At 42.8% G+C, this 72,089-nt stretch overlaps 2 protein-coding genes across 3 annotated transcripts; both read left to right on the forward strand.

The window, feature by feature from the left end:
• The first annotated feature begins 14,883 nt into the window (after positions 1–14,883).
• Positions 14,884–15,896, forward strand: LOC147442425 (uncharacterized). The gene is made up of 2 exons (XM_086529371.1): positions 14,884–15,461; positions 15,557–15,896. Exons 1-2 carry the CDS (start codon positions 14,884–14,886, stop codon positions 15,894–15,896), a joined length of 918 nt encoding a protein of 305 aa, XP_086385497.1.
• A 3,224-nt stretch (positions 15,897–19,120) lies between these two features.
• On the forward strand, positions 19,121–59,305 carry PTP1 (protein tyrosine phosphatase 1). 2 transcript variants are annotated; one of them, XM_086528595.1, is made up of 10 exons: positions 19,121–19,289; positions 19,361–19,421; positions 19,498–19,870; positions 42,924–43,020; positions 43,109–43,185; positions 43,260–43,403; positions 43,519–43,656; positions 44,436–44,584; positions 58,525–58,666; positions 58,746–59,305. In XM_086528595.1, the coding sequence occupies exons 1-10, from the start codon at positions 19,172–19,174 to the stop codon at positions 58,818–58,820; spliced, it is 1,374 nt and encodes a 457-aa protein (XP_086384721.1). In that variant the 5' UTR covers positions 19,121–19,171; the 3' UTR covers positions 58,821–59,305. The 2 variants fall into 2 exon arrangements, with proteins under 2 accessions (XP_086384721.1, XP_086384720.1); XM_086528594.1 differs by having other exon boundaries at positions 19,123–19,289; positions 19,361–19,427.
• The last annotated feature ends 12,784 nt before the right edge of the window (positions 59,306–72,089 follow it).

Raw genomic sequence — 72,089 nt, forward strand, 5'->3', positions numbered from 1 at the left:
CATCTAGGTGATTATAAGAGGTTGAGTAGACCACATCATGTACAGTTTGTTCTAATTCTAATGATATAACACTCATTTTGGGTTCCTATTAGCATTTATCTATCTGTGTATGCTATTTTTTCTCTTTTTCACCTCTCACATACAGAGGCCCTGTGCCTTCTTGGCTCACCTCTCCAACCCATATCACCCCATCTTTGGTGAACCCAACATGAAGCGAGCCGGGGTAGGAGGTGCAGATGGAGAATTCAAAGCAGATGATGAAGCTTATGAAGACATTAACTTCCAAAGGACTTGATGAAAAATTGGTAGTTCCAGATTTACCAAAGATGCTTGAATTGGTCCAAGGATATCTGCTCAATGTGGAATCCATTAGGACGAAAGAGCAGATTGATGATGCGGTGGAGACAGCACTTGATGCCGTATGGAAACAATGTGGAGTTTGTCAAGGGCGCGATCCAGAAGGTTTTCTTACAGGCTATGAAGTAGAGATGAAGAGTCAGGGAGTTCTAGAATATCAAATGGTTGTAGCTTTTGATGAAATTGTAGGTTTCGAGTTCAAAGTTCGGGAGCTGGCAAAAGCTTACCCAACACAATGGACTATTTTGTTGATGGTTTGATTGATGAAATATCAAGGATTATGGACCTGGGAATGAAGCAAATTATTGAGAATATCTAGATTACTTTCAGTAAAGGTGATGGTGATCAATTCCAAGTACTTTGCTACGATGAATTTTGGGAACAAATTTGTGCAAGAAGTACAGCAAAAGTAGATGCAGCCTTGGAAGTAGTAGATTTAGTCTCAAATGAGCATGTTTGAGGCAATGTAGCACAAGAATGATAAATTTGATGCTAAAACTAAGATTGATGGAAAGTTTTCAAAGAATTCTTGCATGGAAGTTATGTCCATTAGTGGCTCTAGAGAAGATGTAGATTGTGCTACAAGTGTTGCACAGGATAATGACCTTTGTATGGGATATTTTCAAGGAGTTCTAGATGAACCTTTACAGAGTATGAGTGGAGATTCCAACACCATGGAAGCAAGTGAGGCCAAAAGTAACAACATGTTTGTTGAAGATGGTTGCATAGATAAAGCTGTGAATACGGTATCTGATGGAATGCAAGAAATTGTGGAGACAACATATAGTGTACATGAGACTCTAAATGAGTTTATGTTTACTATTGGCAGCATGTTTACAGGTGTTGATGTCACAGAGCAAGAAGAAGATTCCATTATTGATGAATTCTTAGCAGGGCCTAATGGAGATGAACTTAACAATCTAGAAGGGATTTCTAATGTATGTACCTATTGAGAGGGGGTGCAAGAAGAACCTTTGCAAGGTGTCAATGAAATTTTGGGTCACATAGATGCATATAAAACAAAAGATGGTGAAGAAACATTTGAAGGTTACTTGGAGGATGAAGTTTTTAATGTGTCTGAAATTTCTGAAACGACTGAAGTGCCAGATATCCACAAAGTTTTTCCTTGTATTCCCTCTTATGAGTTGCAAAATAAAGCAATTTCAAGCTCTTTGACAAATGATGATGATTTTCAAGGCTCTACCAATCCAGTGGAGGGTGTTAATTTACAGGTTGAAGCTCTTTTTCATGATCAAGCTGGAATCCCAAGTAAAAATGGCTCTGCTGCTACAAGTCCAGATTTATCCAAGGTTCTTCATGATGGCTATAAATTCACAGGGGGTGATGAAGCTAAATCATCATGGGTATTGCAAGGGGTGCACAATTTTCTTCGTTTCCTTGGGCAATTTACGAGCTATGGTTGGGTTTGGATGGTCTTTCTAAGGATGCTTATGTCAGTGATGTTCTGGATGCTAGTGAAAGGGAGTCAGGTTCTCTTTAATGCTTGTTGGTAATGAGCCTAAGTTGCCATAGGTTTATGGGATGTGGGCGATGCTCTAGTATATTGCAAGGCCCATCAATGCTATCTGATCTTGAGGGTGTTTGATCCAAGAGATTCTAGGGATCTTGATAAACAAGTTCATCATGGATGGGTACACATTGTGGTTATTCGATTAAGGAATAGCATACCTACGCAAGAGGTGTTTGATGTTGATTGATACAAGCAATGTAGTCTCATGTGAATATTATGTTGCTCTAGTGTTTGGGCAATTTCTTCTTACTCACTTTGATCCGGGAGGGTATTATGCTAACTATGGCTTGGGGCAAGGCATTTCTATGTGTCATGACACAGGATACTCATTGGGTTGTGTTCTACTAATTATGTTCTCTTTTATCCTAGATGGGCATGCTCTCATTAAGCCATAATGAAGCCACATGTTGGGATATTTTTTTCAAAGCATGCTTATAGTGCATCAATTATTAGGTGAATAAATGTGTGCAATTTTGGATAACGGTTGGCACATGCCAATGGATGTGCAGGTTCACAAGGGGTGGAGGTCATGATGTTGTGCATCCAGGGAACTCGGAGAAGTTACTGCTCCCTGGGTGTTATCAATTTCACAACAGATTGTTGGTAGTTGCTATTGTAATACCATGGTCGAGATTATGCCTAACTTAGTGTGTTGGTGATGCTTGTTTGGAAATAATTGAGCTTGGCAGCAAGCTTTGGTAGATATATAAGCCAAATGTAGTGTTGGGCAATGCCTTATTGATAAGCATGCCAAATATGGTGGTCTTTACAGTATTTTGGCCAATATGTATGCCAAATGTGGCATGCTTTCCAAAACAAAAAAATTCTTTGAAGAGATTTAGAATCTAGATACTGCCTCTTAAAATGATTTTATTTTAGGCTACCTCTCCATGAGCAAGGTCATAAGGCTCTTGAGTGCTTTGCATGAATGGATGCAGAGGGTAGCTCTCTAGATGTTATTACATACATATGTACATTAAAAGCATGTGGAAGCGTAATGCCATAGAGAATGGCAAGGAAACTCATGGGGAAATTACAAATAAAGGTCTTCTTGAGAAGCACGTAAATCTTGGCAATGCCTTGGTTGGTATATACATCAAATTTAGTTTACTTGACAAAGCATAGGAGGTGTTCGACCAGCTCTTGATTCGAGATGTAGTTTCTTGGAATACACTAATTGGAAGATATGCATAATAAGTCTAGAGCGAGTAGGCACTCAAGTTCTTTGAGCAACGTGAACATGAAGATGTCTCTCCACATTAGTCACTTTCATATGTGTCTTAAAAGTCTACGGTAATTTAAGAGCCCCTCAAAACGGCATACAAATCCACAAGCAAATTGCAGATGGAACTTGTGCTAGGCGATGCCTTGGTTGACATGTAAACCAAATGTGGTGTATTATAGGGAGGCCGCCCACGGGCGAAAGAGTTGGTCGCCCATTAAGTTAAAGAGTGCATAAGTGTGTGAAATAGGGAAAATGAAAGGAGAATCATGGTGCAGGTAACGAGCTGAGGCGCAAGGGTGGGCAAAGAGGAGACGTAGCGGCCATGGAGGGCGTCCGATGACGCCGAGCAAGCAAAGAAATTCGCTCAACAGGTCCTGGCACCCCACTTTGGACCTGGTCCCGTCGAGTTTGGAGCTTCTCAGAAGCCGCTGCCACATCATCACCCCGGTTCATGTGCCATGTCACTCACAGCATCATCACTGATGGGCATGAGCAAAAAGAGGTAAAACGGGGAGATAAGGGGCATATCAAAAGAGGAGCAGGAGGGTAGTACAAGGCAATGGTAAGGGGATTGAAGGAGGAGGAAGGCGAGTCAAACAGAAAGCTCTCTCTCTCTCTCTCTCTCTCTCTCTCTCTCTCTCTCTAACCTATTAGGGAGATACAAGGACATAAGAGTGCAGAGGATTTAAGCTAGAGTGCATGATCAAAGAAGTAAAGAGGATTAAATAGCAGTTTTCATGGCAAAGGTGTAGAAAGGCTATATAATTGGGTTGATATCTACTATTAAGTTCCTAGGATTTGGAAATGAACGCAAACTAAGTGGTGCTATGTGCTCTAAGGATTTGGGAAAAGAAGGATTAGATCGCATCTAAATGATTGCCACTATGTGATGCCAGATCCAATCTACATTCATTGAGGGGCTCGAGTGCATGTGACTATGAGGGCTTGGACATGTATCGGGAAGACTCCAAGATTATGGTTTGCTTGGAAGCAAAGCAATGGTTCCAGGTTGACTTTATTGCTAGAGCTAATGAAATTACCCAGGGTTTTTTATCATCTAGGTGATTATAAGAGGTCGATTAGACCACATCATGTACAGTTTGTTCTAATTCTAATGATATAACACTCATTTTGGGTTCCTATTAGCATTCATCTATATGTGTATGCTATTTTCTCTCTCTTTCACCTCTCACAGACAGAAGCCATGTGCCTTCTTGGCTCACCTCTCCAACCCATATCCCCCCCATCTTTGGTGAACCCAACGTGAAGCGAGCCGGGGTAGGAGGTGCAGATGGAGAACTCAAAGCAGATGATGAAGCTGATGACATTAACTTCCAAAGGATTTGATGAAAAATTGGTAGTTCCAGATTTACCAAAGATGCTTGAATTGGTTCAAGGATATTTGCTTGATGTGGAATCCATGAAGACAAAAGAGCAGATTGATGATGCAGTGGAGATAGCACTTGATGCTGTATGGAAACAATGTGGAGTTTTTCAAGGGCACGATCCAAAAGGTTTTCTTTCATGCTATGAAGGAGAGATGAAGAGTTAGGGAGTTCCATTATATCGAATGGTTGCAGCTTTTGATGAAATTATAGGTTCTGAGTTCAAAATTTGGGAGCTGGCAAAAGCTTACTCCACACAATGGGACTATTTTGCTGATGGTTTCATTAATGAAACCTCAAGGATTATAGACCTTGGAATGAAGAAAACTATTGAGAAGATCCATATTACTTTGAGTAAATGTGATGGAGAGTAGCTGCAAGTACTTTGCTACAATGAATTTTGGGAACAAATTTGTGCAAGAAGTAAAGTGAAAGCAGATGCAGCCTTGGAAGTAGTAGATTAAGTCTCAGATGATCATGTTTCAAGCAATGTAGCACATGGGAATGATAAAATTGATGGAAAGTTTTCAAAAAATTCTTGCATGGAAGCTATGTCCATTAGTGGCTCTAGTGAAGATGTAGATTGTGCTACAAGTGTTGTACAGGATACTGACCTTTGTATGGGATATTTTCAAGGATTTCTAGATGAACATTTACAGAGTATGAGTGGAGCTTTCAACACCATGGAAGCATGTGAGGACAAACGTAACAACATGTTTGCTGAAGATGGTTGCATAGATAAAGCTGTGAATATGGTACTTGATGGAATGCAAGAAATTGTGGAGACAACATAGAGTGTACATGAGAATCTAAATGAGTTTATGTTTATTGTTGCCAGCATGTTTACAAGTGTTGATATCGCAGAGCAAGAAGAGGATTCCATTATTGATGAATGGAGATGAACTTAACAATCTGGAAGGTCTTTCTAATGTATGTACCTATTCAGAGGGGGTGCAAGAAGAACCTTTGCAGGGTGTTAATGAAATTTTGGGTCACATGGATGCATATAAACAGAAGATGAAGAAGAAACATATGAAGTTTACCTCGAGGATGAAGTTTTTAATGTGTCTGAAAATTTTGAAACGACTGAAGTGCCAGATATCCACAAAGTTCTTCCTTGTATGCCCTCTCATGAGTTGCAAAATTAAGCAATTTCCAGCTCTTTGACAGATGATGATGATTTTCAAGGCTGTAGCAGTCCAGTGGAGGGTGTTATGGATGAAAATTTATAGGTTGAAGCTCTTTTCATGATCAAGATGGAATCCCAAGTAAAAATGGCTCTGCTGCTACAAGTCCAGATTGTTCCATCAAAAATGACGCGAGCCGTATGCAGGGAGACTTGCATGTACGATTCAACTGAAATCGGCATAGGTTAGATGCCATTGATGGAACGTTCTTCATGATGGCTATAAAGTCACAAGGGGTGATGAATCTAAATCATCATGGGTATTGCAAGGGGTGCACAATTTTCTTTGTTTCCTTAGGCAATCTACCAGCTATGGTTGGGTTTGGATGGTCTTTCTAATGATGCTTATGTTAGTGATGTTCTGGATGCCAATGAAAGGGACTCAGTTCTCTTGATGCTTGTTGTTAATGTTAAGTTGCCAGAGGTTTATGGGATGTGGGTGATGCTCTAGTATATTGCAGGGCCCATCAATGCTATGTGATATTGAGGGTGTTTGATCCAAGAGATTCTAGGTGCAGGGTTTCCAAGCTCGTGGGAACATCTTCCCCGGCATACAGTTAAAACCACTAGAGTTTGCATGGCATGGCCACATTTTATATTGTAAGCTTTTTTTTAACCAAAAAAAATGCAAGAAGCATAGCGTTTTTCCTGTGTCGACTCTCTCTCTCTCTCTCTCTCTCTCTCTCTCTCTCTCTCTCTCTCTCTCTCTCTCTCTCTCTCTCTCTCTCTCTCTCTCTCTCTCTCTCTCTCTCTCTCTCTCTCTCTCTCTCTCTCTCTCTCTCTCCGTCTCGCTCGCTCGTTCTACTGCGCTCCCTCCTCGCCATGGTTCCTAACCGGCATCACCCGCCATAGCCTCAACTCCTATCACTTGGTATCAGAGCCCCGGAGGGAAAAGCTTCAAGGTGGGAAGAGCTCCAAGAGGTGTTTGTGCAAGCATGGCGTGAGGCTGCAACCGATGTGCTACCACCTAGAGATTTTTTCCACCTACAGAGCTCATTGTTAGCAAAGCCCAGGCGGCTGTAGGTGGATGTTCTGAAACGCTGCAGCAGTACAGAAGCGGATGCGCTTCGACGTCAACGTATCAAAACGCTACACTGGCTTCCTACTTTCCCATCTGAACCAAGCACAAGCTAGAATTTCCTGCACGTATAGGCAGCTCGTAGCTATGGAGCATCTAGTTAATTTATTGGTGGAAAAATATCCTTCACACATACGATCTTGTACACACGCTGATGGGACTACTAGATGCGCAATCTTTTGCCCTCGTAGAACTGTATACTGATGTTCATCTTACAGCCTTCAAGTTTGACTGCTTCTTTGAAGAGTTCTTGGCCAAGCAACTCGAGTTGCCCTTACATGAGAAACTTTGTTTCGTCAAGATGTTTGAAGAACTATTTGTTGTAAAAGTGCAAGACCTATCAGTCCTTATCAACTCAACATTACACACCCATTCCATGTCTAAGTATCACCACCCCATGTTAGAGATATTCGCTTTTGTGGTGCGCCATCAACTTGGAATGGATGCAAAGGAGGATTTGGAGAATATCCGGAAAGACTTCATAGATTGGAAAAAACAACATGCCTTGCATTTGTTGAAGGTTGTTTCGAAAATTTCCCGATTTACATATGAGTTGTGCTTGAGGCACATGAAGAAGCGGAGATTTTGGAGGTATGTTATTTATATGTAGCATCAACTGTCATGCATGGATATTCGCTTCAAGAACGTAGTATACGACTTCAAATTCAAAGCTCATGCAGGCAGAAACTGAAGACTCATGCAACAATTTGATTGGAGTATTCCATACATTAAAGCATCTTTCAAAAGTTTGTTACCCTGTTCGAGGTCATATTTTCTTAGTTGTCAGTTAATTTTATCAACTATCAGTTATATTTTGTGAAAAGCTTTGTTTTTAGCCCATCAAATTATCAATCATAGCCACGTCAAAATTTGTACGGGATATAGACACTGCCATCCATAAATGGTAAGACCTCCCAATTTTTGTCATTTCTCAGCCTGTTTTTTTACCACTTCTCGTGAGGTTACTGGGTACACCTGAAACCCAAGGTTTGGAAGTGAACCAAAAACTCCATCTATTGGTAGCTAATCTTTTGACCTACACCCTATCTGTTCAAGGGGGGTTTATTATCATAGCACCAGGTTATGGATACACCAGAAATCCTTGGTTGTGAGAGAACCTAAAACTCACGGTTTACGAGTACACCAAAAACTCGAGGTATTATGAGAGTGGTCTATCTAGTTCGGGCTTGAGGGGGGGATTGTTGGGTTTCCAAGCCCGTGGGAACATCTTCCCCGGCATGCAATTAAAACCACTAGAGTTTGCATGGCATGGCCACCTTTTATATTGTAAGCTTTTTTTTAACCAAAAAAAAAGGCAAGAAGCATAGTGTTTTTCCTATGTCAACTATCTCTGCTCTCTCTCTCTCTCTCTCTCTCTCTCTCTCTCTCTCTCTCTCTCTCTCTCTCTCTCTCTCTCTCCATCTCGCTTGCTTGTTCTGCTACGCTCCCTCCTCGCCATGGTTCCTCACCGGCATCACCCGCCATAGCCTCGACTCCTATCACTAGGGATCTTGAAAAGCAGGTTCATCATGGATGGGTACACATTGTGGTTATTTGCTACTGGATCCAAGAATAGCATACCTACGCAAGAAGTGCTTGATGTTGATTGATACAAGCAATGTATGCTCATGTGAATATTATGCTGCTCTAGTGTTTGGGAAATTTCTTCTTACTCCCTTTGATCTAGGAGGGTATTATGCTAACTATGACTTGGGACAGCGCATTTCAATGTGTCATGACACAGGATACTCATTGGGTTATGTTTTGCTGATTACGTTCTCTTTTATCCTAGATGGGCATGCTCTTATTAATCCATAATGAAGCCACATGTTGGGAGAATTTTTTTAAAGCATGCTTATAGTGCAACAATGATTGGGTGAATACATGTGTGCAATTTTGCAAATGGAACTTGTGCTAGGCGATGCCTTGGTTGACATGTAAACCAAATGTTGTGTATGATAGGGAGGCCACCCAAGGGCCAAAGAGTTGGCCACCCATTAAGTTAAAGAGGGCATAAGCATGTGAATTAGGGAAAATGAAAGGAGAAGCATGGTGCAGGAATCAATCTGAGGTGTAGGGGTGGGCAAAGAGGAGAGTAGCGACCATGGAGGGCGTCTGATGATGCCGAGCAAGGAAAGAAATTCGATGAGCAGGTCACGGCACCGTGACTAATGGGCATGAGCAAAAAGAGGGAAAAGGGGGAGATAATGGGCATATCGAAAGAGGAGCAGGAGGGGAGTACGAGGCAAGGGTAAGGGGATTGGAAGAGGAGGAAGGCGAGTCAAAAATCAAGCTCCCTCTCTCTCTCTCTCTCTCTCTCTCTCTCTCTCTGTTAGCTTCGTGTTCGTTTTCTCCCTCTTTTATCTAAGCTTGGCTTGGAGCTTGTGTTCCCTCTCTTTATTCAAGGGAGCAGGAGAAGGGAAGCATGGAAGGTATCATGTGATGGAAAGAGCTCATTTGCAGGGAATCAAGCTTGTTTTCTACCTCTCTCAACTAGGTTATCCAAGCAATCTCCCTCACTCCCTCGCCCATGATTAAGAAGGGTTTTCTCTTGGCTTAGAATGCAAGCAAAGTGGGAAGAGCTCAGCTTAATCTCACCTTCTCTCTCTCTATCAAAACCTAGTGAAGCAAGCAAAGGGAAAGAAGCTCGGCAAGGAACCGAGGACATAAAGGAGCAAGGAGGATAAGGGAAAAGCAGGGTGGCTATCTCGCTCTAAACAAGGAAGCATGGAAAAGAAATCTTTCTCTCGATCAACTGAAGGAAGGAACCGAAGGAGCTCGATCGCAAGCTTGCTCTCTCTCACGATCAACTCGAGGAAACAAGCACAGGAGTAAAAGTGGGGCTTCAAGATCTCTCTCTCTCTCTCTCTCTCTCTCTCTCTCTCTCTCTCTCTCTCTCTCTCTCTCTCTCTCTCTCTCTCTCTCTCTCTCTCTCTCTCTCTCGATTATCTTTGTGTGTACTTCATCTAAGGTTGCAAGCCTTAGCTCCAATTGGAGAGGGAGGTCACCTGGGAAAGGAGAGCACCGCCATAGCCAAGCTCTAATACTAATTGTAGAACCTTGCGGGAGCGGTGTGATCGTAGTGCGTGTTGTGTATGGAGAAGAGAAATTAGATTTTGGTGGAGCAACCTCTCGATATAATAGTGAGAGAGCTTCTTATTACTTTATATATAGGGTAAACGGAGTGGGCAATCGGAATTTCTGGCCTCGGGTAAGAGGCACGTTGTATGCTGCACTGGTGTACCTACTCTAGTCCACCCATATCCCATACCCATCATCGTAGGCTGCGTTGCATATGATATACATCTCTCCAATTCCTCATAGAAGTTCTTCATGGAGAAGATATGAAAGTAAACTGAGTATTTGCAGAAGGAGGTGAGGACAATGGAAGAAATAAATTTCAATAGTCACACGCAACACCATGCAAGGGGGAATGGGCGGGAGAATTAACATGACAATCAAGGTTTTTGGTTGTTGGGCAATAGATTTCACAATTATCTTCAGGTGGTCCCCCAACATCTTTCGAGACATTAATTCCTCACTCTTACGTGTTTGGTTGAAATCCATAATTCCCTCTTGCAATACTCCCCTATTGTTACATTGTAGGGGTGACTTCTCACAAAGAATCAGACCCCATGGTGGAATCCTCAAGTTCCTATGGAGCTCAAAGCTACACAATATCTAAAGAGATGAAGGGATTAACTTTTGACAGCCTCTATTGTACAAGCATCTTTTAAACCCTTATTTTCAATTTACAAGGACATCTCCTTACAAAATATAATAGCAAGAGGATGGATAAAGCCTTCAAGGTCTCACAAGTTCTCATCCATTCTCCCCAGTGCATGAAGAGGTCCCTAAATATCAGCCTCTAAGGAAAGCCCTCCTTTCACCAACTACAACAGGAAAGTCTAATAAGAAGAACCATGGGTTTGCTTCACTGCCCATGACACATTAGCGGATGAGAAATAGATTAGTGAAGGGAAGAGACGTCTATCTTCCTTAGATTCACAAGTGAATACCCTAGAGGCTCTTAAGCTTAAATAGAGCATTTGAGCCCATGCAAAGAATCAAGACATACAAGGACAACAAACAAGCTCATGGAGGTTCTTAGGAGGAGGTCCCCATCATCAAAAGTCCAAGAAATATTTGTAATGTGATAACATGTATCGGTTGAAAATAGAAATCTCAGTTGTAATTCCATTGGACATTGATTACGATCCAAAATTGAGCATCTTAGTCATAAATCCAAGCAACTACCCTAAATTTTAGCATAAATCCTAGTTGTTCAATTAGTTTGCCCTTAAAAAACATGGCCAAGAAAATGGTTTTTTTTTAAACAGCATTCGTTAGTGTAAGGTCTCTGACCCCGATCAAATAAGCACCTTTGTACCATGAAATGAACATAATGGAAAAAGTTACTATTTTTAGCAGGTTTTCAAATTCTGTCAGTGCCATGATGTTTAGAATGTTTTAAAGCTTCGAAATATGAATAAAAATAATTTTTGTAAAAAAATTCCAAAAATAGTAAGTTTTTGGTCACCCAATCCGTCCAGTTTTGATCGTCTCGAAAAAGTGCACCCGTACCCCGAATTTGAGAAAAATGCATTTTCGAACCCCGGGGGCTGCTAAATATGGCAGGTACTCGAGCCAGTATGTCTTAGTTAGAGCTTTGTATAACAACTTTCGACATCAAAATCCGATCCGTATGACCCGTTTTAGCCTAGAACCAATTTTCCTAAAAATTGTCCGGGGAGGTACCGGGGGCCCGAGGCTGTGTGGGAACAAGTTCCAGCCCACTCCATACCAGCTTTAGTAGCTAGGGGGCACCCTCTTGCTTTGTGGGAGTCTTGGGAAAGCTGCCAAGCCAGCAACTCAGTCTCAGAACCAGTTAACCAAGCCAACCTGATACTTGGTGGGCAGGGAACTGGACTTGCCATGCTTAACTGGAGAAGCTCCCAGATGCAATTAGCAACACATATCGATTTCCAGCCTGTAGGAGCCTATTTAAAGACCTGCACACACACACACACATACACACTTATGCTCACACACACACACAGTGCATACACACACACCTACACACACTGGAAAGGTGCTGCCGGTTCACACACTTTTTGAAGGAGAAGCAAGGAGGGAGGTGCTGCCGAATTCTCGCCTCAAGAAGCTCGATTAGATCAGAGAATCGAGAAGATTATCAGCCCTTAATCACGGTAACCACGGTTTAATTAATGCCATCTGTAAATTCTTTTCATTACCATTTAAATTCCTCGTCCATTATGCTTATCCCTAGTCGAAATTCTCTATGACTACTCTTTAAATTCTCCTTATTCATAATCTATTATGTAATCATCATTCCATAGTTGAATTATCAAGCCATTCTTCACTCTCAATTAATGATTAGTGCATGATTATTAGAATTTTCTCTCTCTAGGTAGCATAGTATTAATCAGCAAGCCGGTAATTGTGTAGATTTAAGAGAATCACTTTTTCTATCACCAATTAATACTGTAACTAAATTAAATTCATTTCCTTTGTGCATTAAGGTGTAATTAAGGAAAAATTAATTTGTCATTAAGTCTCTACGAGTTGACTTTCCTCACACATATGCATAAGATAAACCTGCATCATCTAGTTGCTAGGAAGGAGATTAAGCATACTTAATTCATCTCTCTGGTAATTCCATTAGTGAAATCCTACTATTCTTAATCACGTAAGCCGAGTAATTATCTTTAGAGCAGGTTCCCATAGGATTACGTGCCATCCTTAATGATTGCTTTATGAGAGAAATCTAGACCTCTCATATAGAGAAATTAATTGATGTCACTAATCTATCCGTTGGACTATTATGATGCTTGCGAACCTTAGCTCTTTCTCCAAGCTAATCATTTAAAGTAGTGAGAAATGGCCCCGGTTAAGAGGACGCGCTTCGGTGGTGCCCACGATCGCGAGGCAGGAACGAGTAATGTCAACGGAAAGGGGAAAGCTCCGATGGAGGAACAAATACCGGCCATCTCACGGGCCATCGATGAAGAAGTGGAAGAGGTAGATCATATTTTTATTCAAGTTGTTTAAATTAACAATGCATACGATAGTTAGGAATGAACATATTCCCGAACATGTTGGAGAAATCCGACGGAAACCTCGGCATTAAATTCATTGTACATTAAGTGTTAGAAGTAGGAAAGAAATGATTGATGGGTATGCTGTTTGGAGTAGGAAAGAATGTCTGCTAGGGAAAATTTAGCTCGGCATGTTCATTTTATTTCCAATGTTGAATCAGTCCTGACCCCCCTACCGATCACAGGGGGTAGAGTTCCTCGTTAGGGCTCTTGAATCCACGACTTGCTTTCTATGCGGTGGATACCCATGACTTGCTTTCTATGCGGTGGGAACCCACGTCTTGCTTTCTATGCGGTGGGAGTGTCCATGACGTGCTTTCTATGCGGTGGACATACCTAGTTGTATGGGCAGCTAGGCGACAACGGGAGGAGTGAACTCTCGCTGGAGGGGGGATGTTGTACCTCTAGAACATTGGAACTTTTATGAATAAGTTTGAGTAGAATTTTTACTAGAATGCTGTCTTGGTACTGTTTGCAATACTGGTTGAAGGGCTGTCTTAACGAACAATGTGATTCGGAATTAAACAAGGAATCTTTATGTTGAACAACCTTTGTGGTAGTAATTAGGTCACACAAAGAAGTGTGAGTGTGGGGGTGGAAAGTGGGGGCTTGGCTCAGGTTGCCAATGCCTACGAGATGGGTGGTCCCGATTGGTCGGGAACTCTCTGTCCCCATAGTGCTTACTTCGATATTAGTAATGCTCATTGCCCCTAGAGCGGGGAATTCTGGAGATTACGTGCCTCTGAAACATGGGGAAAAAGGCACTCGAGGCTTCTCTCCTCTTGGAAGGTGGGTCTTAGGATCGCTAGATAGTTCAAGTACGCTTCCCCTGCAAGGTGGAGCTAGATCTCCCTGCTAGTAGGCTCGAGCTCGACTCACTCTGTGATGAGAGATCGTCCGCTAGTCGAACCCTGAACCATTTTGTTTGCTTCCGCAATAGATCTAGTGGCCACCGGGTTCACCATCAGATCCTCCATTGGAAACGGCGGGGTGGAGACCTCATAGTTAGGCATATATTTGAATTTTCTTTTAGATCTTTCATTTAAGAGCCTCGTATGGGTCCAGTTTATTAAACTGTTTTACAATGCCAACGTGACCTTAAACGTTGTTAGTTTGCAATGGGTCCTGAGCGAGAGCCTTACCACCGACCTTAGTTTCCATGAAACTTCACCTTATCTCAAGCTAGCCTAAGGCGATTAAATTAGGACTAAGGTCGCTAATTGCAGCGTGGAAATGCCTAGTCTGCTAGAGACGCGGAGCAACCTTTGTCTACATTCGAGTAGGCATGATATATGGCTGCTTTCCATCTCTACTCCTTATCCATGCAGAAGTTGAGCCATCATCCATGACCTTTGTCTACATTCGAGTAGTCGTGATATATGGTTGTCCAAGGATAAGAGGATAAGTTGACATCTCGAAGTTTTACTCATCTTTTACATTCCATATTGTCATCTTCACATTTGGACCAGAGTAACAGGGAACGGGCGGAACGGGCCCCTCCCATTCCCGAAACGTGTTCCCTAGGGGGTCGGACACTCGGAATGGAAACAACCTGTTTACGGAACGCCTGTCGGAATGCTCACCGGAACGGCAGTCGGAACGGACCCTGGAACGGGCGGAACGGACGGCCTGGCGGAACCGTTTTTTTTTTTTAAAATCTGCCCGTTGGTAAAAAAAAAAGACATTTGAGGTCTTTTGAAATTTGAACGCCATGGGTTTTGGGGGGAGACCTTCCCTTTACAATAAGCCAAGGCCCTAGGCAATGAAGCAAGCCCCTCAACTTACCTTTCCTCTCTCAAGAGTCAAGGGCCAACTTCAACCAAGGCATTGGGCAAGGCACTCTCTCTCTCCCAAGGCACTCTCTCTCCCTCCCTTGGGCCTCAAGGCTCAAGCTTGACGCAACCTCTCCATCTCTCCATCTCTCCCTCAAGCTCGACCTCTCCATCTCTCCATCTCTCCATCTCTCTCTCAAAATTCCTTCCTCTCTCGAGTCTCATCACTTATGGCGCAAGCTTCCGCATCAAGTGAACGTGATCCCTTGGGTGCCAAGAAGAAGAAGGACGAAGCATCATGGTGGGATGAAGTGCATTCCCGAGTGTTGGGAAAGTCCAGTGGTGCACGTGCATGGAAGTGCAAACTATGCGGCTTCGAACGGCAATCCGATACAACCAAAGTCCGTGCTCACCTCCTTAAGCTTGAGGGACAACAAGTAGCAATATGCAAGGCCGTCACCAAGCAACGGTTGAAGGAATTTGAATCCAAGGATGCCGCCATGAAAGCCAATAAAGAAGAGAAAGAAGCGGCAAGGCCTGAGCGTTCCGCAATCGACCCCAACAACTCGGTTTTTCCCTCTTCTACACCTTCTTCATCGGTTGGTGGTGATAGCAATGCGACAACGACGGAGACGGCGGCGACATCATTTCGATCGGCATTTTCAATGCTTAATACTACTCCGGTCTCCACCCCCAAATCTCAACAACGCACCCTACATACCACTCGGGATCCCAAAAGGAAGGAGGATGTGGATGCAAGAGTTGCCCGCTTTTTCTGTCACGATCACATCCCCTTCATAAAGGCTCGGTAAGACTTACTATCATTTTCAATACAATCAATCATCTCGAATCTCACTCTCAATTAAATAGTAAATACTAATACCTCTTGTGTGCAATGTCTAGGTTGGAGTACTTCAAGACCATGTGCACGAGGATTGGAGAGTATGGGGCATGCTACATGCCACCCTCTTTCGAGGCCCTCCGCACTACTCTACTCCATAGAGAGAAAGCCGTTGTGGAGATGGCAACCCTCAACATGAAGAGGCAATGGACGAAGTATGGCATGGCCCTCATTGCGGATGGATGGAGCGACACTAGGAGGAGGTCCATCCATGGCATTGTTGCCTATTCCAAAGGGAAGATGTATTTTGCCCACTCCCATGACGCCACGGAGACAGAAAAATCATCAGATGTCCTTGTGGGTGAGTGGGCCTCCGTCGTAGAGACCATTGGGTCTATGTAGCAATGTATCGCATGGTCGAGGCCCTTGAAGAGTATGAGCAGGACCCAGATAGGGTCGAAGAAATCAAAGAGCTTTGCACTAGCAGGTGGAATGCCTATAGTTCACCTCTTCATGGTGCAGCTTTTGTGTTGGACCCAGAGTTCCAGGGTGTAGGGCAGGAGCATGATTCGGAGGTAAATACACATTGGAACACCATCTTGAAGAAGCTTCACCCTGAACGTGACACGCAACGCAAGATAAAGGATCAACTTGCATTTTACAGGGATATGCGAGGATCATTTGGGACAGCCGATGCCCAAATTGATTGCACCAAGATTTCCTTCGTCTTGTGGTGGTAAGAAAATGGTTCAGATGGTCCCGATCTTCAGCGACTTGCCGTCCGCATTCTCAGCCAAGCGGTTAGCTCCTCTTGCTTGGAGCAATTGTGGAGTGTATATAGCCACATTGCATCTAGAAAGAGGAACCAACTTGGAATGGAGAAAGCAAATGACCTTGTTTCTGTCAGTGCAAACTTAAGAATGCTTTGCAAGTTAGCATCCAAAGTGACATCTCCCTTTCTATAGTGGGAGATGGAGGCAGAGGCAGGAGGATCTACGCACGAGGATGAGCCTATGGAGATATTCACAATGTCCAGGACTCCACTACAAATTGGGAGGGGGGATGCTCTTTTGCCCCTACCTAGAGGTGAACTTCAGGCATGAGTCATGAGTCATTGCTCATTGGTTTTTGATATTTGTTTCCTTTGTGGCCGCCGGCTTTGCCCCCCTTTTTGTATTTCACTACCATATGAGTGATTGAGTCTTGACATGTCACCTATTGACTCTTACAGTTGTTATTTAGCACTCTTAGCCTCTACATGTCTTTTTGTAGTGCCTTGGCTGGCCTTCTAAGCCATTTTTATAATCTATGATCTATCATCTTTTTCCTCCAAGCTTTTGTGTAGAGTATGGACTCTAGATTCTATTCTTCAACTCTGAGTTAATATTCTTTCTATGAAGAATCAAGATTCAAGATGCTTTTGTGAAGGATGATCCCAATTCATGTATTGTGTATTGCGCAATCGTGTGTAAGCCTTGGCCCTTCAGACTGAAGAATCATTGCAGAGCATGCCTGAATAGGATTCTACTTGGACTAATGGGTGTGTATGGCTCTCTACTAACATATAGGTCAAATCCAACCTAATTTTAGCATATGTTAAACTTACCATTCCGGCCCTCGTTCCCGTTCCGCCTTTTTTGGGGGGGGGAGGGGGCGTTCCGAAAACGTTTCGAGGCCCCCGTTCCCGTTCCCCTGCCATCGGGACAGATGTGTATCCGTCAATGACGAGAACTTGTCTTTGTCTCATGCTTGGGTGATGTATAAGTTCGTTCCAGCTCCAAAAGAGCTATCAAAAAGCTATCTTTTGATGTGCTGCTCAAATGGAGATTTTGAGGGTAGAAACGACTTCAAAAGGGGGGTAAAACTGTAAGACACCTGCTTGAAATGCTCTATTGGAGCCAAAATCTTCCTTGAAAGTGCATACACACAAACGTGGACGAAACGCTCAGCTCTCAAACTCGCATGTGCTCTACTCCTTGTGCCTCCCGATTGCCTGTTGTGTGAGCTCTTCACCCGCTACACTCTTTGTGCAATATAGAGAATAGTTTCAATTATCTTTGTGTGTACTTCATCTAAGGTTGCAAGCCTTAGCTCCGATTGGAGAGGGAGGTCACTTGGGAAAGGAGAGCACCGCCATAGCCAGGCTCTAATACTAATTGTAGAACCTTGCGGGAGCGGTGTGATCGTAGTGCGTGTTGTGTATGGAGAAGAGAGAATAGATGTTGGTAGAGCAACCTCTCGATATAATAGTGAGAGAGCTTCTTATTACTTTATATATAGGGTAAACGGAGTGGGCAATCGGAATGTCCGGCCTCGGGTAAGAGGCACACCACCTTTACCCCAACAATATAGGCTCTATTGAGTGTGTGTGTGCATACTTGTGTACAACTCACACTTGATTGAGGAGCGGCTATTTTGTCAGACTATAACCACCTCTAGAAGCTCTGAAGGCATAAAAAATGACTTGCATTAGTCACCAATGGTCCTCCCCAACGAGTTTTGTTGTTTCCCCTTAGGTCGGTTAACATGACAATCAAGGTTTTTAGGTGTTGGGCAATAGATTTCACAATTCTCTTCAGGTGGTCCCCAACATATTTCGAGACATTAATTCCTCACTCTTACCTGTTTAGTTGAAATCCATAATTCCCTCTTGCAATACTCCCCTATTGTTACATTGTAGGGGTGACTTCTCACAAAGAATTAGACCCCATGGTGGAATCCTCAAGTTCCTATGGAGCTCAAAGCTACACAATATCTAAAGAGATGAAGGGATTAACTTTTGACAACCTCTATTGTACAAGCATCTTTTGAACTCTTATTTTCAATTTACAAGGACATCTCCTTACAAAATATAATAGCAAGAGGATGGATAAAGCCTTCAAGGTCTCGCAAGTTCTCATCCATTCTCCCCAGTGCATGAAGAGGTCCCTAAATATCAGCCTCTAAGGAAAGCCCTCCTTTCACCGACTACAATAAGCAAGTTTAATAAGAAGAACCATGGGTTTGCTTCACTGCGCACGACACATTAGCGGATGAGAAATAGATTAGTGAAGGGAAGAGTCGTCTATCTTCCTTAGATTCACAAGTGAATACCCTAGAGGCTCTTCAGCTAAAGCAAAGCTTGAATAGAGCATTTGAGCCCATGCAAAGAATCAAGACATAAACAAGCTCATGGAGGTTCTTAGGAGGAGGTCCTCATCATCAAAAGTCCAAGAAATAGTTGTAATGTGATAACATGTATCGGTTGAAAATAGAAAATCTCAGTTGTAATTCCATTGGACATTGATTACGATCCAAAATTGGGCATTCTAGTCATAAATCCAAGCAAATACCCTAAATTTTAGCATAAATCCTAGTTGTTCAATTAGTTTGTCCTTAAAAAACATGGCCAAGAAAATGGTTTTTTTTAAACAGCATTCGTTAGGCATATATTTGAATTTTCTTTTAGATCTTTCATTTAAGAGCCTAGTATGGGTCCACTTTATTAAATTGTTTTACAATGCCAACGTGACTTTAAACGTTGTTAGTTTGTCAATGGGTCTTGAGCGAGAGCCTTTCATGAAACTTCACGTTATATCAAGCTAGCCTAAGGCGATTAAACTAGGATTAAGGTCGCTAATTGCAACGTGGTCTGCTAGAGAGACGGAGCAACCTTTCCACTTGACGGGTTCCGTTGTATGAAAATTTCAAAGCCGATCTTCATTTTGAACAGACGGAAGCTCCTCACAGGAGCCAGGTCCTGTGTTGCGAGCGTCGTCTCCCTCGCATTACAAGATCGAATTGCACCGCGGGCAGGTTCGTGCTCAGAGAGAGAGAGAGAGAGAGAGAGAGAGAGAGAGAGAGAGAGAGACTCTGCCCGACTGCAGACGGCGTACGAGAGATCCTTTCCCCACATAGCAGGCGGCCTTCTCTCATCCTCACCAGCAGGTTAAGGTTCTCACCTTCAAAGAATGGCTCATTGCTGAAGCTCTTTATCATCTTTCACTCTCTTTTCCATCCGCAGGTTATTCTCTCTTTCTCCCTCTAGCAAGACGGGGAACAAGCAGTCTACAGGCATTTGTCCGGACTCAGCTTCCATGGATGGAAGTCCTCATCCAAGTGCAGCAGCAGCAGTTGGCGGCATTGTTGTAAACTCACCTGTCACACCACCTTCATCAGTAATACGTAAATTTTCTAATGTGTCGCCGACAAGCTCAGACAGGGTGGAGCTTCTTCAACACCTCGCTTTATCTCCTGCTATGGATTTCTCTTCTATTCGTCTAACTCAGCAGCAATTGGACTTTTGCAAAGAAGCTCTTGTTCGCCTTCTGAAAAAGCTGAATGTCTCCAGCCGCAATCATCGGCGCATCATTGACCGAGAGTTTGATGTTTTGCTTGTGAGTCTTCTTTCTTTTCCTCTTCATTTTTAACTGTTGCAGTTTACTGTTTTTCCTTGGTCAGCAGCTGTATACTGTTATTTTTCAAAGAAACTTCTGAAGTATTTGCTGTTTTTTTTGGTCTGTGTGCATGTATGGTGTAGAGTAAAGGAAGATTCTTTTCTCATCTGTAATGGTGTACAAAAATTCCTTCATATACAGTATTATCATGTCTCTATGACATCAAGTGGCTACCAAAGAAACCTAAATGTGAATATATATAGGATGATTCTATGGGTGTGGAGGAGGATGCCCCCCACCTCCATAAAGTCTGCGAGCGCATCTATTTAGAGTTCAAGTAACGTCAGATGTAATGGACAACCCTGTTTGACCAATGGTGTTAGCAGCCTCCTCTAATATAGCATCCACACATCATATGCCTTTTTACCACGTGCTCTTGTAAAGCCTTAAGCAACCACATCACCTAAGAGGACTAAGGGCAGTCATGAGTATGTTTGTGAGGTGCTACGTCAATGTCTTTGCAAAAGTTCACAAAGCAGCAGTACGGCCCATGTGTACATGATATCCCCTCCCGCTTAATGTGAGGCCAAGTTGTTGCCTCGCAGAGGTCGGTGGATTACCGCTCCTCTAGGACTTGAGTCAAATTTCTTCAGGGTCGCTTGTTGTCTATTCTTGAACATGTTAAAATAGGTTCACTATGGTCTATGCTCAGTCTTCTTCATCACGCTCATAAAGATCCCCAATGAGGTTTGTTTGGAAATACAAAGTGTTTTCCGCCCAACCTCTACTTGAGGGTCATTATGCACAATCAAGTGGGAAGTGAGATTGGCATGATGAATCATGAAACCCTCTCCTTGAACATCTGTAGAGAACATACTTCAACGTCTGGTTTTGACATGACTCACTGGAATCCATTATACTCCTAAGCTCGTCCATAGTGTCTACAAAAGAAACCTGTTCAAAGATACTTGAAAATGCACTCATTATCTTCTAGAAAACCATTCTCCTTCAAACTTTTTTGTACATTATATACACGTTGCCGTTTACTTCTTTTGATGGCCTCAATCTTTGTAAAACACATTGATCCATGCTTTGATAACCTTAAAAAACTTGTAGAGAGAGCTACTTGTCCTTTTGTATCAAGTGAACCTTTCTCTTGCCATACGATCACAATCTCGCTTTACAATGGAACCCCTCATCTCCTTGTAATTCTTGAATTCTTTGCTTACTTTTGGTAGTGATTGATCCCTAAGACTATCACGATTCTTCTCATGATCCACACAGACAGTGAGAAATTGGACAAGCTGCTTTCCGTCTCTACTCCTTATCCATGCAGAAGCTGAGCCATCATCAATGACCTTTGTCTCCATTCGAGTAGGCGTGATATATGGCTGTCCAAGGATAAGAGGATAAGTTGACATCTCGAAGTTTTACTCATCTTTTACATTCCCTAGTCAGCTTCACATTTGGACAAGCTCCATAGAGATCTCCAGGTAAGTAATTTGCTGCTCTAAGCATCCAACCGTGGTTTGTAACTATTGGCTACTTGCCCTTCATGTAGAGGCTTTTGGACATTAGATTGATTTCAGAGCCATGATCTATCAATGCAACATATGGCTCCTCAAGGTCACCCACCTTTACCAAGGTTTCCGTCGTATGTCTTGCCCAATGGCTTTTGGAGTAGTGGCTTCGATGATTGGCTCCATCTTCATCATCATCCACAAATTGAACATGCTTTGTTTTTCTAGAAGACCGAAAGCACCCAACCACACTATTATCTTCACATTGCTTTGCTTGAACATGTATCCCTTGTGTGTTGAATCTCTCTTCTTCACCCTGTAATTGTGACGAACTCAATTCCGTTAGAGTTTGCCTTTTTCTCTTACTTCAGCCAATGGAAACTCAACCTTGCTATTCAAGTCTCAAGATCCTTTCTTCTCTTCAAGTTTGTAGCAACTTCTATGTTGGATTGTAATTTGTAAGGAGGACCCTTTGCTTTAAGTTTTGCTTGCTCCTTTTTTGCCGATGCTTCCTTGATAGGCACTTCAGGTGGAGGAGGTACTTGTGATGGTGAAGCCATTTGAGAAGGTATTGAATCCTTTCTTCCTCCACTTTTTGTAGTCTGCATTGAAGGTCCTTCATCCTCATTATCACGCCTGCACTTTTCTTCTACAATTGCTTCATTATTTTGACTTTTGGCAATTTAAGCATGTATTGATAATGAGTCCATTGGATCATCCCATTCTGTCGCTTGATGCATACTATTGCTTGTTTGATAAAGCACTTTTTTAGTCACTTTTTGTTTATTAGCCAATGAAACTGCATATGGCCAAAGACCATCATACTCTTCACAGACATCTTCAACGTGTTTTAATCCTTTCTTAGTGATATACTCAATCTTTGCTCCATAGGTAGCGACTTCTACGACGGAGTTGGCATGACTGGTTGCCATATCCTCCATTAGCTTGCACATACCTTCTTTTCCAAAATTTGTTCCCAACGGCAAACCTGTTTCTTTCAAGTGAATTTTACCATCTATAAAAAAGACAAGGTCCTTTCCAAAGCATCATTAAAGCTATCACAATCCCTTTTACCATGATCAGTGCTATCACACCATATACACTGTGCACAAAACCTTCTTTACTTTGAAACTTTTGTCCCGATGGTTGTCCTTTATCTTCCAATCTTGCAAGTTTGAGTTCATCTCAGGCATATCTTTGACAAGCTCATCTAGCATGGAAGCCTCATCATTCTTTTGATTCACAATAGGCGGCTTGGCTACATTCTTTAGACTCGTAGAAGTAGGAGTGACATTGTTTATCACCAGTTTATCCCGTCTACGTTTGCCTCTTTGCAAGAAGTGAAACTGTAGCCTTGACATCCTTCCATTCCGTCTTCAAGCTCTGTCCAGTATTCTTGTCTTTCAAAAGTAGCTCTGATTGCTCTTGGATTTCTATATGTGTAGCTTGTAGAAACAATTCAAGCTTCTCAGCATCCAAGATATCTTGCTCTGTGTCACAAGACGGACACTACGTTAATAGAAAAGAACAGACTGAACATACTTTTAGCACTTCAAATAACAACTGAACTGAAATAGAGAGAAAGACGACACGCGACACAGAGTGGCGGAATTCCACCCCAGAGACTATTGGCCCCAAACCTTGGTGCCCCTTTCGGTATTTCTTTATATTGCATCAACACAGTACAAGCCGGTACTCCAGACTCTGCACCTTCTCCGGGAAGCATGCCAGAGAATGAGCCCTAGCCTCCTATTTAAAGGTCCTTGGCCTGAAAAGTAGTTACAGTAAAAAGCCTTTAAAACTCAAAAGCTTATGGTCCAAAAAGCAATGCCAAAAGCTGCCAGCGTAATTTACAAAAATCCGTACAGCCTGCCACGTCATCAACCAGCGCAAAGCATGGAAATCCGTACAGCCTGCTACGTCATCATGCCAACACAATTTTCGGAAATCTGCCACGTCATCAGTTTTTGCGTGTGTGCGGGTCCTGCTTTATTTTTATCCTTTATGTCACTTGGGGCCCCATCCCATAAGTTGATAGGACTTCTTCTTCTGTTACTTGTTCTTCTTAGGGTTTAGGCCCCTCGGCTGACATCTGCAAGTTGGCTCCCTTCTTCAAGGCTTTGACACGTCAGCAGTTTGTTAGATCTCCCCTTCTTGAAAGAGAGTAATCGTCCGCGATTACAGTATATCTGCAAAACAACTCAAGTTAGCTCCAAAATTTTTTTCCGAGGGACATTTCGAGGGACAATCAGTTTGCTCTTTTTATTAAGGAGTTAGCTTCTCCTTTCGGCTCTTTTGATCAAGGAGTTAGCTTCTCCTTTCTTCCCGATCGGAACTCTTGATATTCCGGCGTAGTAAAAGTAGCCATCACACCCAGACCGTATTGATCTTCCACGGGTGTCTTGATGCACTAAAATTACATACCCAGGCAATCTCATCCAATTAGGAATTTTCAGTAGTTGGCACATCACAATGCAACACAAATGCTTACATATGCATGTTGCAAGACATAGAAACATAAAGCCGCGATGAACACTCCTCCCGCATAATCTAACAAGGTCCGGGCCGGGAGATATTCAACGACTCCCTCATCACTCCTCCCGCATAACCTAAAAAGGTCCGGGCCTGGAGATATAGAGGCCTTTTACAACCAAACGCCCCCCAGACCGCAGCCTGCATCGTTTGGAGGTGCTGAGAGTAACCACTGCTCAGACTTCTTAATACTCCTCCCGCATAACCATCCAGGTCCTGGCCGGGAGTCACAACAACAATTATTTTACAAACATACAACCAAACGCTCCCCAGGCATCGGCGTGCGTCGTTCGGAGGTTTTCAAACATACAACGAAACGCTCCCCAAGCATCAGCCTGCGTCATTCCGAGGTTCAAACAATACCAAAACAGTATTTCTCACTTCTCCACCCGGGAGTAAAATCACGAATCATTGAAACCCATATCAAACCAGAGTCAAACAATTCAAATCAGCACCAAAACAGGTTCAAAACAGATACCATCCATTTCAAACAAATTTCAAACAAGTTCTCAAACAGAAGTCAAACTTAAAAAGCAATCTCGACATCAGTCGAGCTTGAAAAGTCGATTGACTTTCCATCCTGAAACCTGCACCGAAAATTAGGGTTAGGTTCCTTCCATGAGGTCATAGCCAAGCATAGCATGGTCCGTCAGCTCTTGGACAAACAATGTTGCTTTGGCGGCGATGGTAGTCCCAAGATAGCAATCGCACTAAACCTCCAAGGTCATCTGCTCGTGAAGAGACATCTATTGAGAGATGTCGAGAAATTTCAAGTTATAATCTGCTAGGGTTTCCATGGCAAGCATTTCAGGATACCCCACTCTGCCAGAAGTTTCACTCCGTAGGAAGATGTCAAAAACCATATAACTTTGGGCAAAATTTTTCTTGAAAGGTTGCCAATTCCTTGGAAGTGTGTTGCTTGGTAGCTGTAGACATCAAGATCTGTATGGCACTGCGTCTGAGAAAAACAGTGACTCGAAACAAATCTTGGATCCTTCTTTTGCAAGTGATCTTAATGGCTTATGTCCTGTAAGACATGAACGGTGAAGACGGGAGCGCGCCCGATGCGTGATGAAGTAAGGGTGGGAGTGGCTAATAAGTGCGGGTTGGAAGGCGAAGATACCTCAAATAAATTTTCGATAGCTCTGTCTCCTCTTTGTAGGACCGGTATGCTTTCAAAAAAAGTACATGCCTGATGCTCTGATACCACTGTCACAAGACGGGCACGACGTGCCAATAGAAAAGAATAGACTGAACATACGTTTAGCACTTCAAATAACAACTGAACTGAAATAGAGAGAAAGACAACACGCGACACGGAGTGGCGGAATTCCACCCCAGAGAGTATTGGCCCCAAACCTTGGCGCCCCTTTCGGTATTTCTTTATATTGCATCAACACAGTACAAGACGGTACTCCAGACTTTGCACCTTCTCCAGGAAGCATGCCAGAGAACGAGCCCTAGCCTCATATTTGAAGGCCCTTGGTCTGAAAAGCAGTTACAGTAAAAAGCCTTTAAAACTCAAAAGCTTCTGGTCCAAAAAGCAATGCCAAAAACTGCCGGCGTAATTTACGGAAATCCGTACAGCCTGCCACATCATCAGCCAACGCAAAACGTGGAAATCTGTACAGCCCGCCGCGTCATCATGCCAGCGCAATTTTCAAAAATTTGCCACGTCATCAGTTTTTGCGTGTGTGCGGGTCCTGCTTTATTTTTATCCTTTATGTCACTTGGGGTCCCATGGAACGGGGTCCCCATAAGTTGATAGGACTTCTTCTTCTGTTACTTGTTCTTCTTAGGGTTTAGGCCCCTCGGTCGATGTCACAAAGTGATGACGTGGCTACCGACAATAGAAACCCTAATTTTTGCCAGATGCAAATCTATTGTGATCTGTGAATTGTTTTGAAGTGGTTATTTGGTGCTGTGGTGATTGATTCTTGACTTGGAGTGTCCAAGTCTGTTACAGTGGTATCAGAGCACGGCCGATTTCTCTTCTACGGGAAATCCGATCCCCAATTTTTTTTCCGCAGCACCTATGGCTTCACGCAAGGATCAGTCGACTCCCTCCGCATCTGTAGATGCGGGCAGGGATCACAACGAAGATTCCGGTAGAGTATGGCCCACCTCGGCCTACTCAGGCAAAGCAACGAGAGATGGAGCGTCTTCAGTTGACCGGCGATGCAACAAAGATGATGCTCAATTTTGCAAAGGACCCGAAATTTGCAAAATATATGAGCGAGACTTCTTTTCAGGAAGTGCATGAGCAGTGGCAGAAAACCACTACACCACCCCCGAAACCCGCTCTCAAGAAACCTTCTGCTCACAAGAAATATTCAGAGAAGGAATTAGAAGAGGTGGTTGATGCACGGATTGCTCAGCTTTTTGATGCGCAAAGGAAAGCCAAAAAGCACGGCAAAAAGTAGAAGAAAAGCACTGACTCCCGTATTATTTGGGTCGTTAGTCGACATTTGACAAAGCAAAGAAACAGAAGAAGCGTGTTCACTTTGATGGAGTACCCAGTTCTTCTTCTTCTTCTTCTTTTGACAGTTCTTCTAGCTCTTCAGATTCGAGCGAAGAAGACAGAAAAGGCAAAAAGCGAAGCAAGAAACAACGCTTCGGAAAGGGCAAGAAAAAGGCAAAGAAGTCTAAATCTCGCCCAGAGACTGATAGTTTCACTGAGGACTCGTCTACAGACAGCTCAGATTCCAATGATGGAAACTTTTATGCGAACAAGAAGAATTTTTACAAAGCCAACCAGTATGACTTTCTGGAAGATAAAAGCAAGAAAGTCCGAGAGTTTAAGGAAGGTGGACACTCTATCCAATTTGATACTTTTTCAGGATACTCAGATGCTTCGAAGGCTTTGTCTTTTATATAGCAGTTTGACATCGCTTTCGAGGGAGGACGCTACTCAGAGCACTCCAAGATTCGAAGAGCTGCCTCTTACTCTAAGGGGAATGCTCGCACTTGGTGGTCCACGCTTCTTTTAAACAAGACTACGCCAGTTAAATGGCTGAAATTTAAGAAGCTTTTTATTTCTTCTTGGTTGACGCAAGAGTATGAACGAGATATATGAGCTGCTTGGAACCATCTTCGGATGACCAAGAAAGATACAATAAATGCTTACTGTGAAAGATTCTGGAGCTCTTTTCTACCCGCCTCTTCATTCAAGACAATCTTGTTCAGAGAACAGATTGAGCGGTTCACCTTGGGTCTACCTACAGAGATCCGAGATCATTGCTTGGAGCAGAAGTCAGCTTCTATTCATGAGTTGATGAGTCATGCGAAGTGGGGCTTTTCCATTCACTCTGGCAGTTTGACCTACCCCACAGATGAGGCCATGACACAACGAGCCGAACAGACTTCTGGGAATGAAAGTAGAAAGAAAAAGAGCAACACAGAGAAAAAGGATGCACGACCCAAGCTTACTCCTGAGGAGAGAGCTCGTTTCATCAGAGAGGGGAAGTGCTTTGGATGCGGGGAACATGGACATATCTCTGCGAAGTGCCCTAAAAAGGCATGAACAGAATGATAAGGACGACGACAGGCCTTAGAGTTCGAGAGCAGCGGAGGAACGTGGCAGAAAAGGCAGATAGAAAAGCAGAACTAGTACCACATGGCGTGGGACCCGCATCGAATCAAATGAATGAAAGTACAAACTTTGCCGCTTTTGGGGGCAAAGTGAAGGATCGGGAAGCTCTTTTGAAGGAGCGAAGGCCAACTTCTTTTCACTTGGAATTGGCGGCTCGATTTGGAATTACGCCCAACAGACTGATGCCACAGACGGAGGTAGTTCGACTAGCACCCGGACGGGATGTTGCCATTACACCGAGTATTGGCAAACTTCGTTTGCAATGACAGGGGTGTTCAGGGCACGCGAGTGACGTTCTACTCGGAATCCCTTGGTACCACAAGAACAACTCCGTGGTTGACTACTGGGCCAAGAAAGCGACTTTGATAAATGAAGGGCTCAGAGATTGTACTTGATGAACTTCAGTTTCTTTACTCATTCTTTTGGGAGAGAATTGAAACGATGGATAAAGGTTGAATATGTTTTGACTTGAACAAAAGAACGCCAAGATTTTTCTCCACACTCATGCCGATTGCTTTTTAGAGGGCCTGAAGATCAGACCATTAATTTGATACCTGGAAGCATGCCACCGAACCGGCCACCTTATCGTGTGAGCCGAGTACAAAATGAAAAGATTATGAACGAAGTGAAAGACCTCTTGGAAAAGGGTCTTGTCCAGCCTAGTACTTCACCGTATTGCTCTCCACTGTTGTTGGATTTGAAGAAAGACGGATCTTGGAGAATGTACATCGATTATAGAACCCTCAACAAAATCACTATCAAGAACAGATTTCCGATTCCTAGGATCGATGATATACTCGATAGGTTACAGGGATCCTCGTGCTTTAGCAGGATTGATCTGAAGAGTGGATATCATCAGATCTGAATCGCGCCAGGAGACGTCTACAAGACAGCCTTTCGGACTACTTTTTGGGTTATTTGAGTTTTTGGTGATGCCTGTTGGCTTAATCAATGCTCCTGCGACATTTAACCGGATGATGGACATGATTTTTTCGAGAGTATAGGCTATTTGTTGGCACTTTCTTTGATGATATCATTGTTTTCTCCAAGAATGAGGCATTACACAGAGATCATCTGCTTCAAAGATACACTTTTTGGGACACTTTGTCTCAACAGCAGGAGTGCAAATGGATCCGGCCAAGATAGACACTATCCGTGATTGGCCCGATTTGAAGAATGTCCATGAAGTTAGAAGCTTCTTGGGACTGTGTTCGTACTACAGACGGTTCATTCGAAAGTTTGCAGAGGTTGCTTCCCGTTTGCATTTCTTGACACAGAAAGGAGTCCCTTTCTCGTGGGGATCCACAGAGGTGACTGCCTTTCAAACATTGAAAGAGAAATTGACTACGGGACCAATTTTGACTTCGCCGGATTTGCAGAAGTCATTTGAGTATTGCTTGTGGTCGTAGTCTGGGTGTGGTCTTAATGCAAGAAAGCCATGTCATTGCTTACGAGAGCTGATTGTTCTCTAGGCCGGAGATGACAACACAGATTTTTGAGAAAGAGCTTTTGGCGGTTATCCATGCTCTTACTCAGTGGCGGCATTACCTACTCGGAGCAGATTTTACTCTCTTTACAAACCATCAGAGTTTGCGCTACTTCTTGTCACAGAAGTAGCTTTTGGAAAAGTAGATGCGGTGGGCGAACATCTTGTCACAGTTTCACTTCCAGATTGTCCATGTGCAGGGACAGAAGAATGTGGTGACAGATGCTTTGTCTCGGAAGCCGTTGGTTCTGGCTATTTCCGCGATACATCATAGGAGCTTCGAGGATATGGTCGACCAATACACAGATACAGATTTTGCAGATATTTCCACACGGATACGGGATGGGGAGACAGTAGCAGGATACTCCATTCGGGAAGGCTACTTGATGAGAAAAACTATATTGTGCATTACATAGCCGTTGAGGGAAAAGGTTATGATTGAATGCAACTGTCCACTTTTTACGGGTCACCGCGGCATTGCTACCACCATGAAAGGGGTAGAGAGATACTTCTTTTGGCCGAGACTCAAAAAGGATGTGAAAGAGTTTGTGCGTAGTTGCTTAGTATGCCAGAAGGTCAAGTTTGACAGGCATAAGGCACAGAGATTGTTACAGCCTTTACCCATACCCACCCACCCCTGGGAAAGTATTGCAATGGATTTCATTTTTGATGTCCCGAGAACACAGAATGGTCACAATGATTTTTCGATAACATGGCATGCCTGAGACGATTGTCTTCGACAGAGACTCGAGATTTATGAGTTTGTTTTGGAAGGCAATTTGGGAGAACATTGGCACGCAGTTGCAGTTCTCGTCATCGTTCCACTCGCAGACTGATGGGCAATCTGAGATTGCAAATTCAGTGGTTCTAGATTTATTGAAGTCTTATATCTCAGATCAGAAGACTCAATGGGAAAAGTACTTACCTTTGGTGGAATTTGCCTACAATAACACGATACACTCTTCGACGGGGAAGTTGCCATTTGAGATTGTTGAAGGTGCTGCGAAGGTTCCACCCTTCCTAAGCACGAAAGATAAGATTTTTGAAGTGGATGAATATACTCGAGATTTGGATATGGCTTTTGCCAAGGTTCGCGAGACTTTGCAGAAGTCTCAAGAACGACAGAAAAAGGCAGCGGATCGTCATCGTTGCGACTTGAAATTGAAGGAGGATGATTGGGTGCTCTTACGTTATCGCATACTAAGCTTTGGAAAAAGCCTCTCCTTTCCCTTTTTCTTTCTTAGGCGTGCCTTCTCAATTGTTAGACTCTGCTGTTGACAATTGTGCATATCGTTGCTCAAACTTCTTTAACAGCTCCATAGGAGATAGTCCTTCCTTTCTGAGAGCAACTCATTCCAAGAAAGTCCTCTTTATTACTCGTTCGGAGTCCTCCATGAATTATTCTTGCTTAAGAGCTTTCTTAAAAGCTTCCTATTCTTCACCATACGCACCTCTTATCTCCCTTACATGTGCTCGAAGCTCAGCAACAACTACAAGCTCAAAACTTGTCGCCATGTCAACTGCAGGTAATTCCTTAAGTATTTAGATACATTTTTACCATTAAATTGATCCATTTTATTCACCACTGATTAAAGGGCTTTGGTTGAAGAAAGTTCCCTCTTTCAATAGCTTGTTGTTGCCGCATAAACATAGCAAAGGCTTGAAACATCTGCATTTGTGTTTACATCAAAGCACATCCCTTGGTCTTCCATAGCTTGAATGGATTCTATAAAGATTTCAATTAAGCTTTTGAACCCTTACTCCAATTGATTTCGAGTCTGGTTCACCAAAAAGCATGTCAAGAAGTTCATGAGACAAGCAGGAAGGCACCGGGCCTCTGGTTGTGAGAGTTTGGAGCTTGGCGGATGAGAAACACACTTATTTGAAGAAGAAAAACAAAGAAAAACACTCATACTCTAGCCATGGAAGCTCTACTCTCAAATAAACACAAGATCAACACAAAACTCAATTCTCTTTCACCGAACTAGGACTACGGACCTTTCCAGATCACTGAAAAGATAAATGATGTCTCCTTGCGATTGAAACTGCCAGATACTTGGAGGATTCACAATGCATTCCATGTGAGTCTCTTGAAACCTTTTAAGGGTGATGTGCTTGATGATGGGGAGCCTGATGAGCAACCCGAAGTGGAAGAAAACGAGGAGATCCTTGTTCCTGAACAGATTTTGGTACATAAGGATACGAAGAATAAAGGTAAATTCCGAAGGCGGTTCTTGGTTAAATTCAAGAACTATCCTGCATTGGATGCGAAGTGGATGGAGAAGGACGACCTAGCAGATACTCCTCAGATTGTGAAACTTTACCTCGATGCTTTTGGTTTAGCATAGTCTACTCCAAATGGAACCCAAAATTCAGCTTGGCCGAAGATCTGGTACAGTGGGATGCACAAGAGGGGAGTCACTCCGCTTCTTTGTCAACAGATGCCTCGATATTGATACTAAAGTCACTGATGTCTCTTTGAGCTTTAGGGATACTGAGAGCTGACAGTATTCTGCTGGATGACTTTATGAAATGGAATTCCTGATTATGATGCTGATTTGTTCTTGACTTCTTTTGAGTGCAGGAACTGATGGACGAAATGACTGCAACATTTTGGTTGATTGATCTCGAATAGACATGGTTGCAATAGGAGTTAGTCAATCGGACACCGATGAGGTCCCGATTGGATCTAGATGCGATTGCTAGCTACATTGCCGATAAATCATGGTCTAAGATCCGAATGAATGCTGAATGTCATGTGATGTCTAGTGATGTCGTGTGATGTGACTGTCGATTTGGTACATGTGCTAGATGTGTGTTCCTAGTACGTAGGTACTAACAGTCAATGTTTGCTAAGACGGTCCTCTATTACCTTATACCAATGTCAATGATATTGTGCTTATTAATTAGGAGTGAGTATCTTCAAGTGGGTTAAAGTGTGTGTAGAAGTCTTTAAGCTTCCATGGTTGTGCGGTAATGACGAATTGACGGAATACTCTGGTTTTTTGCTGGGCAAATTGGCTCTCTATTTGTGTTATTGGGTCCAATACTATATCCATGTACCTGACAATTGTGCTCCACATGCTCGAAAACAGGAGGGAAGGAGGAAGGGACTGCACTAGACCACTATAGAAGAGCCCTCTGTATAAATTTGTGAAGTGTTTTGAAGTGAATCTCTGCTGTGTCGCGGTAGAATATTGACTTGGGGTATCCAAGTTTGTTACAATGGTTTCAGAGCACGATCAATTTCTCTTTTACTGGGAATCCGATCCCTTTTCTTGCGACACTTATGGATTCCAAAAAGAATTAGTCGACTTCTTCTCTTGCTCAAGATGAGTGCTCCGAATTGTGCTCAAGGGTTCCTTTTACTTACGGAAGGGGGAGCCTTCTATTTCTTTAGCGAGAGAGTGCAATGATCACAAACAAAGTGAATGCTATTGTCTCAAAGAGGGGAGGTGTTTTGGTTGCGGGGAACAAGGGTACATCTCCGCAAAGTGCCCCAAAAAGGCACAGCAAGGATAGATTGAAGACAAGCCAGAGAGTTCTAGAGTAGTAGAGGACGTGGGAGAAAAGGCAAGATGAAAGCAGGATAGGTACCAGATTGCATGGGTACTGAGCCAAGCCAGATAGATGAAAGTACAAAACTTTCCGAGCTTGGGACAAAGTGAAAGATCAAGAAGCCCTTATCTTTTTCAATGGAGGAGCCAAGGCCAACTTTATTTCACCTGAATTGGCGGCACGGCTCGGGATTACACCCGACAAGATGGGACCACCAGCAGAGGTAGTTCTAGCGGTGCCCGGATGGGATATAGCCATTACGCCTGTCATTGGCAAACTTCGTTTGCATTGTTAGGGGTATTTAGGGCATGAGGACTTTTACATCATGCCTTTGGAAGGGTGTGACGTCCTCCTAGAAGTCCCTTGGTACCATAAGAACATTGCCGTGGTACATTTTGGTCTCACAAATCTCTATAGACATGATCTCAATAAGGATTAGTCAATCGGGCATCAGTGAGGTCTGGAATGGATCTAGATGCGATTACTAAATACGTTGCTGAAGGTCATGGTCTGAGATTTGGAATGAATTTCTGTCATTTGTCATGTGATGTCGAATGATGTCCTGTGATGTGACTGTCGTTTTGTACAAGTGTTAGATGTGTCGTGTCTAGTGCGTCGGTACTAACAGTCAGTGTCTATTAAGACAGTTTATGGCCTCTGTCTGTTTTGCAAAACCCTAATTGAATCACCCACATGCACAAACACAAGATAGGAACAATGTGGGACTGCACTAGCATACCATAGAAGAAGCATGTGTATCCCTTCATAGAGGTTTAATGAGCTGATGTCATGTGACACATCCAACCCCATGTGTCCGTGGACAAGCTACAGCATAATTAGGGTTCAATTCAGTCAAGTCAGTCTAGAATAGGAAGTGATCTGGCACTTTTGTGAGTTTGTTCGCAGACCGTGCATGTCCAGACACTAGGGGAATTTTCCAATGCATTTAGCCTATTTTACCTATTTTTGACATTTTTCACTTATTATTTGTAAGTGACTTTTATTGGAAAGTAGGTAGGGCAAATTGAGTAAGTTTGTATATAAGCAAACCTAGACTAGCACTAATTGGCAGAAGAGGCAGCAGGAGCACGCGCTCAACAGGCAACTTCTGAGCAGAACCCCCAAGAAGCCTAGCGTTTTTACTCCACAGCATAAGCCTAGCGTTTTTGGACCAAATCAGCCAGCGTTTTTGGATCTTGCAGATTCCTGGCGATAGCAAGAAGCAGAAGACCAACGTTAGCAGTTTCTACAGCAGTTAGTAGTTTTCCACCGCTGAAGATCATTTTCAGCCCTAGCGTTTTTGGTTTGCAGCATGACCTCAGCGTTTCTGCAGATCATCGCGACGGAACATCAAGAATCATTGGCGTTTTCAGTTTTCAGCCTTTAGACACCGCAGATCAAGTCCCGAACCTCGTAGATCTCACCTCCCTGCAGCAGTTCCTCGCCGCACGGTCAGTTTCTGCAAGGTTTACAGTTTCAGCCCGGAAAACGCAGATTTCAGCATCTGCGTTTTCAGCGCGTCGTCGTCGCATCGTCGCCATCGACGTTGTCATCGACATAGAGTCATAATTCAGCAGATACAAAATTTGCAGATTTCAGCCCTTAGCGTTTTCAGATTTCACCCCGTCTCGTCGTCGTCCTCATCGTCGTCAACATCGTCGGCAAGTCCAAGCATTGTAGAGAAATGTGCAATCATAAGTAGATCGCTCTCGCCATAGAGTGGGGCCTTCGGAGGAGGGTTTTATAACGTCTCTAGTGTCGTATTCTCTTCTTTACCTCTCAGTTTACTTACATTCACAGAGTCCATTCACTTTGTTTGTGATCATTGCACTCTCTCATTAAGAACGGAAGGCTCTCCCTTCCATAAGAACAAAAAGGAACCTTGAGCACAGTTCGAAGCACTCATCTTGAGCAAAGTTCAAACATTCATTCCGTTGCACCTAACATTGGTATCAGAGCTTTGGCAGTGTTCTGTATCACTCAAGGATAGAACCACAAGAATCACAAGAATTTTTTTTTGCTTGTTGCAGTCGCACGAACCCAAGCTCGCTTGGGCGCGTCGATTCCTAATCGTGTTTTTGAAGAGTGACAGGAATCCCAGGAAAGAAGGGCTTGTCCAGCCTCCCCTTGTGCCTCTTTTCACTCATTGAGAGCGGACCGTGCACTTAGCAGCCGGCCAATCGACGTGAGGTGGGAAAAAGCAACCTTGGTGTGAGCGCAAGGCCGCCAAGGGGTGCGGTTGCGGAAAAGAGTAGAACTCGGGTGAAGAGAAGATCCTTCTCAAACACAGATTGCAAGCGAAAGAAAACCCTCAAGAACTCAAGAACTCAAGAACCCAAGAACCAAGACCCCCAAGAACCCAAGTTCCTCGTGAACTTAAGAACCCAAGACCACAAGAACCCACAAGAACCCAAGACTTTAGTGGATGGTCATCACTCGAAGCGGAATGGATACTTTGCTTGGAGGTGATGAGCATGAGAGAGGCGAAGAAGAATTTTCCCCACCAAGAGGGTTTTCCGACCCTCCCCCTTCCCCATCTACACCAAGGATTGCCCTAACTCCTATGGAGGCTTTGGAGCAGATGTTTATGAAAAGGAAGTTAGAACGCGAAGCAAGAAATGCAGAAAGAAAAGTAGAAATGGATTGCAGACACGCAGAAAGAAGAGCAGAAAGAAAAGCACAAATGGAGCGTAAACACCAAGAAAGAATGGCAGCCATAGCGCGTGAGCGCGAGTAAGCAGGCTTGGAAGCCAAAGAACGACAAGCCAAATTGGATCGTGAGTGCGCAGAAAGACAAGCAGAGAATAAAGAAAGACAAGCACAATTTGATCGCAAGAACAACGAAAGACAAGCAGAATATGACCGCGAGAACAAAGCAAAACAAGAGAAGAGCGACCAACACATGAAAGAGTTCTTGCGACTCTTTTCTCAAGTGCAGACACAGATGCAAGAGATTCAGGAGAAGGAGACTCTCTCCTTCTCTTCTTCTCCAAAGCAAGACGCACATGATTTGCATGATGATTTGAATGACACTGATTTGCATGATGATTTGAATGACAATAATTTGCATGATGATTTGGATGACACTGACTAGCATGATGATTTGCATGATCAAGACGTGATTTCTCACAAGCATGATGATTTGCATGAAGATGACGTGATTGTTTACAAGGATGATGAGTTAGTTGATGCTTTTTCTAGCGAAGCTAACCTTGTTGCAGATTCGATCAGTCACGAAGGATCGATCTTGGCTCTCGAGCCTAGGTCCAAAGAACCCCTTCAAGAAGAACCGATCTTGGCTCTCGAGCCTAGGTCCAAAGAACCCTCACAGGAAGTATTATGTGTTCGCATGATTAGTACGCACGCATTATACGAGTGTGTCATTCGTGATCGTCTCTTGTATTTTCGTCAGCGTCTTTATGTGATCCCTTTTCCTCGGCATGACATCTTGTACGTTGAGCACGTTTCCCTCATGAATGAGCACGAATGTATGCGGATTGTTCATGAAAAGCTGAAAAGTATGCATTCAAGGAAGTCACATTCTATGTCTCTTCCTTGGCATGACACATTTGTAGAAAGAGCACATGAAAGTATGAGCACAAAGCATGGACATTTCCGTTGTGAATTGCCACAGTTGATTGCTTCAGATCAGAAGAGAAAGATTCGATCTCCTTGTTTGCGTGTGTGTGGTGAACGGTTTGGCACTCCGTCTCTTTGTTCATCTACATTGCATGCACAGTCTATCAGGATGACAAGATTTTTTCCACTCACTTTACATGGAATAGGTATGTTCATGGTTTTGTGTTGGAAACGGTTTCAGGAATTTTCAGCCATGGAAATTCTTAAAGAAGAAAGAAGCATGACTCCCGGCGAAGTTGAAGCATTGAAGGAGCCACAAAAGACTTTGTGTCGCTTTCGGCGCGGCCCAAAGAAGCAAGCGTTGCAGACCTTTATGAAGTTCAAGTATCGCACGACCCACGCATCAGAGTGGGCCGGCAAAGAGTCCTTCACAGGATTCCGGATGCTATTGGCGATCTTCCTCGACGCCATACAGTTCGGTACGAGTACCTCACTTTGAAAAGGAGGGGATGTCACGTGACACATCCAACCCTATGTGTCCGTGGACAAGTTACAGCATGATCAAGGTTCAGTTCAGTCAAGTCAGTCTAGAATAGGAAGTAATCTGGCACTTTTGTGAGTCTGTTCGCAGACCGTGCATGTTCAGACACTTAGTGTATATGCATATCCTCTGGTTGCACACATCATGATCATACGCATTCCCATCAGAATCCATCGAAATCCTTCAGGGGAATTTTCCAGTGCATTTAGCCTATTTTACCTATTTTTGACATTTTTCACTTATTATTTTTAAGTGACTTTTGTCTGAAAGTAGGTAGGGCAAATTGAGTAAGTTTGCATAAGCAAACCTAGACTAGCACTAATTGGCAGAAGAGGCAGCAGGAGCACACGCTCAATAGGCAACTTCTCAACAGAACCCCCAAGAGGCCTAGCGTTTTTGCTCCACGGCATAAGCCTAGCGTTTTTGTATCTTGCAGATTCTTGGCGATAGCAAGAAGCAGAAGCCCAACGTTAGCAGTTTCTACAGCAGTTAGCAGATTTCCCAGTTTTCCACCGCAAAAGATCATTTTCAGCCCTAGCGTTTTTGGTTTGCAGCACAACCTCAACGTTTTTGCAGATCATCGCGACGGAACATCAAGAATCACCGGCATTTTCAGTTTTCAGCCTTTAGACACCGCAGATCAAGTCCCGAACCTCGCAGATCTCACCTCCCTGCAGCAGTTCCTCGCCGCACGGTCAATTTTCGCAAGGTTTATAGTTTCAGCCCGGAAAATGCAGATTTCAGCATCTGCGTTTTCAGCGCGTCATCGTCGCATCGTCGCCATCGACATAGAGTCAGAATTCAGCAGATACAAGATTTGCAAATTTCAGCCCTTAGCGTTTTCAGATTTCAGCCCGTCTCGTCGTCGTCCTCATCGTCATCGACATTGTCGGCAAGTCCAAGCATTGTAGAGATTTGTACAATCATAAGTAGACCACTCTCGCCATAGAGAGTGGGGCCTTCGGAGGAGGGTTTTACAACGTCTCTGGTGTCGTATTCTCTTCTCTATCTCTCAGTCTCATGCACTTCCATTTACAATGTCTATTCACGTTGTTTGTGATCATTGCACTCTCTCATTAAGAACGGAAGGCTCTCCCTACCATAAGAACAAAAAGAAACCTTGAGCACAGTTCGGAGCACTCATCTTGAGCAAAGTTCAAACATTCATTCCGCTGCACCTAACAACTGATTTCCTCTTAACAAAAGTTCTCCCCTTCCTAGTAGTCACGACCACCGTCGTTGATGTGGAATTTTGAGCTATTTTTTTTACCATTTTTGGGTTATTTTGGGCCATTTTTAGCCCTGAAATGTTATTTTTTGCTTGTAGAAAGCCCAAACGACCTGAGAAAACTCCCTAAATTTGTAGAAAAATCCTTTTTGGCTCAAATTCCATGTTGAACCTCATTTTTCCACTTGGCAAGCACTCTAGATGCATCATTTGCAGCTCCGCACGAAACCTGCTACTTTTGGATAAGATCGCCCGCATTGAACTTTCTAGGCAAAATGAGTGTGTCATCCTGATCAACTTGACACATGTACATTTCTAAAACAAATTGGGCATGATTATATGTGATGAAGCACGCAACAATGCCACGTCCAAAGCGAGGATATGTACACGACTGCAACCGTGGCAACCGTTCTCACATATATATGACACTATATACATTGTAGCATTTGATCCCACAACAAAAGCATTAAGAATGAGGTAGATATTTTAGTTTCACATTATGCTCGTGCCACTGCACCACATCATCCCCTCTAAACGTGCACATCGTCTTGCATGTGCCACACAAATCTCTTTGCAGGTTCAATCTTCATTTAAGTCAACATACATGCGTCGTCCTCTCTTTCTTCATCCTCAAGCATAACATTTTCATCAAAGCCTTCAGTTTGACTTTCTTGTGATTCAAAGGGATCTGTATCACCTCTTCTTTTGGACAACTTGATTATTTTCCTTGCAATAGAAATCTTCATGTCCGTCCCATCCAACTCATGCAAGGTGTAAGTTGCATTCCCATGTACATGCTGAACTACAGAAGGACCAAACCATCTTTTTGAAAGCTTTCTTATTGTTGAATGTTGGTTGTCAAGACTAGTATCATACAACAACACCCAATCACCTTCCTCAATAGCTTTAGGTCTGAGCCTATGCCTCTTATCAAATCGGTCCTTATTCTTTAACCTTGCATCTTTAATCGTGCTACTGCGATCTCAATATCTTGAGGCATTCTTTCTAATTGCTGTATGTGAAAAGCAAAAAGGTCTTCTCTTTTCGTTCCATCTTCCCAAGGTAATACATTTCATGAGGGAATTACATCCTTAATTGGCATTACACTTCTGATCATACATGAAGTCAAAAGGCGTATAACCAGTAATTGAGCTATGAGTTGTACGATCAGCCCATAAAACATATGGCAATAATCTAGGCCACTCTCCCAGTTAACCCGTGACGTATCCTATATGGGGGAGCACGCACACTTGAGCTAATGGTCATGGCCTCGCGGGGAAACCACCTCTTAAAGATAACAGAAAGGTGGGGGAAATGTAAAAAAGAGCCATGTGATGAACTAAAAATTCCTTAAGGGGGAAGGAATGTGATGTATCATATATTGGGGAGCACGCACACTCTCGAGCTAGAGGTCATGGCCTCGCAGGGAAACCACCTCTTAAAGATAAAAAAAGGTGGAGGAATGTAAAAAAGAGCTATGTGTCGAATTGAAAAAAGGTCGACACATGCAAGGATGGCGCCCTCACGAGGTCATGAGAGGGGTAGAGTCGGCAGCTCCACGGTGTTTGTGTGTGTTGCGTGTGTGCACGTGTGTGTGTGTGTGTGTTGCTACTTGTATTTGAGAGCTTGCTACTCTAATATTATCTTTGCACTGTGTAGGGCTTAGCCAAAGATTTAATGATAAGAGGATGTCCACGTTCTGATTTACCATTCCCTTCAAGATTGTATGCAGTAGTGAGAGCAAGTTTAATACCCAACCTAGAGAAAAATTCCCTGGCTTTGTCCACATCCAACTCACCCTTGTCTCCTGTTATTTTACCAACTTAGCCATAACGGCTAATCACATCTTCCAAAAGGAACTTACATATCCCTTCTGTGATTTTTGTTCTTAAAGCACGACCTTCAACCTAGTTAGTTAAGTCTTGTCGTGCAAGCACTACGTATCTCATTTGCCATAAGCCCAATGGCATTGTAGCCAAATCTACTACCCACTTATAATGCACGGCCAATGGGTAAGTAAGTAGGGTGCAACCCATCACGATGACGTACATTTGAATACATTTGATAGGTTTCGCAAGACTCCACAAAGTGAGATACATCTTTATATATACCTTTCCACCAATACCTCTCTTTGATTTTAGTAAATGTGGCCCATACCATAGTTACCTGGAATGCGGAACGGAAATGATGACGGGATCCCCCGCGGAACGGCGAGGGGTCCGGAACGAGAACGGCTCGGAACGAGAGGCATAAAAACGCCCAAATAATGCAATTTCAAGCTTTGTGTGATTGAATAATAGTAGTGTCAGAGTCCTGTGACTCTAATACTCACAAAAAACTTGATTTGAAGACCATTCAACCTTAATGGCCAACCTGTGTCGTATAGACTTGAGAGCTTGAGAGCTTGAGCTTGAGAGAGAGAGAGAGAGAGAGAGAGAGAGAGAGAGAGAGAGAGAGAGAGAGAGCTTGAAAGTTGAGAGAGAGAGGGAGAGAGCCTTGTCGACTAACGAGGCTAGAGCTTGAGAGTCAAGACTCGAGACTTGAGAGGGTAGGGCTTGAGCTTTGGCCCTTGAAAGCTTGTGTGCATTGTGAAGGTAAGGAGTAAGGGGGAGCCTCACAAGATAAAATATGAAAATCTGCCCATTCTCAGCCGTTTCGGGCTGGCCGTTCTGATACCAAATGCCTGTCCGAAACGTCTGGCCGTTCCGGGTAGTTCTAGGCCATGAAACCCCTTTGGAACGTCGTTCCGGCGTTCCCAGCCCACAGGGTGGCGTTCCGCGGTAATTATGGCCCATACACCTCTGTGTCAAGCATAAAGACTCTCATGAAACTTTTTGATAAGGTCCTTTTGAGTGTCCTCATCATTCACAACTCTCAACGGCATCCCACTTCTTTGTTTTGGATGCTTCCACAAGTACCCATCTTTCAAAAAGTATCCATAGCTTTTGAACTCTTGTTCAGACCATCCTTTTTGCCTTGTCAAAGTACTCAAATAGCGTCCAATGAGCAACCAATCACTTGATATAGGTCCTCTGTAAATGACAAGTGTATTTGACAGGCAAACATGATCACCCTTAGCATGAGAGCTACTATAAAGCCTCGTGCCTACATCATTATGCTTAAATTCTGGATTCAAAGACTTTATGTAGGCAATCCATCTCAACATAACAATGTCGGGAGTTGAGCAGCTTGTGATCATTCCAAGAAGGGATAGACAATCAGTCTCCACTATTACATTTGCTCCTATCAAATACTTTTTATCACATTTTAAGTGTTGCGATTGCTCCCCAATATTCTCTTTTTAACAATATATAATTGCGTTGACGAGCACTCAGGACCTTCGCTCCAAATCTCACCACATATCGCTTACCATCGTCATCATCTTGCCCAATCACCCATCCAGTTTCTATGGGGCTAGTATACACTATCACAATCACATGTCTTCCACATTCCTAGTTTGCTTTTCTCGAAGTTGGAGACATATGCAACAACTTCTTTAATTTTCTCATTGCATATGTATGCATTTCTGCCCATTGAAAATTCTGGTTCTTTCTCAAGAGTTGGTGTAACAAACTTAGAAACCCCAAGTCAAGATTCTACCGCGACATAGCAGAGATTCACTTCAAAACACTTCACAAATCAAAAGAGAGTCGACACGGCCCGGCGTAGTTCCGTGCCAAGAGATACTGGCCCCAAAGATTGGCGCCCCTTTCGGTATTTCTTTTATATTAACCTGTGAGCAAAGTACAATCGCCTGCGCGTGCTTGCGATGAGACTCTGCGTCTAGGAGTGAGCCCCTTGGGTTTTAATTTAAAGGTTACAAGGGATGCTAAAAGCAGAGCCCCAAAAGCATTCAAACTCAAAAGCAAACTGTCCCAAAATCAACTGGCTCAAAATCTGCCAGTAAAAGCAACCAGTGCTAAAAGTGGAATTCCGTACAATGCCACGTCAGCATGTCAGCGCAAAAGGAGGGTGTCCGTACAGAGCCACGTCAGCAGTGCCAGTGCGATCTACGGAAATCCGTACAGCCATGTCAGCAGTCAGCACGTATCGCGGGATTCCGTACAGCCACCAGTCTGCGCGCGTGTGTGTACGGGCACTGCCACATCATCAGCTTGTGACATAACCCCCTCTTGAAAGAATTGTAATCGCCCACGATTATGCCTTCTCCTCGAAAGGGGTATGGGCTTGTTTATGCCTAGTAGCCAATGGTTGATAGGCACCCATTCTTATGTCGGATGTAACAAGGGAAGCCTTGAATCAAGAAGCTTCATTGAGATATAAATTAGAATCTTTTGCATGGTATTTGTTTTTACCATGCCAGAAGAAGGTAAATGGTGAACAAATTGTTTTGCTCTATGATTGCAAGCCCTGAATGTTGGGTCCGGTGCTATATAGACTCTGCCACTGTAGCACTGCATTTTCTTCCTCAGCAGCCTGTTTTTAAAATAGCCTTGCAGTTTTTATAAGTCCATGCAGTTAGGGCAACTCTGGAAACTCTGCCAGTTCTTGCAGCTAGGAGATTAAGTGTGGCCCTGCCACTACTGGTGCACATAAGAGAGGGCCAACTTGCCAATATTATTCCTCAAAATGTTGAAATGTGGTAGAGAGAGGTCTAGTTTTCTTGCAACACCTTTTGGAATATTACAGTCTTCAACCATGTGGCCTGGGTGTGTACTGTGTAAAATTTTTTTGCTAAAGTTTTGGGTTTGTTTGGCTTGAACTATCATTGTGACAAATTTTGTTGCTTGCGAATGTTGTTTATTCCTACTTTTGGCACATCGATGTAGAGATAGATCTTAAGAAAAAGATTGTGTGCACATGTGCATCTTTAGGAGGGATGACACCCATGTATGTAAATATGTACAATAAGAATTGTCTGCTGCTGGAAACTTCATCTCTTTATAGGTTTAGAGGATAGTAATGCATATAACATTTCCTTTAGTCAGATAACACCTTATCTGCTCGAGATAAGCTTGATTGAAGCTCAGTTAACAATGCTCAAAATTTCGTGCAGTCAGACAGGTTGCAGGTCAACAAGATACTGGCTTGCACCACGATTGGTAGACTGGAGAGCAACTTACCAAAGAATCGTTACCTTGATGTCTTACCTTGTATCCTCAATATATCTTGGATTGTCTGTAAGCTGCATTCTATGTAATTGTGCTCTGCAGTCCTGCTGGCCTTGACACTCAAATTAAGATGATGATACAAGGGTTTTACTCGAGGAAATTGCAAATGGTCGAACATCATCGTACATCAATGCAAGCTACGTGGTGGTAGGGTTATTCTGTCTATCATAACCACCTAATTTTTTGGACAGACAATTATATAAAGTTAAAGTCTTCAACAGGATCCCACACACGAAAGTTTACCAAAGTTCATAGCGACACAAGGCCCCTTGCCTAACACCAATGCTGATTTTTGGGAAATGGTGGTGCAACAACAGTGTCCCGTTATTGTCATGTTGACTGGTCTTGTAGATGAAAGCAACAAGGTATTGATGCAATCCAAGTTTATCCATTTTAGCATCCAATGGTTGTCTTTTTACACCCATTAAGTAGCAAACATAACGATCATGATCATAATGTAGATTTTTTTCTAATCCACAGATGGTGAAATGTGATAACTATTTTCCTGCTAAACCACAAGAGTCTTTAACCTACGGAAGGTTCAGAATAACAAACAAGGGCACCACGATATCACAAAATGCAGCTGCTTATCGTTTGCTTGAAATCGAACATGTGCAGGTGCCACCATACACTACTTTCTTTTTCCGTTTATTTGTAACTTCTCGGATTCACAGGAGTCTATACAGGGCGTAGCTCTGTCGCGGTGGCCAGCATCATAATCCTTGGGGACCACCTCTGTACCATTTTACTACCTAGTTTTCTTCTGGTCTTCTTCAATTAATGCTTAACAGCTTCTTCAGTCCTTATGTGACATGTCATCACTTTCAAGGCTATCTTATTTTCAAGACAATTAAGTAGCCCTAGGCTGGCTGAATGAATATGCCACTGTGCGTAGATGGGCATGTATTAGAGGCCTGAAGCAGTTCCTTCAAGGCAGAGTTAAGTAGGTTGCATATTTATATCTATGGTCATGGTTGGTTGAGGCAATTCCTTCAAGGCAGATTTAAGTAGGCTGTATGTTTATATCTGTGGTCACTGAACGTCTGTTTGAAAGGCAGATCAGTGATCTCACTACCTCACCCGAAAAGAATTTTCCTCAGCAAGAAAGTCCCACGTTTTTGAACACACCACGGAGCACGTGAGATTAGCTCAACCCCATTGTTACAGGAAACAATTTTGAAAGGGAAAGGGATATGCTTTACGCAGCTGTTTTGAACTTGATCCAAGAAATGGGACCCCTCTTATGCTACTAGAAGAGGATTGATTAGTTAGGGTTTAACTGCAAAAATTTACTCTGTTGTAATAATTATTTTAGGTCGAAATGTGTGGTTGTAGCAATATGGGAGGATGATCTGTTGAAGCTGTTCTTCTGACTGTGTTGTTGCATATTGCTACAGCCAGGTGCTGCTGCTCCAATACCTGTGTTACATATGCAGCTTGATTGGCCAGATTATGGCATACCAACCTCCACTGCTTCTGTGCGAGAGATGGTTAGAACATTGTATGAAGTGCCATCAAACTTTGGTCCTTTCGTGGTTCACTGCAGGTGAGGATTATTGTTTTTCAGGCGGGTTTTTATTTTACGCACTTTTGGTGCCCAAGGAGTTAAAATTGTGAGGCATGTTGTTATAGGTTAATTGGTGAATCCTCATATTGTGCATATGGATTTTGTGCTCTTGAAGTGTACGTCATTGCATATTTGTTTGGTGATGGAACGGTGCTGTGTAAGTAAGGTGGTTATGGGTGCTTGACTTTCTTGACCTTGTTAGAGACAGCACAGACAGTGAAACATTTGTGTGACAACTTCAGTTTTGCAGGCCTTATTTGCTAAGACCTCAGATTTGAGAATTGTGATGATAGGACGTTTGATTATTTCAGTCTGGTGCAAATTTTTCCTCTTTTTATTTCCATGTTAGTGCTGTTATGACACATGTTTTTTCGTTGTAACCAAGCATTAGTAGATACCTTTGTCTAATTCAAGGCAAACTGCCTTTTGTACCGTTCACTTTTTCCATTCATCGACAATGCAGTCTGTTTTCCTTTTGAAAAACATTTGCAGTGTCCTTGTTGGACTCAAATACTGTGTGGCCATGTTTAGATTAGTGGATGTGTAGTGCCACATATTGCTTAGAATAGTGGATGTGTAGTGCCACATATTGTTTAGATTAGTGGATATGTAGTGCCACATATTGCTGCTTGATGCTCGGAATTGTTTTCGCTCCTTCATGGTAGCGCACTACTGTTAAATATTGTTTGTCGTGCATTTTCCATGATTCTTTTGCACTGTAAAGTGTGCTTGACATACCGGCTACATTAGCAAATCCTCTTATGAATCTCTGAGAGTAGGAGCATAGGCCCAAAAAACTACGTACATCATGTATCGTAGCAGAAGTTGGCCAATCCTTTACAAATTTTATCTTTGCTAGGTCCATTCTCACTTGGTTGTGAAATACTATAAGACCTAGCTAATGAATCTCAGTCACGAAATACTTGCTTTCGAGCTTCCCCGAATGCACACACACAGACTCATACTGTGCAACACTTGGCTATCGGAAAAGCATGTGCTTCTCCAAAAAACAATGTGCTTGCCGGAAAGCAATTGCGTTTCCAACAAGTTACCAAGAACCGGTCTTTAGCCATGTGCTTGCCTCTTGCAGGCAACTCTAAACTCAATCCGGAGTCTACTCAAACCATGGAGTATTCCCACTCTATGCACCAGCCTGTGACGCACTAGGAATACCCATCACTTAGTCTTTTCCCTTTTGCATTGCTCTAGTCATTTCCCAAGAATGATGCACTAGAAATATCTGTACTCCAATGTCTCAAGAGAGATTTTGTCTACATTGATCTATGTCATCCATCTGATGACGTATCTAGAAAATCTCTTCTCGTAGATCTACTACTCTTAACTTACCTGTTCTAATGTGCACATAAAAAGAAACAAATTTTATCTTCAATAATTTGAAACTACTAAGAAAATAGCCAATTTAGCAACCCTAACCCAAAGGGTCTAGCTCACTTGTGGTCAAAAATTGACGTAGTGGAATGATCAGTTGGCCAGTGCCCATCCCGATGTCTTAGGAATAACCCCTCTCCCCTTCCCTTCTTTCTCCCTAGTAGCATCAGACTCGGGACAATACTTCATTGGATTATGTACCTGCATAAGGAATCCATGGCTGATCTAACTTTAGGCACAATTTATCTTCTCAATAACTTGAAATTTTTAAAATATCATGAAAGGAACTTTGAGCACTCACTGGTATAGATCTTCCATTGGATAGTGGTACTTAGGCTACGTTAAGGTTGTACGGCCAATCTGTCCTGCATATGCATTTCAACCTTTTTAGTTATATATCAATGTCTAGGACTATGTTTTGGCCACTTAGCTTGCTATTATGATGATGTGGCATTCTAATTTTTTGGCCCTTGTTTTTGTTTGAGGTCATTTGGGTTGTGTCACATAGACCCGATCCCCCTCGAATTTGTATAAGATCTCTTATTATACCACTCTTGAGATCTTGGCGAGACTTATTTATCCGTCTATCCCCCTCTATGTTTGTCACCATGTGTATTTGCTCCTCTCATCTCCATCCATAGTAACCAACACGTCGAGGACAAATTTGCACCAAAAAGAGGAGAAATATGTAGTCATATTTGCAAAAGACCACGATGGCGCGCTGATGGCGTGATAAACATACTTGAGTGCACAATATAAATAAAATGGCAAAATGGAAAGGGAGGAGTGTACACTCAAGACAAATTGGACAACTGTTTTGTTAGAGCTGTCACAAATCAGCCCTAAAAGTGAGGCTCATAACACAAATCAACCCTAGAAAGTGGGGTGCCCTTCTTTTTATAAGCCAAGGGATTGGACAAATGAAAAGCCAAAGGTCAGATAAATGAAAAGCCAAAGGTCGGACAAATGAAAAGCCAAAGGTTGGACAATTGAAAAGCCAAGGGTCACGGGCACCAAAAGGCTAGGCTTTTACCTATATAAAGACCTCTTGAGGGCATTTGTGGGGATCATCAGGTTTTGGGCGATCTCTCTCTTGGAGCATGACGACAAAGGCTTGAGTCTTGTGAAGATCAAGAAGGCTTTGAGCACTTGTGACAACAACTTGTATTGGCCATATTTTGCAATGCAAAAGAAATACCCTTCGGGGGCGCTCGTCTTGAGGGCCAACGCTTCTAGGGAAGGAATTCCGCCTTCTTCTCTCTCTCTCTCTCTCTCTCTCTTTTTCTTTTCAAGAAGTGTTTGCTATTGTGATTCACCTTTTGTGCTTAACGTACATAAAGGTTTCAGTGGTATCAGAGCCCAGTTGATTGTTCTTCTACGAACAATCCGGTCCTTTTCACAGTAGCAGAGCATGATGGTTTCAAAGTTTACCTCTCACGAAAGTGAAGAGGAGAACAACAATGAAGTAGAGCTGGGAACGATAGCAAAGAGGAGGATCTTGTTGAGAATGTTTTCTCTTAGGTGAATGAAGAAGAAGTAGCTAAAACACAAACCATGCAAGTCATGCAACAGTTTCTTGTTGCTACTAAGGATCCAAAGCTTTCAAAGATCATTCCGACAAAGGATCTTGATACAATGGTAAAGCAGTGGAAGGCAACAATCCACAACTTTTGGCAAGGGCAACTCAAGGAAGATTGGCTGTAGCAAGACAGAAAACCGGAGTCAAGATGGGGTCAGACAGATTTATGGGGAGACAATCTATTTTCTTTGAAGTAGCTAATGATTTGTGTTCGTCTCAGGAAAGATGAGGTTTCTATGATGCCCGTTATGGAAATTGTGAAGACAAAGCAGGTGATCCTTTTGCTAGATATGAGGAATTCAAGTGACTTGGATTTGGAAATGCTTATGGACAGATATTTGCCATTGGAGCTTGCGTATAACAACACGGTCCATACATCAACATGGAAGGTCCCATTTAAGATTGTTGATTTACCCTCTTATTTTGACTGATGTCTTACTATTTGATTGAGTATGATTGGATGGAATGAGTGCAACATTCTATATTGATGATGTACTAATTCGTCAGAGACATCCGTAAAGTTCGAGTTAGAACTAGATGTGATGATTAGTGTGGATAAATCTAGTGCATCAAAAGTCCCAATTTGGATGAGATAAACTGGATATGTGGTTTTAGTGCATCAAGACATCCGTCAAAGATCGGTGAGATTTGGATGTGATGGCTAATTGCTACTCCTGGATATCAAAAGTTCTAATGAGGATAAGATGGCTGGATAGAAATCTGATTGATTCTAGTGCATTAGAGACATTCGTGGAGTTCAAGATAAGAACTTGATGTTATGACTAATCTGATTGATTCTAGTGCGTATGGAGTATCTGAGAGTTCGAGATTGAACTAGATAGTTATGCCTAGATACATGTGATGCATGCTATGTTGTTTGTACCATTCATGCATGGTTGATTGACCAAAGGTCGGACAAATGAAAAGCCAAAGGTCGGACAATTGAAAAGCCAAGGGTCAAGGGCACCCAAAAGGCTAGGCTTTTACCCATGTAAAGACCTCTTGAGAGCATTTGTGGGGATCATCAGTGTTTGGGCATCCCTCTCTTTGAGCATTTCTTGAAGACGACAAAGGCTTGAGTCTTGTGGAGGCTTTGAGCACTTGTGGCAACAACTTGTATTGGACATCTTTTGTAATATAAAAGAAATACCCTCTGGGGGCGCTCGTCATGAGGGCCAACGCTTCTAGGGAAGAAATTCCGCCTTCCTCTCTCTCTCTCTCTCTCTCTCTCTCTCTCTCTCTCTCTCTCTCTCTATTTTCAAGTTGAAGTGTTTGTTTTTGTGATTCGCCTTTTGTGTTTAACCTACATAAAGGTTTCAGTGGTAGTATCAGAGCCCAGTTGATTGTTCTTCTATGAACAATCCGATCCTTCCCAAAGTAGCAGAGCACAATGGTTCTCACGAAAGTGAAGAGGAGAACAACAATGAAGAAGTAGAGCTCGGGAACGACATCAAAGAGAAGGATCTTGTAGAGAGTGTTTTCTCTGAGGCGGATGATGAAGAAGTAGCTAAAACAAAAACCATGCAACTCATGCAACAGTTTCTTGTTGCTACTAAGGATCCAAAGCTTTCAAAGATTATTCCGGCAAAGGATCTTGATACGGCGGTAAAGCAGTGGAAGGCAACAATCCACAACTTTTGGCAAGGGCAACTCGAGAAAGATTGGCTATAGCAAGACAGAAGGCCGAACTCAAGATGGGGTCAGACAGATTTACGGGGAGACAATCTATTTTCCTTGAAGCAGCTAATGATTTGTGTTCGTCTCAGGAAAAACGAGGTTTCTATGATGCCCATTATGGAAATCGTGAAGACAAAGCAGGGGATCCTTTTGCTAGATATGGGGAATTCAAGTGACTTGGATTTGGAAATGCTTATGGACAAATATCTGCCATTGGAGGTCGCCTATAACAACACCCATTTAAGATTGTCGATTTACTCTCTTATTTTGACTGATGTCTTACTATTTGATTGAGTATGATTAGATGGAATGAGTGCAACATTCTATCTTGATGATATACTAATTCGTCGGAGACATCCGTAAAGTTCGGGTCAGAACTGGATGTGATGATTAGTATGGATAAATCTAGTGCATCAAAAGTTCCAATTTGGATGAGATAAACTGGGTATGTCGTTTTAGTGCATCAAGACATCCGTCAAAGATCGGTGAGATCTGGATGTAATGGCTAATATTGCTACTTGTGGATATCAAAAGTTCTAATGAGGCTGAGATGGCTGGATAGAAATCTGATTGATTCTAGTGCATTAGAGACATCCGTGGAGTTCAAGATAAGAACTGGATGTGATGACTAGTCTGATTGATTATAGTACATATGGAGTACCTGAGAGTTTGAGATTGAACTAGATAGTTATGCCTAGATACATGTGATGCATGCCATGTGGTTTGTACCATTCATGCGTGTACATGATTGATTGACCAAAGGTTGGACAAATTAAAAGATAAAGGTTGGACAAATGAAAAGCCAAAGGTCGGACAATTGTCTCATGTTTGGTCTCTCTCTCTCTCTCTCTCTCTCTCTCTCTCTCTCTCTCTCTCTCTCTCTCTAAGCATCGACGGAGGCTACATCAGAAGATTCGGAGCACTCTGGCCAGGCATGCACGACGCCCGGTCAGACTACGGACCATGGAGGAGATTGATGAGATCCGCCAACGACCGATGTTGAATCTCTTGTGATTTAGCTATCTGAGCCAGCTGCTCATTTTTCTTAGTTCACATCAACCAGCTTAGGATCCCATAGTTTTTTTTTTTTGGTTTTGTTATGTTGTTATTTTGTTACTCTTGACTTTGTATCATATCCACCACATTGTAACTTTTTGGTCTCATAGGTCACTTTGGCCTTTTGAAGACGTTAATATAACATTTCATTTCATTTCATCTCTCTCTCTCTCTCTCTCTCTCTCTATTTTCAAGTATTGTACATAAAGGTTTCAGTGATATCAGAGCCCAGTTGATTGTTCTTCTATGAACAATCCAATCCTTCCCACAATAGTAAAGCACGATGGTTTCAGAGTTTACCTGTCACAGAAGTGAAGAGGAACAACAATGAAGTAGAGCTCGGGAACGACATCAAAGAGAAGGATTTTGTAGAGAATGTTTTCTCTCAGGCGGATGATGAAGAAGTAGCTAAAAAAGAAACCATTTAACTCATGCAACAGTTTCTTGTTGCTACTGAGGATCCAAAGCTTTCAAAGTTCATTCGGGCAAAGGATCTTGTTATGGCGGTAAAGCAAACAATCCACAACTTTTGGCAAGGGCGACTCAAGAAAGACTGGCTGTAGCAAGACAGAAGGACAGACTCAAGATGGGGTCAGACAGATTTATGGGGAGACAATCTATTTTTCTTGAAGCAGCTAATGATTTGTGTTCGTCTCAGAAAAGATGAGGTTTCTATTGTGCCCATCATGGAAATCGTGAAGACAAAGCACGTAATCTTTTTGCTAGAGATGAGGAATTCAAGCGACTTGGATTTGGACTGCCATTGGAGCTCGCCTATAACAACACGGTCCATATATCAATAGGGAAGGCCCCATTTAAGATTGTTGATTTACTCTCTTATTTTGAATGATGTCTTACTATTTGAGGATGTGATGATTAGTATGGATAAATCTAGTGCATCAAAAGTTTCAATTTGGAAGGAATTCCACCTTCCTGTGTCTTATGTTTGGTCTCTGTGTGTGTGTGTGTGTGTGTGTGTGTGTGTGTGTGTGTGTGTGTGTGTGTATAGTTTCCTACGACGTTAGAATTCTCTTCTTCTCGGGTGTGTGTGGGCGCGCGCGTTTTTTTTTCGCGCTATGATTGTGGATATCATCCCGCTTTTGATCTCTCAGCTGTATGTTGGTATGGACATAGCTTAGTTTGGCTTTGTTATGCGTGTTCAATGTGTTATCTAGGATTATGGCAGAGATTATTTGTCACAATTAAGGGAACAAGTTAAACAAGCAGAGGATACTTATAGCAGATTAATGCATTTGGCTAATCATTCTTCCCTTATTGACACTCAAATGACTGAGTTGCTTTCTGCTCGCACCGTGTTACGGCACAATGACGAGAGGAAATTAGCCAAATGGCAGACTGGAGCTCGTCAACAGGCTCTTGCAGATAAAGGATGTGCTTCTAAACAATTCATCCAGCATTTGCATCCCTCCATGCAATCTCAAGCTATACGAAGAGTTAAATTACCATATGGGGAATGGACCTCCACTTTACGGGAGCTAGCACTAGCCCTACACTTTCATTATGTGTAGATTTTTGAGGCCCCTTCTTCTCCCACGAGAGAAGCTCGCCAAGCGCGTCACATGTTTCTATTGCATGTTACTCCTATTCTTTCGATGCAGCAGGCTCAAGACTTGGAAGTTGTTTTCATTGAGTTGGAATTGTATGCCAGCTTGCTTGATTTGGGCCGGTGAAGAGCTCCTGGTTGGGATGGTCTCTCTGTGGAAATTTTCTTGTCTTTTTGGGATTATTTGAAGTTTCCTTTGTTGTTCATGATGAATACGGCTTGGGAATAGTAGGAATTGCCCTCCTCTTGGAAAGAAGGTTTGCTCAAGTTGATACCTAAGCATGCATTATGTGAAGAATTCTCTCATTGGCGGCCAATTACACTCATGCCTATGGTATATAAATTAATGGCAAAAATGCTTGTTAACCGACTCAAGTGCTTTCTGCATGAAGGCTTGCATCAATCTCAATATGGCTTTATTCCACGACGTCAAATTATTGATAACCTCGCGAATGTCATCATTGGTATGGAATATGCAAAATACACTCGACAAGATGTCTTGGTTATGTAGGTTGACATTGAAAAGGCATTTGATACTGTCCTTTGGAATTACATTGCGGACACCATGCAATACTTGGGATTTGGGCCTAGGCTATCCCATGTCGTGCTTTTCTCGTATGCACACAAGACTTTTGCAGGCTTGTTGGATGGATCTCTCACAGAATCTTGGCCTTTGGGACGGTTGGTAAGGCAGGGATGCCCTCTTAGTGCTTTGCTTTATGTGGTGGCTACTCACCCCTTGTTTATGTATTTGGATTCCTTGACTTCCACTGGTAGATTACATGGCCTGACATTACCTTCTGGACGGCATTTTGCTGGTCAGGCCTATGCGGACGACTCTTTGTTTATGCCTCGCAATCACTATGATGATGTACAACAAATTATGCATACTCTTCACTTGTTTGGATTGGTAGCAGGTCTCAAAGTTAACTTTCGTAAATCCAAGCTATTGCCTCTGAAGGAGTGCGACTGGCATAAGATAATGTGGCCTGGGGAGATTGTTCCTCCGCACGTTGTGGTTCGCCATCTAGGTTATCCGCTGGGTTGGAATGTGTCGGCTGTGCAGAAATTGGATTGGGTGCTCCAATGTCTGCATTCCAAGTTAAATTATTGGAAACTGTCCACGTGGCCACTACATGTGCGTCTCAGGATTGTCCAATGCATCCTTGTGGCTTATGTGCAGTTTTACTTGCCTGTGCTATCCTGGTCTCAATTGCTCTTGTAGTCCCTCATGTCCAGTATATTAGAGCATTTTTGGCGGACCTCGTCCAACACGAAGAGCCTTCGGCTTTTATCTATGGACAACCTGTGTTCTCCTAAGCGGCTTGGGGGGTTAAATATTTTGGATTTGCGACGTCATGTTTTGACTCGGAAAGCTATGATGTTGCCAGTTCTGGTGGAGCAGCAACAACCCTGGGCTCTCATGGTCACACATTTGTGTACACACATTGTCACCCCATCTTTGGTCACTGGAAATCGACTTATTGGGATGTTGTTTTTGGGAAGCATGAAGGGACACATTCTTGGTTGTCCCTTCACTTCTTCTCTCATTGTTGATTGGAAGGTTGTCACTTCGCATTTGGCATGGCATGGTGGACAATCTTCTGTAGGTAACTCCCTTCGTTTGGAGAGTCTGCATTGGAGCAGGGCCTTCGCTTCGACTTTGGTTCAATGGTCTCCTCGCCAAGTGTGCATTAGGTGGTTGATGACTCGGGTTATGTTCTTTCATTCGCTGATGCTGTGTCCCACTTTTGGTTGGGTTTTCACTATTCTCCTCTTTGGCGGGAAATTCAAAGGATGCTTGCTGATCACTCACCCATTCCTTCTTTGGATGTGGACTCCCGCTTCTCTGACTGGAATCTGGCTACTACCAGATTGGACTGCATTTCAGCTGGCAGTGTCTGCCATCCTACAGTCAGATGTATGGATTGTGCATCATGGTAATCAGCTGTGGTCGCTTTTCGAGTCATCCTTGTGGTGGCAACGCACATTGTCTCGCATTTGGCAGAGTCATTTACCTTTGAAGGAACGTGTTTTCTTGTGGCGCTGCTTGGGGGGAGCTCTACCTGTTGGCAGTGTATTACATGCATGGCATATTGCACCTCCCGTTGCCTAAGATGCCTCGAGACCTTGCCACACTTACTGGGGGGTTGTCGCCACTCCAGAGCTTCATTCGGCAAGTGTCAGCTGCTCTTCAGCTCCGTTTTCCTTCCGGCGCTTTTCATAGACGCTTTTGGCTTTTTGGGGTGCTCCAGTCACCGCAATCTCAGTTTGCGGTGTTCTTTACCTGGTCCAGAGTTTGGATGTTGTGGGCCATTTGGCACCATAGGAACTCCTTGATGTTCTAAGGTACTTATGTTGACCACTTTTCCTATTTCAATCTATCTCTTGGTGAAGCGCTGCATTTCGCTCATGATGCTGGAGCCATCACTCTTAATGCCTACATGATTTACTTCGACTGTTTCTAGCCTTTGGAGCCTCATAGTGCTCCGCTTTTTGTATCCCTCCTCGCTTTGAGATTTCCCACCTGTAAATTCTATCAAACAAGATTTACAAAAAAAAGTGTGTGCGTGCTAAAAAAAAAGAGGAAAGTGGTATAACCTTTCTATCACCCAAGTGTGGTAGATTAGTTATACCATTTCCCTCTTGAATAACAGGTCTTGAGTTCATGTCACAAAAATACGGAAGCGTAAACTGACGTTTAATTGCACTTCAAATACTCAAGAGAATTAGAGGGAGCGAGAAAACTTGACACTTCATTGGGGACCAGAAGATGGGCTGGTCCCCCCCCATAAAGAGAATATCTTTATTACTAAGGGAGAATCTTTTGGACTTCTGGATGGGAGAGAGCTTTCTGCAACTCTTCCACCTGCTGTTGAAGGAGAGATAACTCTATCTCGCGTCCTCCCATTTCTGCAGTCTGCCAAGAGTCGTCAATCCCTTCAGGAAGAGAGAGAGGACCTTGCTCTGATACCACTGTCACAAAAATACGGAAGCGTAAACTGACGTTTAATTGCACTTCAAATACTCAAGAGAATTAGAGGGAGCGAGAAAACTTGACACTTCATTGGGGACCAGAAGATGGGCTGGTCCCCCCCCATAAAGAGAATATCTTTATTACTAAGGGAGAATCTTTACAAGCACAGGAACGGGGCATACGCCCGTCCTCTATTCTTTCTTCTATTCTGTTCTGACTACTGACTGAGAAAGTGTTTCCACTTTCTTACTGCTTAGGGGATTTCCCCTCTTCTGCGAGACTGGTTGGAAGCTCTCGAAAAGAGAGTCTATCTTCCGAAACAGCTCATCGGAAGCTCTCACAGAGGAGAGTCCATCTTCCGTTATGCGTTGCCTTCATGCTCATTCATTCATGCATCGAACACAAAAGAGAAACAAGCAAAATGCACACGCACATGCTTGCTGTAATTTTCTGCACATAACCTGAAATTCTTACCTGTGTACACCCCTACGTCGAAACAGTGGTCTTCTTCGCGATGGAATCGCGCCAAACTTGATGTAGACTTATGATAAGGAGAGAGAAGAGAATTTCTATGGCTGATCTGCTGAAAACAGCCCTAATCGAGGTGATTAGGGGCTGAAAACAGAAAACAGATTAGGGGCTGAAAACAGAGAATTACAGCAGCCGCACTCTGCTAAGAGAGCGTCTACGGCCACTTCTCGCGATGAAACTTCACCAGAAGGTGTCTATGACTGTGAGATCCCTTGTTCTTGACAATGGGAGCACAAGGATACCACATATGTCGCAAGGGGCTGCTCTCAAGCTTCAATGGAGGGCTCCACCGCGTAGAGCACGCTCACATTAGGGGGGGTAGGTGCACTGCCAGCCCTGAAAATGGGGGAGGGGGGCTCCTAAATAGCCATCAGGGAGAGGGGGCGCTAGGAAGAGAGAGAGGGTGAGAGTGAGAGTGAGAGTGAGAGAGAGTTAGTTTGCATTGGTAAGTGTGCCACTTGGCACACTTACTTTAAAAACTTAAAAACCATTCAACTTTTGACTTTAAAAACTTCTAGCTCATTAATTAAAAATGTGCAACTAACTAACAACTGCTACCAATGATTCTTTTATGAGAACACCAAAGGTCTGTCGGCGCAATGCCGCACGGGCACTGCACCGCCTTTACCTGTTCACACTTGTCCGGCCGCCCGCCCGGGCACGGACCGTTAAATTTAATTTCACGAAACTTACCCTAAGGCTTTATTAGCTTTATTAGCCTTAGGGTCACTGTTCTAAGGACCCCATCTCATTCATGTGTTGTACTGACGCGCGTATTTTTCTGAGCCTAAAATCTGAGGCTACTGCTTACCCCTTCTGAAGACCCGATTTCCCAATCACTAGGGCTTCAGGGTAATTTCTGCTAAGGTCCCTCTGAGGTGTTCTAGCCAGCATTTAGGCTCACCTGAGGCCTTAGAACTGCTAGGTCTATTCTGGTGTGCACACAACTAATTAGATAATTCTTTTCTCGTAAATAAATTAATTATTTACAAAGTTTGACTTAGTTACAGTTCAACTCTCCTCATCGGATAGATCTTTAAGGTCTCTTGGGATAATTTTCTACGACGTTAAAATTCTCTTCTTCTCGGGTGTGTGTGTGTGTTAAAAAAAGAGGAAAATGGTATAACCTTTCTATCACCCAAGTGTGGTAGATTGGTTATGCCATTTCCCTCTTGAATAACAAGTCTTAAGTTCAACTCTCCTCGTAGGATAGATCTTTAAGGTTTCCTACGACGTCAAAATTCTCTTCTTCCTCTTCTTCTTCTCTCCCTCTCTCCCTCTCTCTCTCTCTCTTTCTATTTTCAAGTAGAAGTGTTTGCTATTGTGATTCACCTTCTGTGCTTAACGTACATAAAGGTTTCAAGAGCATTATATTATGTTCACCTTCCAGATGCTTTTCCTCTTGCTTATAGGCTTTCTCAGCTTATATGCATTGGCCTTTGGTTGTGGGTTGGCCATCCGTACACTTGCAAGATTGGGATTTCAAGCACATTTAGGGTTTGCACCTACACTTTACCCATTTCAGGCTTGTTTTGGCCATTTTCATATTTTTAGGACTTTTGGTTGTTGTATTTGACAAAGGTAGTTGCCTGACCTTAGTGTGGTTCACTATTTATGTGGCCTTAGATGAGGATCCTTTGGTGTGTGGATGCCCTCTTGGTATTCTTCTACATATCGCTTCCCGGAAGTTCAAACCTTTCCTCTCTTTGGTGGAGCTTCTTCTTTGCTTCACCTTGGGCTTGTGGTTTCTACCTCTTTAGTTTGGATGTACCTACGCTATCTTGTTCTGATGAAGACCTCATGGATGATTGCAGCTTTGGTAATGGCTTCTCTCTCCGTTTTGGTGGGAGTTTCTCCCTTTGTACTTGCATCGTGCTTGCTTACACTTGCAGATTGTGGCAGGATGGTCTATTCTGAGGCTATGGCTTCTACCTCAATAGTTATTCTTCCCGATGCATCCTTTTAGCCGTTCTTACCTCTTGGCATTCCATTACTGCTCCAGTGGGGGAGTTCTCCTATGCAGTGTGTCTCTATGACTTGCACTTGTAGGATCTCTCATGGATATTTTGTCTTGACCCCGGTCAGGTGGACATAACCAAGATCTCCGACTATTGTGTGTCTTCTTGGAAGGGAAGATTATTTTGCAGCTTATGTTTCCTCAAGATGGCTTCCTCCCTCCTATTTCTAGAGACTTCTCGACTAGGACTTGTTGCCGGTTCATCACGTTGGCAACTTTCTCTCCATTTGGTTAGGATTTGTTGCCGCTTGATCACCTTGGCAGCTTTCTCTTGGTTAAGAGTGTTCCTCTTCAGGGTGGTCTCCCATCTCGCCTCGTCTCGTGCTGCTACATTGGGCTCTCTTATTGGTGATTGTCACCGATGAGCTTTTCCTCATGCTTAGAGCTTTCTCATGTCATGTGCACTAGACCTTGACTGTGGGTTGTACCGGCTAGATCTTCGTCGGATAGATTGTTAAGATCTCTTGGGATAGTTTCCTACGATGTTAAAATTCTCTTCTTCTTCTCTTCCCCCCCCCCCCCCTATTTGCTGCGCTCTTCGACACGTTCAGTTATCCCCTCTTTGGCGTCTTGCCCTGCCCCCGTTGACTGCTCGTTCCCTTTCCCAAGGGTCCATCCCGGCTACCCTATGTCACTATGTCTCCATCATAGTATCGGAACAAGAAGGTTGAGGACACCTTGGAGACTGTATGACAGTTGCGTGAGGCTTCTACAAGAGAATTTATTGCAGTAAATTGTTTCAGTCTGCTTTGTTTTTTTTGCATCAGCTCTCATTTATTTGAGTTCTCATCAATGTTGAGGCAAGAAATACACTTACAGCATGGAAGCACGTGGTCAATAAGGCATTTAAGACTCGTCTTTTTCTTTGCTTGCCATTCATGATTTAATTCTATTTGTAGGACCACGACAAAATTTTCCAATACAGAGAAAGTGCAAAAGTTTAATGCTTGTGGAATATATATTTATCAGACAATTTGAGTAGTGAGGGAATGCAGTGCACAAGAGCATTTAAGCTTTGCGTAAAATGAATGACAGATCTCATTCGGCTGCATATTCTACTTTGTCCTTTTGTTGAAATCCCTGGTTGTGGCTTATGGTGGACATCTTCTGGATTTGGATTTGGTTTCAGTGCTGGAATAGGCAGAACTGGAACTTATTGCACCATCGATCATACATTGCGACGTATTATTCTTGGTGACATGACGGCAGTCGATTTGGAATCTACCGTTCGTCGCTTCAGGCAGCAGCGGCTTGGTATGGTGCAAACAAGGGTGAGTAGTAGATACTCTGATTTGCATACAAACTGCCGTGTTTACATATTTATGATGGGATTAGTGGCTTGTTTTACAGGAGCAATATGCCTTCTGTTATAAAGCTGTTATCGCTGAGCTTCAAGATCTTCTAAGTAAGTGTGAAGCACAGTAATTGATATTTCGAGGCTGGTGGAGAGACCTTGCTGCAATTTTGATATTCTCAAAATATCTAGTGCAAGACCGGGCATGTATTGTTGGTTGGCTGAAAAGGCTCTGTACTTAAAGTAAAGATAAATCGGCCTCCAAATGCAATGTACATTATCTCAAGCTTTGAAGAGGAGTGCAGTGTACTAGTGTAGGCATCTCAAAGACTTTTGACCCAAAGCAAAAGCTCTTACATGTTAATGTGCTGTATATAGATGTGCCTCACTGTCATCAACGATCATTTTTTGGCATCTGAGATGCAGCTGATTTTTACTTGGGGATTAAAGGGTTTAGCATATCATTGCTAAGTCTGCTACCCCTTCAGCATCTTTGCCATGCTATCTAGGCTTTCCTTCATATAAGCTTCTGTTATGCGGACACTCTTTACATCCATTGGGCACATTCCTTTATTCGTAATAGCAATGATGATCTCTGTGGCCTTTGGTTGGAGAATGCTTGGTCTGGCATACTCTTTTCAATTAGAAAAACAATCATGACATCTGGTTCTTGAACTTGGAAGTTGGGAAATTAATGGGCTAAACATGCCATAAGAAGAGAAGGGAGAAAGGGCCCCAAATCTTTGAATACTTTTTTTCGGCTGTTAATGGGTCCCTTCCAAATAAAATTTCGAAGTTTGTAAAGGGACCCCTTCATTTAAAGGCCTTACAGCTTCCTTTTTGACTCTATTTTTAAAATGCCAATGTGAGCTTTTACCTTATTTACATTGTGGTGGTAAAACTTATATCGAACGTGATACAATTCTTCATGATAATTCCTGGTGTCCATGTGAAGCAGCTCTATTCCTTTACTACTGTGTGATGCATATGCCAATTCCAGTATCTCATATTGAGGCTATGCCTCCATATCTTCCTTCACATCCTTTGTGCCTCCTTTTGTGGAGCTTGCTGCCTACGTTGTTAGCTTCAGTACAAGGATTATGTCAAACGATGAGGTATGTTTATTGTTCTGGTTATACAAAAAAGGCAAGAATTTATATGAATGTTCCCATTTTTTGGCAAATAATGTTGTGTGCGCATGCGCTCACATGCAATCTGTATCCAAGAGTATGGTGGTGGTAAAACCATGATGAAAGTCGTGGGGCATAAATGTGTAATGGAATGTGAGGAAGGTGGTGCTGAAATAAAAATTACACAGCCTAGTTACACTGCATACTTGTTACTTGTACAATGATAGTTTCCTTTTTTGTCATCTTGTTTACATGAGGACATGTCAGCTGTATCTGATGCCAATTTCAATACATGCTTCCAGGCTCGACCCCGTATTTAAGGGCTCTATTCTGTGGAGGCTACACAATTCTCACGAAGGAGATAGCCTACATGTAATTTCTAGTCCATCATGAAACAATATACATGTGCACTTTCTAGCATTCATGCTCTTTATATAATCTTCTTGGTGCAAAAAGCTTTACTTTTTACCTGGTTGGCTTAAGGCATTTTTCTCAAATGCGCCCCTAGGTACGTCCACGTAGACCAGCACCTTTGATTAGAAGCCATACGGTCAACTTTTCATTGCCTGCTTTTCAGAGCCAGGAGTATCAGTTTCGAAGCACCCGAGAGTAAAGGGGCCAATAAGGGATGAGGTCCATAACAAGGCCACTTTAAAATTAAATGGAAAATATTACCAGAATATATGGGAATTATGATTGGGACGGCATTGGGAATGGTAAGAGCTTGATATGATATATCTTTTCATACCAAGTTCATTGAAAACTATCAAGCCTATCACATAATCTAGAGCATTAAAGTTCAATGTCCCTCTATTGGCCCCATGTTTTGAGTGGCCTTATATCCCTAGCAACAAGGTGGACAACTGACAAGAGTAGTGTCGACTCCAACAGATGGCCACTCAACAGCCACAAGCACCTGCTGTCTGACAATGAAAGGCAACAACCGTCAAGGTTGCAAGATTTGGGGAGTGGTATTGTACCGCAAATTGCAAGAGGCTTCGAGGAGTGAGGGGATCACCAACCACGAGTGTCGAGTAATGAAAATGGAGGTGGATGGGGTGACCCTCTCCTTAATTGAGCTTCTTTGTAATATATTTTTCGTGTTCTAGTAATTCAAAGGGACTACTCTAAAAAAACAAGTGATAAAATCAAGAGGTCTGCCAATGACCAAGATGCACCTAAGAATGCTTAAACCAAGCCTTGGATGGAAACTTTACAAGCTTCAAAATAAAAATTTCTATATACATAACCACTAAAACAAAGTTTATAATGTTTGAGCTTCAAAATTCTTCCGATATACACAACCATTGCTGGAGAAAAACTTGGACTTAATGCACTCCCATCTACAAAGTTTGCAATTTACTTTTAGAAATTCCTATGCAAGTTCACACATGTCATTTCAAGCACTGTAACAACTAAAGCGCACCAACTTACATGGCTTAGCAACCTTGGCATCCCAACTCCAAGCATTAGCAACACCAAAAATTATAGGCTTGGCTTGCTTGAAAGTGAGCCAACAATCTCAATGTCAACCTTATTCCTTGCCTTTGTCAACAACGACGGTGTGAAGGCCACAAACAATGGTTACGAGGTTCATAATGGTGGCGGTAAGGCCAATAACAAGTGGCAGCCGAGAGAGAGAGAGAGAGAGAGAGAGAGAGAGAGAGAGAGAGAGAGAGAGAGAGAGAACCCTTCCCTATGTTGTACGAACCTTGTTGATGCTTGTAGGAGTCTTGATTGAGAGAGACTAAAGAGGTGCCGGTTGTAGTGGTTGTACATAGTTGAAGCACATTTGGGAGTTATTCCACCTGCTCTATTCACTTACCATTGTTTTCTTTTGTGGTTTGCCCCTCTTCTTTATGATGAGTCTTCTTATTCATCAATGCCCCCAAAAAACTTAGGTTTGGTGTAATCCCTCCTACAAATTTTGAGAGTTGGTCTAACAGTAAGGCTTTGGCCTCTCAACCTACGGGTTGTGGGTTCAAATCCCCTGTTGGGTCACACTCTAGAGGGACACCTTGTGCTAACCTGGTGTTCACGTTGCTAGGGCTCTTGCCCTTGGACACTCTAGTGCATCCTGCTTCTGGGGTGGGTCATCCAAGGAGGAGGTTCCTAGTTGGTTGCTAGGATCGCCATGGTGATGCCTACGTGTGGCTCTTGCCTGATGGTATGCGGCCCTTACCCGACCATATAACATGGCTAATTTTTGGAAGGGATAAACATCTCCCTTTGTGGGTCCTCTAGTGTGAAGTACAAATAAAAAATTTGAGAAACCCCTTTGAAATTTAAATTTGAAGGTAAGAAAAGCTAAAAAATCTAGAGAATTTTAGTAATATAGTCAATTTACCTTAGAAATTTCTCATGTGTACGTTTTTCAAGGGTTTGGATTATTTGAGCTCTAACGCATATGATGGAAAAGTGTGTCTCAGGCCTTGTCTGGTGCCGAATAGGCCCAAAAACAGCTTTCTTGTGCGCATGTGGTGTCACACAATGGACAAACGACCTTTAGTTATTTGCTAACTTTTGGACTTGTGGACATGTGTGATAGAGGCTTCAACTTACAATCATTCCACCTGGTTTAGAGCAAGAGGAAAAGGCAACATCCTAAATTTTGAGAAAATTGGTGTGAAAATAGTAAAGATAGCTCAAATTTTTAAAAATTTCTCTTAGAAAAATCATAAAAAGGAATTGTATATGTGCGAAAATTAACCTCCATCATTAGTAACCTCTAAATATGATCAAGCAAAAACTCCAATGTTGGAAATTGCAACCCTTGCCGCCCCTCCCCGGAGGTCTAGCCCTGCTTTTCAACTTCTATTTTTGTTGATTCTTCCTCTTCTGTTTTGTCTGGTTGTTGTTGTTCTTCTTCTACTCCTCCTCCTCCTGCTTCTTCTGTTTCGGTTTCCTCCTCCTCTTTCTTCACCAATATTCCACAAACGCTTGCTAAGCGGCCACACGTGTGGCGCTTTGTATTGAGAGATGGGAAATAGTGGGCTGTAGTTTTTCGTCAAAGATCTTTCTGGATGGGTTTGCATATGCCCAGTATGTCCGTTCAATTTTACATTCAGTAATTTTTGCAGCAGGTCAAAGGCGTGCGAATCTGTGGAGATGCTATAATGTGTAGCATGGAAAAAAACGGGGGTGTGGCACGTGGAGGAGAGAGGGGCTAGAATTTTGGGATGGCGGCAAGCTCGGGATTTTTATCGCAGGCATCAGGAGCAGCAGTTGGAGTGTCGCAGCAGCTTGCGGGATGGCATCAACACCCAAAGTGGCCGATCGCGCACTGGAGGGCCCTCTCTCTGTCTCCGTCTCACACACACAAAGCGACTGTCCTCTTTCGTGCAGGCCATGACGATGACTGCAACGCAGCAACGCAGGGAGGGTGTATAGGATTGTACGTAGGGAGATGCTACGAGGAGTGGTCTTGAGGGCAGAGAGAGAGAGAGAGAGAGAGAGGCGAATTCTCTTGCAAGGCTCAGACGCAAGCAGGGAGAGTGCGGAGCATGCGGATGAAGATGAGAGATAGATCGCATGAGCTAGACCAGGGGAGCGGAGCTCATGCCAATCCGCAGGAAGGCGCGCATGGGGGGAGGCGGAGAGGGCCGTGTGCATCAGCTCGAATTTAGCTGCGCGTTCTAAAAGTTAAGGGCTTGAAGGAATCTTGTGGGGAAATTAATTAATGTATGTAGAGTAGACCCAGTATGTGACTCTAATCCTATAAAGCGATTATCTTTATAGTATGTCCGTTCAATTTTACATTCATTAATTTTAGTAGAATCTAGAGAGATACTTTTGTTTAAAGAGATGTAAAGTATTTTACATTCATTAATTTTAGTAAAATCTAGGGAGATACTTTTGTTTAAAGGGATGTAAAGTAAAGCAAAATGTTTAGTGTTTTAGTTTGAATAGGAAAGCGGGCAGCTGAGAAGGGCTATTTTGGGAATTTTGGAAAATTTGAAGGGCATTTTAGGAAAAACCTTCTTTGCTTTGAGAGGGAAAAAAGAGGTGGTTGATACGTGCAACGGTGGAGAGAGCTGGCACGACTTGCAGAGGGCAGAGAGAGGGAGAGCAACGCAATCATTGGGAGGTGCTAGGTGTGGCTTGTATCAAAGATTCTCTCTCTCTCTCTCTCTCTCTCTCTCCCCTCGACGTCCACATGCGGGACTCCTCGTTGGCTGTCCATGTCTCTTGCGGATCTGTTCACACAAGGCAACCCTTGATCCTCGCTCAAGGATGAGCTGTAGAGACTCGCCCACTGCTACAAGCGGTCGTTGTGTATACACCAGCAATGGCGAGGGGCCAGCCTTGCATGCGGCAGTGATCCGAATAGCTAGGGCCTCGGAGCGATGAGTTCTTGGAGAGCTCTCACTGCATGGCAAAATGTCTTGTTTGTGTCACGAATGGAGCAAAGAGAGTGCGAGCAGAAGCCAAACTTGTTGTGGTGGGAGAGCGAATCCAAGAGAGCTCTACGATTGCGAATGACCACAAACTAGAAGGCGGATTCGAGTCACAGCTATGCGAACAATGGTCGCAAATGAGAGTGAGGAGCGGCAACTACACATGGGGGCCTGGGGTTGCGGGGAACAGCTAGAGCAAGAGACGTTTGCTTTCTGCCAAGACTAGACAAGAATTTTGGCGTTTAATTAATTAATGGAATGTAGAATAGACCTTTTAAGGGTTGCGAACCAATGTCCGGGAAAAGTGTGTCTGAGCTTAGCCTTGAGCCGGTTGAAAAATCAAAGCAGCCGGTTGAAGGGAGGGGGTGAAGGAGGAAACTTTAAGAAAATAGAGTTAAATTACAAAATATGCTGGTTATTTTGTAAAATTTCCTCTTTGAATCTACCCTAAAGGGAATTTTATATTTTTGTGAAATTGATTTTTCCCAAACATGGTTGCGAACCCTTTATCGCAATACATACTAATGAAAAGGTATACCTAATGGCTTCTCATTATGAGGACATACTGGTTGTTCTTTAAAAAAATTCAATAGGTGGGAATATTCCCTCCTATTGCCTCTCCCCTCCTTAGTCAACCTACCTTCATGTTCCATCACTTTCCTACCGCACATGCCTCCTCTCCTTCCCCCGAGCCTCTTTTGCAACTTTGCCACATAGAGAGAGGAGGAGGAGGAGAAGAAGAAGCAACCTCAGTTGCACAACGATAGGACACACTAGAGAGCGGAGGAGGAGAAGAAGAAGCAGCCTCAGTTGCGCATGTGTGTGTGTGTGTGTGTGTGAGAGAGAGAGAGAGAGAGAGAGAGAGAGAGAGAGAGAGAGAGAGAGAGAGAGAGAGAGAGAGAGAGAGAAGAAGAAGAAGAAGCAACCTCAAGTGCACATGGGAGAGAGAGAGAGAGAGAGAGAGAGAGAGAGAGAGAGAGAGAGAGAAAAGAAGAAGAAGGAGAAGAAGAAGAAGACACAAAATCCTTCGTTGCACGTTGCCTCGCCACAGAGAGAGAGGCCTCGATGTGTGGAGAGAGAGAGAGAGAGAGAGAGAGAGAGAGAGAGAGAGAGAGAGAGAGAGAGAGAGAGAGAGAGAGAGAGATGCTAAAAACAGGGATGGTGACCATACGAGAGATAATTTTATAAGATTCTAAACAACATTCAATTTTTAAAATCTGTACTGCATATTGGCTTCAAAGTAAATATATTCACTACTTACATAGTGCAACGACACTCTAAAGAGGAGAAAACGTTAAAGGCAAATTAAGCAAACAAAAACACAAATGTAATAAGTGCACTCGACCGTCCCTCTTTATATAAACACAAAAGGTTTTTGACTTTCCCCTTCCATGGGTCTTTTCATTTCCTAATCTCACCCTTTACTTATCCATTTTGATGTTTTGAAAGACATCAAAATCTTAATTTTTCGAGATTGGGGGGAACTAGCATTTATTACAGGCACCCTCCCTCTCCTTCATATTGATGGTTGATCTAATAGGTTTCAATGGACATGCAAGAGAATTAAAGATGAAAGTAGTTTCACATCCTACCGCTTGCAAGGAGCAGTGAAGGAAATTGCAAGTTGCTTCTAACACTATGATGCACAGAGGCTTCTTCATCGTCACTAATGAGCACAGCGGGCTCGCATCATGTGGAGGGGGCTAGCAATGGCATGTTGCTACTTAGATTTGCATCACTAGTAGATGATGTGTAGGTGAGACGTAGTGACAATAGCTAGGTGCAAAAGCACCAATATAGCTTATAGCTCCCATCTTCACCTTACTGTAGAAGGCAGGAACAATCTCTAGTAGGCGATTGACGGATGGTGGGACTAGAAGCTTCCAAAGTAGTAATTCAGGGACAATTACCACGGTAACTGACACATCACAGAGTTAGTCAGACAACCAATATGAGGACTATAAATACGACCCACTACTGCATTGTGGGTGACTGAATACCTGATAACTCAACATCTAGTTACCTAGAGTCTAGATCCAGTCCCTAACCCCAAGCCCATATTTGTATCTTGAGTATTGGCTGATGTACTCTATACTCTCATTAAACTGGATACTTATTCAGTACTGAGTCCAATTGCACACTTTGAATAATACAATTTTAGTTCCAATTGTTGTTTCTAGTGTCTTTCATATTTCTAGTTCCAGTTCCATCTTTTAGTATATTGTATTCTAACTGAAGTTTTTAGTATGAACTGAATTAACTCTAACTACCAACCTAGAATAGCTGTCTGAACACATCCAACTCATTCCATTTTGGCGATCATGGTGGCTTGAGCTAAAGCTACTCTAGACAGACGAACTATCTCCCAGCTAGTGTTAGAGCAGATTTATATCAAAGTTTGCGAAAGGATACAAAAGTTGACAGTCGAGCTAGATGACATCAAAAGAACATTACCAGCAGCTGCAAAATTCATCAAACAGAAGAGAAAAAGTGAAGCTGAAACTAGAGAAGTGACAACCATTCGAGATGACGAGGTTCCAATGATTTAGATAGACTACAAACTCAAGAAGCAATGGGAACCATTGTGTGGAGTAATCCTGGATGGGGGAGTTGGAGTAAACATCCTCGGGGAGTATTTGAGGTAGAGATTGGTGATAACTAAGATGAAACGAGCCCCATTTAAAGTAAGGATGGCTGACCACAAAGTAGTCCACTGAATTGTTGGACTCATTGAGAATATGCAGATCATGGTAGGAAATCAGAAGTTCAAAACTAGTTTTTTGGTATTAGATGTGCAAGGAGCTTATGAAATTTTGTCGGAAAGACCTTGGCTCAGAACTAGTGGAGCCATAAATGATTATGCAAACCAGACTTCGACCATTCAGGTCAAAAGCGATAATACCAGAAGCTGGAAGAAGACTCTAAGACCTTAGATATTGTGTAAGAAGTATGACATGAAGAAGATTGAAAGAATGCTTGCCTCAATGAATATTTCCCTTTAACAGAGATTGATCTGAGTGCTATACTTATGGATAAATAAAAATCTTAAAGGTAAAGGCAAAAATATCCAGAGCAGTTTACTGAATTGAAATCTAGAGGACAACCAGTTCAACTAGATGGGTGTCTGCCATAACCGCCAACCTCAAATAAGTTCGATTTTAGGCTAGAAAGGGAGGCCAATTCAATAAATGATGATGAAGGAGATCCAGTAGCCCTCGCACCAAAAATTCAGAATGATCTTCTGGAAATAAGTAATCCTTTACGTGATTACGCTATTGACATTTGAACTGAGAAGGAAGCAGAGTCAATGGCGAAACGAAAGGGAGGAGGCCCATATTGGTTACTCCCACGTGATCAAGAGATTAAGGAGGAATCTTGGCTTAGAAGACAATCCTAGAATGATTAAGATCAACAAGTACCTGAAGCTGGAGATCAAAGAAAAGGCAAAGGCACTGTTCCAAAAATACAAGGATGTATTCACATGGGAACATACTGACCTGAAAGGCATAGATCCAAAAGTGTGCCAACATTGCATTCTACTGGAGCCGGAACCAAACGAATTTGGTTGCCAATGTACAGAATGAACCCTAACTACGCTAAGAAGGTTAAGGAGGAGATTGACAACGTTCTCAAAACATGATACATCACAGTGGTAGCAAGTAGTAACTGGTTGTTTCCTATAGTGGTAGTCCCTAAGAAGAATGGAAAATTGAGAGTATGTGTGGACTACAGAAAATTGAATGCCCAAACCATTAAGGATCCTTTTCCATTACCATTCACATATATGATGCTAGATGAGATTTGAGGCCAGGAAATGTATAGCTTTATGGGTGGCTATAGTGGATACAATCAACTAAAGACTGCACCTAAGGATAGAGACAAAACTACATTTATCACTGAATGGGGAGTATTCATGTGTCTGGTGATGCCATTTGCGCCATGCAATGCTCTACAACTTTTCAGCGATGTATGATGGAAAATTTCAGCTAATTTTTGCATAAGTTTTTGGCCATTTTTGTGGATGACTTCACGGTCTTCTCCACTAAAGAGATGCACTTATTGTTTTTGGAAGTGGTGTTTGAAAGGTGCAAAGAGAAAAGGATCTGTCTGAACCCCTTTAAGTCAATATTTATGGTCTAGAAGGGACAACTTATGGGACATATAATGTCGAGGAATGGGATTGAAAGGGCAAATGATAAGATCAAGTGCATTCACATCCGCTTGCGTTTCAACTTGTAAACCCACTTTGTACCAATGGCCCTTTTGCCAGGAGGCAAATTACATAAAGTTTATGTGTCATTTTCTATAAGTGCATCATATTCTGATTGCATGGCAGCCATCCAATTTTTTGAATTTTGTGCTTCATTAAAAGACAGAAGTTCCTCAACATCATGTAGGCTAGACATAGCCAAAGCATAACAATCTGATGCATAAGATGCATGGCGAGATCCTGAACGAGTACGACTAGACAAAGGTGCATCTAATTTACTATCACGCAATGTATGCACCATCCATTTTGGCATACCTCTAGCCTGCTCATTTTCAACCCTTTCCTCATCAAGTACATCATGTAAATCTGCATCATTAATAGGCTAATCTATAACATTTTTTGAAACCCCCATAGGCTGTATATTTGCCTCATTGGAATTGACATTCGAACTTCCACCACTGAAAAGAGGCAACAAAGTGTCATAAATGTCATGTGAGCTTACATTACTATCTCTAGTACATGACAGTAGGGGCTGAACATAATCTTCCACAAACACTATATCTCGTGAAACCAGAATACGATTTGTTTGTGGATGATACAACCTGTAACCGTTGCTTTCAACACTATAACCAACAAAAATACATTTGACACTCTTATCATCCAATTTTCAGTGCTGTGTTTGTGGCACCAAAGCATATGCCAAACAGCCAAAAACATGCATGTGCTCAATAGAAGGCTTTCTATCATGCCATGCTTCATATGGAGTAATAGACTGCAAAGCTTTCGTAGGACACCTGTTAAGTTCATAAGTGGCACACATGACGGCCTCAAGCCAAAAAGAATGCGGCAAAGCTTGACTTTTGACCATACATCGTGCCATTTCCATAGGTGACTTGTTTTTCCTCTCAGCAACATCATTTTGCTGAGGTGTATAAGACACTATACATTGTTGTTTTATCCCACGACCATCCAAAAATGTATTAAATTCATGAGACATATACTCCCCCCCTCGATCAAAACGGAGGGTGCCCATAGTACATTTTGATACATTTTCAGCCATAGCCAGAAATTCTTTGAAGCACATAAAAACTTCGAACTTTGCTTTAAGTGGAAATACCCATGCATGCCTGGAATAATCATCAATGAAAGTCACAAAGTAAAGGTAATTGCCCAAGGATGGAGTTTGCATGGGCCCACAAACATCACTATGCACAAGTTGCAACCTGCATGTGGCCCTAATTGAACCATCCTTTGGAAACTTCAAACATTGCATCTTACCCAAAATACACCCTTCACAAACATGTTTGACAGGTGCTTCAAGAGGCGGCAAAGAAGCAACCATATCAGATTTTTGCAAACACAGCAAACTGACAAAATTCAGATGACCAAAACGTGCATGCCAAAGTTTTTCATCTGAAATAGCCCTTGAATCTGCAATTGCATTTGCAAAATTTTGTCCACACTTGTCATACAAAGTGAGCTTATACAGCCCACGACACAAAAGCCCAAATGCAACAATTTTATCACCAAAACTGAGATCATGAACTGTACACCTATCATCCACAAATTTGACTACAAGTCCAAGTCTAGCAAGTGCAGATACAAACAAAAGATTCTTCTTGATCCTAGGTACATAAAGTGCATCAACAAGTGTAAAAGAACTGCCATTTGCAAAAATAAGCACAATCTTTCCAACCCCCTGAACTGGATAAGAGGCATTGTTGGCACAAGTGACTGAACTCCCATGAGGGACAAACTCAAGAGAGGTGAACAATTCACGATGTGAGGTAATGTGCTTTGTGGCACCACTGTCGAAATACCACACATGTGAATCTGCAGTAACTGACAAGCATGCATCATGGACAACAGGATTGTAAGTGCACTCTACGCTAAAAACCCATTCTGCATCAATATCAGCATCACAGTCTCCGTTCACAGAAGACTCAACAATTGTTGCATTTGTAGTGGAACCAGCATTGGCAATGGAACCACCCTCTTTCTTCTTAGCCTCTTTGGCCTTCAACTTAGGACATTGCTTGATCAAGTGAGCATTAGCTTTACAATAATGGCAATGCATCTTCTTTTTGCCCTTATCACCAGAATTTCCAGACGAATTGCTGCCAGCAGAAGCATTAGGAACATAATTTTTACCACTCGCAACAGAACCATAAGAAGTGGTTGCATTGTTGTTACCACCCTTTCTTTGAGAAGCAATAAAAGCCTGTTCAACTGCACGCTGCCTAGTTATGTTTTTTCTGGAAAGTGACTCTTGCAACAACAATGTGCATAATGCATCAAACTTGACAACTTCAGGATTTCCTTGGGTCATAAGTCTCCAAGTACTAGCAAAAGTCTGGTAAGAATTTGGTAAGGCATCAAGAACAGTCTGCACAAGGGAACTGTTTGAAATGACTTCACCTGCATAAATAAGTTGCTCATTGATATCCTTGACACCAGCAAGGAAAGTTTCCATATCATCTTCCTCATGCATAATCTTTGACTCCAGCTCTTTACACATGAAAGCAATTTTAGCCTCATTGCTACTTGCATAAAGACCAGCCAAAATATCCCAAGCCTGTTTTGCAGATTTTGCTGAACGAATGTGAGGAACAATGGTACGCTTCACAGATAACACAATCAATGCATGAGCCTGCGCATCCTTTACATCCCAACGAGATTGTTCTACCGTAGGAAAAACAACTCTAATAGCAATAATTCTTGCAACAAGACCTGCAACATCCTCAACATCGCCTACATCCTCAGAACTAGGGTGTACATCAATGCCCTGCACAATATTCTAGACTCCCTTTGACACAAGAACATGTTGCATCATGTAAGCCCACATAGGGTAATTGTCCCCATCCAATCTGTTCTCAACAGCAGCAAACATCTTGAACACATCTGTGTTGTTGTCAGCCATGGTAAATGTCTGCACCTGATGTGAAAATTGCCCGAAATGAGGAGAAACTGAGTGAGACTTGCACGTGCTATATAACACAAATTGCAATAGACTGTATAGGACCCGTTATGCAAAAAACAACACTGGCATAAATTTTGCACAAAATGACAAAATTGCCCGTGCAGACCTGCCTGTAGTGGAAACGGAGGCCAAAATTTTTCTTGACCTGCAAACGCTCGCCAAAGCTCACAGAAATCGGAGAAAGTGAGCAGGTGTGTGCTGGAGCTACTGGCATCTGAGCTCAAGAGGACGCAACCTGCTTTGATATCAATTGTTGGAATTAGGATTGCAAAGAAACGCACACAGCTTGGAGAAGATGAAGGAAGCTCAAGGCACACAATAGAGTGTGTGTTACTTAGTGTGTAATAGACAGATAGATAGCCCTAGAGTGGGGGGCGTATATACAATGCACGAGGGAAAAAACCTCCTAAAGAGGGAAAAAATGCCCCGACGGTCCTAGTGTATTCACACACATCACTACCACATGTACATGGTAACATGATGTAGAGGAACCTCTATCTTTTGATGAAGCACATAATTTTGAAAACTGGATGGCTGCCATGAAATCAAAATATGATGCATTTATAGAAAATGACACATGGACTTTATGTAATTTGCCTCATGGCAAAAAGGCCATTGGTACAAAGTGGGTTTACAAGTTGAAACGCAAGCCGGATGGTGAGATAGATCGCTATAAGGATCGA

Source organism: Adiantum capillus-veneris, chromosome 14 (assembly GCF_014529385.1).
Source record: "Adiantum capillus-veneris isolate H3 chromosome 14, ASM1452938v2, whole genome shotgun sequence".
NCBI classification, from domain to species: Eukaryota; Viridiplantae; Streptophyta; class Polypodiopsida; order Polypodiales; family Pteridaceae; genus Adiantum; species Adiantum capillus-veneris.

Coding starts and splice junctions, on each gene's coding strand:
- LOC147442425 (XM_086529371.1), top strand. CDS start 14,884: ATGGCGCAAGCTTCCGCATCAAGTGAACGTGATCCCTTGGGTGCCAAG. Junction 15,462..15,556: donor ATCCCCTTCATAAAGGCTCG/GTAAGACTTACT, acceptor TGCAATGTCTAG/GTTGGAGTACTTCAAGACCA.
- PTP1 (XM_086528594.1), top strand. CDS start 19,172: ATGAAAATTTCAAAGCCGATCTTCATTTTGAACAGACGGAAGCTCCTC. Junction 19,290..19,360: donor TCGAATTGCACCGCGGGCAG/GTTCGTGCTCAG, acceptor GCCCGACTGCAG/ACGGCGTACGAGAGATCCTT. Junction 43,186..43,259: donor TCAATGCAAGCTACGTGGTG/GTAGGGTTATTC, acceptor AGTCTTCAACAG/GATCCCACACACGAAAGTTT.